This window comes from Ostrinia furnacalis, unplaced genomic scaffold, assembly GCF_004193835.3.
Source record: "Ostrinia furnacalis isolate ACB-3 unplaced genomic scaffold, ASM419383v2 OfSCF2800, whole genome shotgun sequence".
In the NCBI taxonomy this organism is placed as follows: Eukaryota; Metazoa; Arthropoda; class Insecta; order Lepidoptera; family Crambidae; genus Ostrinia; species Ostrinia furnacalis.
The window spans coordinates 570,785-642,873 of NW_021133039.1; the positions used below are offsets into that span (position 1 = coordinate 570,785).

The 72,089-nt window shown below is 47.3% G+C and overlaps 1 protein-coding gene across 1 annotated transcript; it reads left to right on the forward strand.

The window, feature by feature from the left end:
* Positions 1–4,224: 4,224 nt before the first annotated feature.
* On the forward strand, positions 4,225–48,268 carry kug (FAT atypical cadherin kugelei). The gene is given in 44 exon segments (XM_028309471.1): positions 4,225–4,574; positions 18,164–18,263; positions 20,168–23,218; positions 23,305–23,584; positions 23,663–23,769; positions 24,361–24,571; positions 24,760–24,974; positions 25,206–25,343; positions 25,452–25,613; positions 25,700–25,768; positions 25,822–25,909; positions 26,084–26,223; positions 26,302–26,537; positions 26,647–27,087; positions 27,202–27,424; positions 28,151–28,483; positions 28,770–29,294; positions 29,691–29,954; positions 30,381–30,716; positions 30,718–30,781; positions 31,031–31,054; positions 31,681–31,917; positions 32,493–32,696; positions 33,020–33,158; positions 33,558–33,837; positions 34,469–34,925; positions 35,194–35,553; positions 36,033–36,191; positions 36,432–36,543; positions 36,930–37,113; positions 38,250–38,508; positions 38,925–39,094; positions 39,380–39,601; positions 39,738–42,209; positions 42,649–42,945; positions 43,082–43,406; positions 43,784–43,914; positions 44,030–44,326; positions 44,409–44,787; positions 45,569–45,669; positions 45,757–46,054; positions 46,211–46,519; positions 46,611–46,748; positions 46,880–48,268. Coding segments are annotated over 42 exon segments (14,553 nt in total). The 5' UTR covers positions 4,225–4,574; positions 18,164–18,263; positions 20,168–20,182; the 3' UTR covers positions 47,011–48,268.
* Positions 48,269–72,089: the final 23,821 nt, after the last annotated feature.

The following is a 72,089-nucleotide window of genomic DNA, read 5'->3' on the forward strand; positions in this document are numbered from 1 at the left end:
TCTCCGCTTATAATAATTCAGGGAAAGTGACACCGCCTAGCTGCTAAAGCTGAAATAAGCGGAATATTGGAATTCTATTCACACATACATCACTCGTAAGCGCTGAACATTGACGCTAATGTTCGACAGCGTGTAAGCGCGGAGACGGCACGGCACACACGATGCGTGCGCGAGTCCATTACCGCTCCCGGACAAGTCCCAGCTGTAAGCCGATCTGTTTGATCACTCGCCCGCCCCGCCCGCCAACGCCGCCACTTGACTCCCGGCAATCTTTTTATCTCGAATACGTGAGAGAAAAATATTACTTCATCCCGACTTTGAAATGTAAGACTAACATTAAACCGAAATGCCATGACCGAGCCCGGCCGCAATACGATTTTATGAAAAAAAAAGCCAACCGAATTGAGAACCTCCTCCTTTTTTAAATCGGTTAGAATTCTTACATCCCATACAATCAGTTTAGTAGACTATGCATCTACAATTAGACAAACGCGAATAAGGCAACGTTCACATCCGTTTACGCACCGGAATTCTGAAAGCATTGAACTTTACATAATGCTTAGCTCCATTTGACTCGTACTCAATCAGGTCGAATGACTCGACAAAGTGCTACCTAATATTTAGCCTAAAATATCGCTACAACTTGGCCATTTAGATTCGTGACATTCAGTCAACAAGGCTGTCACTGCGAAATTAGGTTTAGTAACGGCAGTAAAAAATGGTGCTCCAAATTTTGTAACTACCCCCCGAGTGACACGCACGGTGCTCGTCGGCTATAAATCTCGTTCTATTTACCCCGTAAGCGATCGCAGAAAATCTACTTTTTCGTGATTTCTATTTGTAAGAAAAGAGGGGGCGGTGAAATAAAACGTGTCCGTTTCTGCCGAGTGGCCGCGTCCTCGAGTCAGCCACCGTCGGCGCCTTCAGGGACAGTCAGCACTCGCGGCTTTAATATGGGCTTACGGCTACTCAGCAGATTGAGCTGAACTCTCGCGCCCGTCGACACTATGTTTATGCTAATTTTCATTGTAACACCTATGCATATAAATATATTTTTCATATTCTCGTACCTATGTGTGTAATGATTACCTACCCATCGATTGCATGGACGGCCAGGAATACTACCTGACTAAAATGTAAAGCTCCTAACCTCAGGTGCGCTCAAGATTATACATAATTATCTTTAAGCACTTCCTCCCATAACCCCACACGTGCAGAGCTCTCCAGCCGACCAAGTCTGTAAACGCACTATCTAGCCGCGACTAAATTATCTGATAACGACACCTTGGCGCCCGACTTACACTAATTTAACGCTAACCATGTTTGCGTTTCACTCGAAATCGATATCTAATCGACGCCGGCGCAGCCCCGATCGTCGTTTGATTACCTGGATGCGCACGCCTGTTTGCTTTCCTTAACTTACAATTTATTACGAGTAGTGTTTACATAACATAATTTGTAACCGTTTAAATGATAATAATAAGATGTGATCAATAATTTAATTCCTAATGTCTCCGCTCTTCACACATTGCCGCTTTTCTTAGATTAATAAAGCCTAAATGGATAGTCTTTAAACAAACGCTTCGTCAAAAGTGAGGCAAAAATCTTCTTTTTCGAGAGTGAGAGATTTGTATGCACATTTATTGTAAAAAAATNAATAAAATGTAATTTTTTATTTATTAAGACATTTAATTAAAACAATGAAGTATCAAGTTTCAAAAAAGTTGCCTTACTTTTCGTGCGCTTACTACCTAGCTAGGCTTTATTAATTTGACCAAAATATTCATAACAATAAATTGTAATAGAGCAAGAGCCTGTGAATGCCATTCCTTCGTTTCGTTGTTTATAAAATCTGAAAATTTGTCAGCGCATGTTCCCAACATCCCAACACAGAAGAACGGATCATCATGAAGTTTGGGTCATCGTGGCTTTGGCATACAAAATGTACAAAATCAAAACTGACCTTGACCTGAACGAACAATATGAAAATAGAAATCGTATCTTGTGACATAGATAGATACTCGTATTTCCTCTTAGAATGCTATCTGTAAATGACAATGTAGATATATTGCTGTGATACAGTATTGCTGTAGATTTATCTTATGTTTTATGTGTAAAAAAGTGTTTGTCAACACTAAAATGCATGAGTCATAATTGAATGGTTGGTGTACAGTTTTAATTAGTAGATACAGAAAGAATAAGTTCGTAGTAGTGGCGTTTGTAAGAGCGCGTCTCAAAGCCGTCGGCCATCTGTCTAATTGCCGCGCTCGTGGGCTACAGCCGCGCCCGCACCGCGACACGCCGCTCTCGGACCATTCCAATTCGCTGCCGTCGCCGAGCAGCAGCCGCGGGCACCGCGGCCCTCCAGCGACCACCCGCCGGCGCTCTATGGGAAACAATACTGATCGAGTGCCTTTCGTTTAAGCTGCACTAATGGGGCGGAGCATGCGAGCCAAATAAACATCAAACTTTAGGTGGAACTGAAGTTCAATGTGCGGCCACGCCGACAAACGTAGAGCCATAATGCTCTACGCGTTTTCTATTCATTAACAGTCGCTTGGAAATTAAACCATAGAACAAACTTGCTTATTTGATCGTAGTCGTTTCACAGTCCTATAACAAACTCTACTGTAAGCCGTAGAATCTAGTCTGTTCTTAGGCTCGGTTTGCACCATATTACTTTAACTTTAACAAACGTCAAAAACCTGTCAAACTCCATACAAAAAGCACCGGTTATCGTTATAGTTACGGTCAAAGTTATCACGTTAGGTGAACTAACTCGGCCTTAGTGTGTGAATAATATGTGTACATGAACGGATAGATAAAATGGTATATATAAAATATAAATATATAAAATGGTATATAATATTATTATTATGTTTATGTATCTAGGTGTATGTCTATTATATTAATATGTATTCGTATGTTATTTATTTTATCTAATGCTATGTAAGTATATTCATTAAACGTCATATTTATTACACCGCCTTAGTCTCTCTGCTCGACCTGTGGTTGACTGGCAGATAATGCCACCTGGCATTAAGTCCGCCACTGTACAGTTGTATGTGCAAAAGTGTAAATAAATAAATAAAAAAATAAAATATATCGCCTATTTCCAAGATTTAATACAATATCGGTCATCAACGGTCTCCTCATACAAATTCCAGTTTAAACGCATGTTTAATTCGATTCCTTTTAGGCCAGCAGTTGTTATCGTCGCTCTGATCTCAATTAAGAGTGACGCGAGTGAGCTAGTAATTATAATTAATCCGCTGACGCGAGAGCAGCAGACCAGACCTTTGTCTAGTCATTGACGCCTCACTTCGCTCTCTTCACAATAAAGTCCATTTTGTGCCGCACCTCTAAATATTTGTCAAGTCCAGAAGCCGAGTTCGTTCAATTAGACAAAGCCACTGATCCACGACAAAACGTTTTTTTCGAGCGAGCGGTTTCAAAATAGTTTTAACCCTATCGTTGTTCACAAATCCCTTTTTATTGTTCCTTTGTGGGTGATAGATGGAATTGCTACTCGAACCTCACTCAATATAAGGAGGGAACTGAGAATAAATACGTGAGATGATTTCTATTAGCTGAATTGATTTGCGCAACCTACCCTAAGTAAATTGAAGCAAACTTCAAACAACTTTCGCTAAGTCACGGCGGCGGAGTAACCTAACTAAATACGCCATGAGCTGCTGGCCGGTGTCGTCACCCGGCCCACGCCGGGCGCTGGTCAGCTAACAGAACTACACCTACGCTGAAGGGCATTGAGCTTTTTTGAGCTTAAATTGAGGTCCAATCGAGTGGGCATTGCGGCGACCATTCACCGCTCGCCCACCTCTCGCATCACAGGCATGTGCATTGCAAGTTGTCAATGTGTATTGTTGTTACGACATCCAGGTACTTTAACCATAGCTTGTGTTAAGAACCTGTAAGTAACTAAGTAGGTATACATTATATGTGTCATGGCGATTTCTTAATGCTACAGATTACCACTGCACAATCATGTATGACACGCAGACAGGTCGTAAAGTTGTGGTAATGCGAATGCAAATAATTTGCCTTTCACAAAAGTGCACGAAGCCAGCCAGCCAGCCTACTCACGATATGAGAGCAGGCAGAAAGCAAGTTTATAGGGCAAGCTGCGGAGAGCGCCCCCCGCGCGCGCGCCCCGCGCCCTGCGGCTCGCGACCGGTCCGCGGCCGCACGCCAGTCAGCCGGCGGCCGCGGGGTGCAGCGTTCGTGCCGCTCGTCCGCGCAACTCTCTCCGCACACCGCAACTTACGTTCGCCAGACGGGCACGCGTGGATCACCAGTGACGATTGGATTTCCAACTTGTGAATAAATAATAGTTCCACATTATGATAAGTGACATGTGCAATTAGTTAAGTGCAAACAAATATTCAGTGCATTGTTGTTGAAGCCGGTTCACCTCGTGAGCGAGGCCGGTTCCGAGTGCCGGTCGCAGTGCCTGTGCCCCTCCGACTTGTGCTTTCTAAACGAATCCCAAGCGAGCGTTAACTGTTCGCTTGCTACGTGATCCTTAACACTTATTTGGATTTTAAAACGAACAGGTGAGTTACAATGATTGATTGACTGCATGTTTAAGGTGGAGGAATATGAGTTGAATATCTCTAAAATAGCTTTCTGTAATGGTCTAGATACTGACTATTTCGAAATAAACCAGCAAATTATTATTTTTACATAGTAGATAGTTAACATTGTATGCTTTTATTTAATTATATTTTGTACTAATATGGTGGATTAAATCTTATATTTCATATCTAATTTAGGAAATACTCGTATAATCCAGAAAATCAAGAACATGAGAAAGAAATCAAGTAGAAGATAATGACACTGGATATTGATCCCTGAAGCTCAAGCACCTCGTGATTTTAACATGAGTAACTAGTGTAACAAGCCTCTCTTTACTATTCTCCGACAAAAAATAAATAACCCCGAGAAAAAAAATCGGAGCAATATATGAGCGTTCAAGTTTTTTATTATAAACTTCGAGTATAGATGAAGTTCCTACACAAGAACAAACAGCCCGCATTATTAGACTCTGATCACTATTCCAACTTAGCTCCCCAAAACCCAGTGTTCTTAAGTTAGGAACATTTGTATTAAAAAGAACTGTATAAGCCCCTTAAAACACCCTTATCACCTAGCTAGGTTATGAAAAATAGTTTTCGTCCTATTCTCAGACCTATACCTACTTATTTATATTGAATATACACACAAAATTCATAATAATCGCTCAAGCCGTTTCGGAGGAGTTTTGTTACAAACACTGTAATACGAGAATTTCATATTTCTTAGAATATTTTCAAAAATTACGTAATTAAAGTCATTCTATGTTATCCTACTACATATTACATTAAGTAAACCAAGGTTGTAGTGTACTTTATTAGAAACTTTTCACTATACAAAAGTTCTAAAATAATAGTTTCCAACTTGCCAAGATTTTCAACATAATACCTACCTAGTAGGATTACAATACATACAATATAACTCTATGTGTTGTAGACCCATTAGTTCTAATGTATTGAAATACCTATTATCAATCTTGTTTCATGCCTATTCCTACTCGTGACTTATTGAAATTATTTAAGTTGTGAAAAGGCACCTCTCAAAAAGTACTTACAATAACAGTTAAATCAGTATTTTTCAACCTGTGGGTCGCGACCCCCCAGGGGAAGCCTCTATAGGGGGGTCGCGAGAGGTCGTAAAAACTACTTCAGTAAAGGAAAATTCTTATAAAGACAGATAAATCCGAAATCTAATTATGAAAATGTTGTATGGATTGAAGTACTCGGTCCCAACAAACATCTTTGCAACATTATAAAAGTCATGAAAAAAAACGCGAACGGTAGGGGGGTCGCCAAAAATGTTTTCATACTAGGTAACGGTAGGGGGGTCGTGTCATGAAAAAGGTTGAAAAACACTGAGTTAGATGATGAGATCAATAGCGCTCATCGCAACTGCCGCAACAATGCCCTCGTTAATGACTTCCAAGAGCTTAGAAATGCAAGTGAAATCAGTATAATATCTGCGTATGTAAACATCCACGAGCAATTGCGGAATGTAATTATATCAATGTTCATTGATGATTCGAAGTGCACTTGTAATGTTACTGATTTAGGGTAAAACAATACAGGGGTGGGCGTGCGAGCGCGAACTAGGTTAGGTGGAGCAATCACGCGGGTACACCGCCTGCTCGCTGCTTTATCGCCTATCATCAAGCCTTTGCAATCACCATAACATCTAGTCGTCGATATTTCCTCAAAATTAGTTCAAGGGATTGTATCCGAAATTGTTAAACCTTACTGTAATCATACAGGTTATTCTTTAACTGTGGATAATGGTGCAGGTTACATTGTTACTCAATTTTTAAGTTATTAAGATTTAAGTACATAAGCCCTCAATATAAACTGTTTGTTGTCCAGAAAAATGAGAAAAAAAAAATATAATTACAGATAATCATACAGGTTATTATAATTATAGTAACAGTACTGAATATAACCAATATAACTGTAAATGAAATTTAAATAACACTTTTCAAATCATTTGAGTAAAATGAATTTTCAGTATCTACTTTAACTTTTTGGTGAAAGTTTCACGGAAAAATAAGGTCACAATGGAACTTATTAAGAGATAATATTGTACGTTAGACGTTTGAGAATAGCTAAAGAACAACATTTCGTGATCTAAATCCAAAATATTAGTAAAAAAAAATGCCAAATACACAGATAACTCCACGCTCTGCGACGATGCAAATGTTTAGCCTCGAATAGAAATCTCAAACTTTGGTAAAACTAAGTGCAATGCAGGTACAATGGCTTGCCCATACAATTACTAAAGCTAAATACATAATTGGTAATCAGAAATCGCAAAGTTTTTGTATTTTTGCTCAAGAAAAATATTTTTAACAAAATAATTAACTTAAAGATGAAGTTATATCGAAAATCCTTCTAAGAATATTTAAAGAAAGTTACATGTAAGTAGCAGGTAGGGGATTCAGAGAAAAGATAAAGCTTCGTGTCTCGAGAACGTGTTCCCGCAACCTATCCTATCCTGCAATAAATTAATCCTACGAACATTACGCCATCTGTTGTTTATTACAACGCTGCCCCTTGCTCGAAATCTATGCTCAGTGTGCCTACCATGAGTTTACGTTAGGTGAGCTCGCTAGCGAATACGTCAAAAAATTCTATGAAGATTTTATTTCTTGAAAGTAGCCGCTAGGGGCGCTGCACAATATGTCATACATTTAAATGTCATTTTTTTACGCAGTCGCTAGCGAGCACACCTAACGTAAACTCATGGTAGGCACACAGATCTAACAAGTTTGAGCATAATGGAGTCCTGCTGTGTTTCAATACTGTAAAATCACAATCATGTTAGTGGCTTTACCATTATTATTCTGTACAATATGTAATGGCCGCTATGGCTAAATTTTATAAATCTGTATTCATTTTACCTTTTTAATTTTTGAAAGAATTTAGGTTGTGATCATAATTTATCTTCCGACTGGACTGATATTAAATTACTTTGCAGTCATACTAAGACGCGTATAATTATTATAACGACAGAGATCTACGTTTAGCTCCTCAATAAAATAACATTAGTTTTGGGCCAATCTCTTAAAAGTTTACGGACAGGAATGTACGAAGTGGAGCGTGTACCCGGCGGCAGCTGCCTTCACATTGTTGGAGAACCTTCACTCCAGCAAAGGGCAGCTGTCGAGGTGGGCTCGCTTGGAATCCATCTGCAACAAAGTTTTCGGGCTTTGATGCTGATAGTCTGGAATTTGTCTTATAAACTCAATTCGATTTCAAAGGAATCTGAAACTTAGTAATTTCTCTTCTTACTAATTTAGAAAATGAATGTTGCACAATTAGCAACGCAAACTCCGCATTTGATCAGTTGTCCACGGAATTACAAGTTTTGTTGAACAAGTAGCCAATCTAGTGCACACTCGTTCGCGTTTTTTTAATGGAAAAAAGATCTGTGGGCTGAGTGTGAGTATAAATCAAACGCGCTCACTAAAAAATGTATGAACATTTTAGTTCTTGAACGTTTCCGCTAGGGGCGCTGTAGAATCCGTCATACATTTAATATCACTTTTTGACGCGCGTTTGATGTAAACTCACACTAGGCCCTCTGTTAAAAGATTGACGTGTCGGCATCGGAGCTTCCAATGGATAAAACCATAATAATTATAATATTTGTTAAATCAGTTCTTTCTATTATAATAAGATTTTAAACATGTTATACATAAAATATTACGCTTAATGATACTGTATCGTTAGAAAAATCTACATTCCGTAAAAGAAAAGTGTTTAGTTTTTTTTACGTTTCATGATGTACGAGCTGCTTACTGCACATCTTTAGAATTGATAGAAATGATACGATTTTAGACTTGATGATTTGCTTTGATTTATTGATATTGATAGTATACGAGTACACGCCGTAGCGGTTGATTGTGCACTGATTTGATGGATGAAAAGTGATACAATTAGGGTGAAAATGCTGATGGCGCGGAATGTGCGGTCAAGACCGTACACATGATGAGCTTGATAAACTACACTGGAGCGCGAAGAAAAAGGTTGGTTAGAAAATCTTCTACAGGATGACAGAGAAACTCGATCTATTCCTTGAAAGGGCTATAGTAGAAGTCAAGGGAGAACCCCATATATTAATAACCCATTTAGTTGCCCCCCAATTTGGACTAGACTAGAAGATTCGGCAGCCATAGCCAAAATTTTATTGTCGAATCGAAAATTTAATGTCAAATTGAAGTCAAACACAGTTTTTATTACTATTACATTTACTTATTGCAAACAATGTTCTGTGAGTACAATAAGAAGTTATAAGTGTTGTTTACAGCAAATTGTCAATTTTCAAAATGTATTTACCTATTGTTAATAAGTTCTAAGCTTACAATTGTCAGTAGTTTACAATCGACAAGATAGAAGAAAAAGTCATGTGATATTCACGTAATAAATGAGCAGTGACATGATGAACCCTAAACAATGTTCTGACAGTAAACTGTTAAAACAGCGCAGGTATAGTTCCAAAATACTGGACTGTCCTGTCGATGACATTGACAGTGGGGCGCCACCGTCAATACCGGATCGCTGGTTCAGATTTTTGCCATGTTGGAAACCATATAGTTGAACGATGGCAGCGCCCCCCTGTCATTGAGTTTGGTGGGACAGTTCAGCGTGGGTCATCTATAAACAGTCCTGATTGCTGAAGCCTGCCGCCACCTGCCGCCACAGCTGCGCCGGCACTCCTAAGGCTTCGCATAATTAGTCTGATCCTCTACACACATCTGGCGCGCCGGTGATCATGCTCCATCACTCGATGTGTGTTGCTCTTGTTTTTGGAGACCACAAGTGAATGAATGAGCGGCACATTCATTGGTGACCTTTTCAAAAACAACGCGGTAGTAACCTTATTTATTTGTTTTCTCTATTTACGCCATTTACACGTTGGCTGAAATCTGGGTCTTAGATCAGCCCGCAAATGGCATTCTTAGAACTTGTTCCAGTATAACACGAGAAACCTCATAAAAAATCTAATAGTTACAAGGAGTATAGCGATATCTATATATATAAAAGAAAGTCGTGTTAGTTACTTCGCTTATAACTCAAGAACGGCTGAACCGATTTAGCTGAAAATTGTCAGGGAGGTAGTTTAGAGCCAGGAGAAGGACATAGGATACTTTTTATCCCGTTTGAAATAAAAAAAAAAGTTTGCTTATTTATTACCATTAAGGCGGAACAAAGTTCGCCGGGTCAGCTAGTTTTATATGAAACCGAAGTGGGAGTGACTGATAATATAGGATATGTAGGTAGTCCTTGTCAACATAAGCTGAGCCACTTCCAATAAAATTGCTTTACCTGTATCGTTTTCATTTTGTAATTTTTATTATTGTTGTTGTAAGTGAATGCCTACTACACATTTAAATGTCCAGCCATTTATGATGATGATGAAAATAAAAAGATCTGTCGAATGTTTTATTTATTAAAATTTTTAGATCCCATAGTAAAGGGTAATTCTAAAGTGGTTCCCAAGCTCTACAAGTGCAGTGATGTATTAGCAGCCACACCCCTCCCCCTGCGCGCCGCGGTGCGGTAATAATAAACAAATGCCGCCCGCGCTCGTTGCCCGCCAGTCAGCTACCGACCATTTCAACATATTAAGTAATTATGAACTACCGCGTCGTGGTCACTGTGTTGCGCCTTCGATGAAAGTATTATTGTAGTAAATAATTGGCGACTACAATTACTATTAAAACTAAAATAAAAAGGACAGCGACGTAACGCTTACAGACAGAACCACCAAAAATAGCATTCATCATAATATTATATTCATTTAATCTCCGCATTTTATTGATTAGGTACACTACTACTAGATGTATGACAGTTACACGATTGAGCGAAAGCAATTTAGTCACTCGTTCCAAAAGGATCCCAATATGGAAACTTCACCAAACATGACTGTTAGACGAGTCAGTCGGCTTAACGAGCGAGCGCGAGCACAAGGCTGTGTGGCGGGCCCGTCTGCTGAATGTAAACAAACACGCGCCTGTGTGCGTACACGCAGCTGCCGGCCGCCGCCGCGCCCCCCGCGCCCCGCCTGTGCCCTGCGCCGGGTTATTTGCCCGTTGCCATCATCCGACCCTATGGAATGTTTACTACATTACATACCTGCCGTCTGTTGCCTCTACTGCTTTAGCTAAAGACTTATAACTTGTCTCTATACATCATCCCACAGTGCATTATGCATTATTACTACGTTGTTATTATAAATATTATAATAGTTTTAATGTCTTTAAAAAAAATAAAATTAATACAATGCCCCAGTCATATGGCGGCATGATGACCTGAATCAAGTAGAGTATCTTTATTGCCTCTAACGATATATGGCGTCGAGTGCTCCAAAAGGTTAGGCCGATGACCTGACACCGGCTCAAGTGCTGACATCATTCCTTGTTGCATGTTTGATCTACAATCTAGGCGCCTCGAGACAGGCTCGTGATTAATGAAGAGACTAACCGCTAAAATGAAGTGTTGTTATCAATTTACTATCCCTTTGAGTAACGCTCGTGGATCGATTCGCTCTATCAGCGACGACACCTATTATGAAGCGCCTAATGCCTTTTCAATGGCTGTTAACACCTGGCATTGTCAAACGTGAGAAAAGTAGTGAATGTGGTAACAAAGCGATAGGGTCACAGGCGATATCTCACGGCGTGCTTATCGCGACGCGTGTCACAAGAACAAAGCAGAGGTGTGCGCTGGCGCAGCCTCGCCGTGAGTCACGAGCGCTGACGTCACTGCTGCGCCCGCTCGCGGCGCCTGCGCGCTCGCCCGGAACCGAACGTGTCGCGACTCGCTCAGTGCTGACATCATTAGCATAGATCCACTTATTCTTACGTTATCTTATAATATCATAATTTATCAATTGACTTCCCTGTTCATGAAAGTCACCTACATTCAGAAGAACATCTATTTCCATGGCAGTAAAACCATTCTTTTTCACAAAAAGTTTCAAAAAAGTAGGAAACATTGAAATTTCGGATAGATCAGTTTATTTTGTAACTTATATTGACACCGTTTGATAGAGTTCATGAAGCACTTTCAGGATCATTAACCAGTTTTTATCTATGTAATTCCATCCTGTATATTCGTTGGAAAAATCGCCTTATCATTCCCATATCCCAAACTATTCCCATATATACATAGATACTTAGTAAAAATTTACAGAAATACAGGTAAATACAAACAAAAATATCTTCATGCACACAAAATTAAATGTGTTCGTATTGTGCGAGGATCAAACCGCGACCTCAGGCATAGTAGTCCGGTAAGTGAAGCCTATCTCCACCAAAAGGTCGTCTATGTTGTAACAACGATCCACGAGTAAGTAGGTAGTATTCATAATAATATTATTATCTGGCGCTACCTATTCCCTATTTATCATTGTATTTATCATACTATGCAAATCTGTGTCGGTTCCCTGACGCGAATTGGTGCCGTGTCGCTCGTTGTTAATATGTCCAGCACGGTGGCATGCGTGGATCCAGTCCCAGTGACAAAGGCATCACCTTTGATTTGACTGATGATTTGTAAAATTTTAATAATGCTATTATTTGGTTCATATTTACTTCTACTAAATCCCTTAACTAAATCCTTCTAAACGTCAAAAAATCTGTTACTTCTCGTCTATACTAAGTAGATATATTTTACAAATTACCTATTAAATATAAGTTTTGAGAAGCATAACGGGAGCTTTGTGTACCTACACACAATATAGCTTTTATCTCGAGGGGATAAGGGCGTTTACCCACGTGGTCTTGCGGAGTCGTCGACCGCGCGCCCTGCTTTGATAAGTTGCTGATAACACATATCGCAAGACGTCTTAGCCAGTGGATTCCTTAGACCTGCTCAATGTTAGGCCCATTATTTTATCAGCATATCGAAAGTATTATAAATAATAATACATAGCAATGTCTCTAATAGCAGCATAACTGCAGCTGTCGTTTACCTAGTCCGTGTCAATTTAGAATTTTTAATGTACTTATTAAGATAATAAATAAAGTAACAGGGACTGGACTGACTATTTAAAATCACAATACTAATTATTTTTCTTTGAAAACAAATAGAGCTTTACTCAAATTTCTAGGTACACAAACAACGTTTGTGTACAAAATAAAATAACAACTAAAACGAATCAACAGGGAACAGGCACAAGGATGGCAAATTTGAAGTTATGAACAATTAAATAAATAAATAAAAACGATACACGAGCGATAGCGAAGCGCAGGAAAAGTCTAGTACATATTATAATAATGTGTGCTTCGTCATCTTTTAGGCCATAAATAAAAGTTCCTAAAAAGCGGTACCGTCTATGTACTTTTCAGAACATGCTTCTATGAGATACATCATTTTCTAAGGATTCTTTTGAAGAGGGCACTTAAAGGTGAAAAGGTATAACAAAGCTACTCTTTGTACTGAACTGTTGAATGCTCTACCTGTGTTCCTGAAGGCAAACACAAAAGGAATTATAAGTGAATGTACGATTGTTTGTTTTAACCACCTTCTTTGAAGGGTTTTAGCCGTTATTATTTTTATCTTGACTACCCCTAACCCCTAACGTAATAAGAATTATACATAATTTGATTTTAATCCCTAAAATAAAAATGGTCTAATTGGGAAATATTTTCCTGACAATCAATTTATTTAACAGTCAGTCCATATCGTAATATATTTCCAAAATTGCCGAAATGACCCTGAATTCAATTTGCAATTATTACCTACTTTGTTTGACATTCATTTACCCTACGTTTGTTTACTCTACTATCTACTGCTATCTATCTATCTAAATCTACACTAATATTATAAAAAGAAAGGTTTAATCGTTTATTTGTATTGAATAGGCTCTGAAACTAGTGAACCGATTTCAAAAAAAATATTTCACCATTAGAATCCTACGTTGTCCCTGATGAACATGGGCTATAGAATATTTTCAAAAAGGGAGGTACGAAATTTGCTTGATTAACAAGTAACATAAGCTGGTTATAATATAATATATTATAAATAAAGCCATTAATCGTCATTCGTTTATGAGTCTGTTTCCAAACGACTCCAACAGAGAGCTGGTTGGCGTTTGCAATAAAGACTCGGCGCGCGTTCCTTTCGGGAATGTTGCTGCCGCAATAAGTAATTGTGTGTCTTGAGTTACGTCGCCGTGCCTGCCCACGTACCTGCCGGATAAGCGCGCAATTAGGGCTGTCCCGATGAATGGGCGGCCTCGCCGGCGAGCACTAACTGCCGCGACGTCGGTTTCTGCCGATTACTGACAAAATTACTGGTTTACGGCAAACACAAGACCCTTCGCTTGATATTGAACCGACTGTGTTCCGAACATCAACATCGTTTACTGATTAATATAAAAAAAGAAAGTTTTCTTTTATGGTAACTGAATGGTTTCCTACTGCAGGTAAATATAAAACTAGTTTTTTTATGCTGCCATTAACCTAGTCAACGGCGTATTGAGGAGTCTTGCCAATGCTTTTAAAAGAAAATTGTTAGTAGAACATTAAAAGATTGTTACTTTTTTGTCTTATGGTTTAGTGAAAAAATATACACTGTAAAAGGTTTACTAGGTTTTCAAAAACATTGCCAACTATCGCAATTGCGCCCGCAGCCATTTTTGTTTGCGCCAAGTTTTTTTTATCTTCCCCAACCTAACGGCCGTCACTAACGATTCAGGTGCAATCCGCACTCCATCGCTGTCAGGCTTACTTGAATGCCAACATATTCATATTATGATAGCATTCTGAAAAACTTTACAATATTTGAAATACTTAAAAAGTAATAAATATTAAGATGTTTTTTTTTAGGTATAGAAAATTATTCGCATTTAGGGTGGATTCAACCAAACAAGAGTAAATATTAATCTCAGAATAAATCGTCAGTTTTGACATATTTCCCATATTGAAACTGTCAATGTGCCAGTTATACCAGGAGCTATTCTCAGATAAAACCTTGTTTATCCTGAACGAACCTAAATTTTCCTCGTTTGAAAAGCTTTCTTTAGATTAACTAGTAATGAAGGTTCAGGGCCGCTCCTGCCTGACGGCTTGACCGCGGGCACGGCGCCCACGCGCTGACGTCACGCGGATGCTGTGACGAGACGCTGCTAATTAATATTTAGTGGCGCTTGCTCCCGAGCGAGTGCCCCGCTTTTACTATTCACAAGGGTCGACGAGACTCGCTGTCGTTGAAACGGACTGAAAGGCGGCCGATATAATATGTATTTACATTTACACTGATGTAGTAGCCGTCCAAATCATTTAATTTTCGCCAATTTAGGATTTTAGACACTGATCACGCTAAATAACTAAATTATTTACTTTTAAACTTTTTTATGTTGTGGCTTCCATTTGTGTACCTATCTTTTATGATCCTTTGAGAGATTTTGTTTCTCCAAGATGCTTAACAATATTATCAATCACAACTAGATTTTTCAAAATTTGTTTTTAAACTGTTCTTGTCAATTATGTGATTTATGTATGGAGAGATTGAATATCGAATATTGCCAAGCTATGAATTTAATTCATGAAATCATGGCATAGCATAGCATACTCCAATATTAATGTAGATTATAATTATTCATGATCGTGTTAGGACATTACAATTATCGTGTTTATGAGTTAAATTGTCTTTAAAAATATTATTATTACCGTTTAGTATCTAAACTTTAGATTATTAAAATTTAATTACAGAAATTGGCACAACTTGATTATAAAATTATGAAACCGCCAACGCCATCTATGATACCGCTGGCGCACTAAATGTATGGAACATCCTTATGCTTAACACCTTTTATAAGTTTATAGGACCGATCTGATTTGTGGTTAAAATGAACATTATTTATGGACCTAATATAATAATATTTTAAAAAGTGTCCCTTTTTTAATAGACGTCAAAAAAGGAGGAGGTTCTCAAATCGAATGAAGTTTTTTGTATGTTTTATACGTTTGATACGTCCGTTTTCATGGATCGATTAAATGGATTTATGTTCCCAGATCCCATTTATATTATGAAAATTGGTTCAGAAATTTGGGATTTTTAATAAAAATAAAATAATAATCGGGCAACATGGAAAGCATTGGGGGAGGCCTATGTTCAGCAGCTGTGGACGTCCTGGCTGAGATGATGATGATGATGATGATAAAAATAAAAATAAGTCATCCGAGTAAACGACAATTACAGATTTCGTTCAGCGGTGTTGATAGTCATTAAAATACTTGTAGGTACTCAAGTAAACCGATATGGTCACTGTACTCAACGTTTTCCTTAAAAAAGATTGTAAAAAATGAGTTTTTTAAAAATGACACAGGGACGATTGGTTCGTCAAATTTTAGTACAACGTTTTTCACAATTTCTGATGTAACTACCTTCTACCTGTAAGTTTGGGTTTATAAGGATCACTTAGTTGGGACTCTTCGAGAAAAAACAAGATTTTCATTTTCTTTTAAGCCAGTAAGATTTCAAGCACGATGCTTGTTTCAAAATTTTTCCCAGAAGCATAATTTATAATAAACATAATATTCTGTCATAAGTACTTTTTCAGTGCCTTCTGAACATAGTACATTTTGAGTGATCCATATAACCGTTCTAAATATAACACGTAGCTTTGAAAGGAATCGAAAATTTGTTTAGAAGCTTTCACTGATTCTTTACAATTATTTAAAATGCTAATTATAAACACATGGTAGTATATTATTGGATACGCGTTATGTCTTATTCTTCAGGTGTCCAGATTGAGTGATCCAGTTAATTAGTTCTAACTTTCTTTGTTTAGGTTTCACAAATTTTATACCTTACCATGAAGTTTTCACAGTTATTTCCAAAATTCTGTTATAATTTGGTTGTGGTTGGATGAGTTTTGAAAAGATCACTCAGTCCACACGTACCTACATGCTTTTTGGTCCATAAGTATTATAAGTATAAACAAGTTATCGCTAAGGCTGAATTGCACCATTTAACTGTAACTATAAAAATAACTGGTGTTTTTGTATGGAATTTGACAGGATTTCGATTTTTGTTAAATTTAAAGTAAGATGGTGGAACCCAGCCTTAGTGTTAAAAGAAATTAAGAGAATATGTACTGGACGTCAATTTAGTTGCCGGTCCAATATATCACACTTTCCCCTATATTAAGGTCTTATACTATTTTATAGATCCATTATAATATTTTGCCATTTAAAGCGTAGAAATGTCATATTCGATTGTAAAATTAACTAAATTAATTAATTTACAAAATTAAACATTTCCATTTGTGTTCCTTATGGATTACGGAACTGTATTTTTTTAAAGAGAAAAACAAAATTACGTTCTGTAACCATTGAGTTATAATGTACGTAGTAATATTACTTCAATGTCTGTAACAGAACGAAATTCACGCGGGTGAAGTCGTGTACAAAATCTAGTAATTATATTATTGTATTGATGTTTCCAAATCTTTCGATACTACATACTACGAAGCTACGTGGTAGTCGCCTACTACAACAACGCGCTTCGCTACGAGCTACGAACTTCGGAGCTTTGCTACGAAATAAACTGCGGATGCTGCTCGAATTCGTTTCATGTTAACTTTCATTACTATTGATGTAAAAATACCTATAAAAAGGTACGGAAAATAGACGGGTTCAGTGTACTTTGGGGCTATTAGCAGGCTAGCTTAGGAGGGTGTCGAAGACAGGAAAAAGTGNGATTATCAGTGAGTGAGTGTCGTAAATGCGAAACTTTGCTTTCGCTTAACTTCGGAACTAAATCACCAACAGACTTGAAATTTTGGATTTTAAGTACGTGATTATAGCTTACTAGATGACGAAAATTTCTGCGTTCTGGTCTTATCCAGAGGTTCTCAAATAGGGGCCTGAATATACGGCGAAATGGTTCCAGTAAAGGATGGTACGGCAGTGTTTGCTTCGCGCTCGACTTGGCGGGGGCACTGCCGTGCCCCCAGATAAAAAGGTACGGAAAATAGACGGGTTCAGTGTACTTTGGGGCTATTAGCAGGCTAGCTTAGGAGGGTGTCGAAGACAGTTAGGAAAAAGTGGCCGGGGGTGGCCGGCGAGACGCAGGGCGGGGCGGGGGCGTTAGGGCTCGTTTCACGCACAATTAAAAAGGCCAGTGAGGCGGGTTAATGGCGGCCTTTATCTGCAGCGGAACAAAGGCCGCGCGCTGCCGCCTCCGCGCCTCCGCGGCCCGGCCGCACGGTCCACCTTACGGGATCCTAGCCGCAGGGACACTACTATTTGTACTAAATAAATGCCTTCCACTTTTGGAGAACATTTAAAATTCTACTCATTATTTCGTTAATTATATTCGTTATCTTCTGTAATAACAGAAATTTATTGGCAAGCTTCATGTGATAATAAATTACAATACGTCTTAATAGGATTTCTGAAAATTATCATATTAACAAAAATACTTTGTTCCCTATTGATTGATTCATCCATTTATTTAATTTTACATTAGATACAAAATAAAATAAAAGGTAGGTATATAGATTTTATTCTAAATTTTAGTTGTAATTGCCTGAACTTGAACAAAATATTGTCTGGTTGTTGCAGACGGCGGGCGGCGGCGGCCGGCGCGATGAGGTAGCGCCGCGGCGCGCGCGCAGCCCACACTCACCGCTCCCGCGACGCGCGCCTACACACACTATATGAGGTGCTTGCTTTCTCCGTTTTATTAAATAGTTTTCATTAAATATATTAAATAGATCCCATAGCACACTGAAATATGGTTTGGCTTGGTTTCCGAAATTAAATTATTTTATTAGAGTTATTTATGAAGTTTGCCTCTCTACGAGGAAACTAAAAGATAATGAAGTAACATTATTATTCTGTGGCGTAATTGTATCTATTAAGTTAGCGATAGGTACTACATATAGCCATTGAACAAACCACAAGCCTAGTCAAACACCTTTCGTAGGAATGAAGTTTAATCATTATTCAAACGAAAGAAAAGTGTCAACGCTCGATAAGCTTCCTATCATCAATCAACAGCCGCAGGTGTACGCGCATGCTCGTGGCGTGTAGAAGTTCGTACACATTATATTTCAGGAGCTAAGTCAACACTCCATATCCGTCCAGTGTTAGCTTAGGGACTCGGCTTAAATAAACCAAATCAAGGAACCTTAAAATTGAGCTGAGATTTAAATCTCGATTGATGATGTACCTATTACAAGCGCATAGCATAAACTCCAATATTATTACATATCTCCAACATAAAATTATTATGTTGTTTGTCTCAAGTGAATAAGTAAACTGAAGACTAATAAACATTATAATATCTCGTAAATCTAAGTAGTCCGAGACATAATAGAAATTAATTCTGCATTGTTCTGCCGCTAGCAAAACAGTTTTTAGCAGCAAAAAAGTCGTTCTAAGCGGATTAATATGTGTAAGAATTTTAATACGTTATCCTTCAGTACTGCCTAAAATATCTAGAATAAATATTCATATGAGAATGAAGCGAATTATTCATTTCCTAAAGATAAAAATGTACGAAAACTAAGGGAAGCTGCAAAAGGTTACGAAGATTTAGCAAAAAATGGTAGGTATTTACAAAATTATAGACTTCGAGTATACTGTATAACTAATATTATAAGGATTATAATAAGGCACGCTTTGTAGAAGGGAGTGCATTTTATCATTTATTTTAAACATTTTAGTATATAATCGCTTTTAATATAACTACTTTTGCACACAAAAGTTATTTTGGTTCGTCGTATAGTTTTTAAGCCTAAACAGTATATTTTGTCTTATAAACAATCTGTTTTTAAGTAATTTTAAGTTAATATATATTATTATAAAATTATTGTTTATTGAATAAAGAATCCCCCAGTTATCTGTTTTAAGAGATTTATTAAAATTGAGTTGAAAATTCGAATTTTCGGTTTGCTTATGTAAGTTAAAAGTTTTTGATTGACCTTTTTTACCAAATTCTTATTTTTCCCCTATCGCGCACCTCGTCCTCGAAGCAGTTTTTTTATTTAATATTATCCACTTCAGGCCTTATAATGTATGACATGTACTTACTTATCAATAATAAAATGATTATAATTTAATACATTTTCAAAGATTACATTATAGTCCAGTCATTTGGTAGTTTTACCTGAAAAGTTTTCCGGGAGTAATGAAAATTGGTATTAATATAGATTTCGATGTGCTCTTTACGAATTGAACTACTTTTACCGCCTCTGTGGTCTAGTGGTAAGCCTTTAGACACAGAGATCCAGGGTTCGATTCCCAGTGGGAGCAGTTTCTTCTGTTCGGTTTTGTTGGTGGTAGGTCTTGTTGGCGCTCCTACACCTGAACTATTGATTTCACAAAAAGGTTATGTAGACATCAAAAATAGGAAATTTTCTCTAGTTTTAGTTTCTCTAGCATGTTTTGTCATAAAATTAATCCGAAAGGAAACATTTAAGAAAAACTGCTACTCGGCTGCATTTTTCCAATATGGCGGCGCGAGCGGCAACCATACGAGGTCGCAAAGTTAAAATTCGTAAAGATCACATTGAAATCTATATTAATAGCAATTATTANAATGGTTTTCTTATCAATTTTTAGAACTCCAAAAACGCGATGCTTGGTGCGCGAGCGTGGCTGGTGCTGGCGGCGGTGGCGTGGTGCGCGCGCGCCGGGCCCGGGCCGCCCGCGCCCGCCGCGCCGCCGCGCTTCCCGCGCGCGCTCTACAACCTGAGCGTGCCCGAGAACAGCCCGCCGCGCACGCACGCGCTGCCGCCGCCCGGCGCCGAGCCGCTGGGCCTGGCGCTGCCGCAGCCCGACGCGCGCTGCCGCTTCCGCATCCGCCACGGCGACAAGGACAAGTTCTTCAAGGCCGAGGAGCGCGTCGTCGGCGACTTCTGCTTCCTCACCGTGCGCACGCGCGCCGGCCACGCCGACGTGCTCAACCGGGAGCGCCGCGACAGCTACCGGCTGGAGGTGCGCGCGACGATCCAAGCCTCCGACCGCCAGTACGAAGCGGACACGGTCGTCGCCGTCGACGTCGCCGACGAAAACGATCTGAGTCCCCTCTTTTACCCGACCGAATATGAGGTCGTCGTCCCCGAGGACGCTCCGGTGCACTCCAGCATCGCGCGCGTCACCGCCGAGGACGCGGACCTCGGCCTCAACGGTGAGATCTACTACAGCCTGGCCGAGTCCACCGACAGGTTTGCCGTTCACACCACCTCCGGCGTTATCACCATCACGCGGGCTTTGGTGGCCTCAGAAAGTTTAAGGCATGAAGTCATCGTACTGGCTCGAGATCGCGCTTCACTTCTACTAAAAGGGGAAGATGCGCCTGCAGCGAAAGCTACGGTCGTAGTGCGCGTTGAAAGGGTGAATTTACACGCACCAGAATTGAGAGTTCGTAAACTGCCAGAACTCGTGGAGAACTCGACAGCTGAAATATACGCAATAATAGAAGTTAGCGATAGGGACACGGGTGAACATGGCCGAATAGCTAATTTAGAGATTGTCGACGGTGATCCGGACGGCCACTTCAGAGTTCGACCTTCAGTGCAACCGGGGGAATACGATGTCGTCGTACACGCACTCCTGGATCGTGAGAGCGCCCCGCACGGCTACAATCTGACACTTCGTGCGACAGACGCAGGCCATCCTCCTCGTTCCTCTTATTTAACGTTACCAGTGACACTTGTAGACGCCAACGATAATGCACCAGTATTTAGTCGAGAAGTATACGAAGCGAGCATACCTGAGACCGCGCCCCCGAATACGCCAGTTATTAGGCTCAAAGTAAGCGACCGAGATGAAGGTCGCAATGCTCGCGTTTACATAGAAATAGTTGGAGGTAATGAAGGTGGCGAGTTTGTAGTAAATCCAGATACAGGTGTTTTGTATACGGCAATAGCGTTAGACGCTGAAGAAAAATCGCTTTATACTCTTACGGTTTCAGCAATAGACCAAGGGAATGCCGGAACACGAAAACAGTCATCCGCAAAAGTAAAAATAGCAGTCCTCGATTCCAATGATAACAACCCTGTATTCGAACAAGACAACATGGAGGTCACAGTACTTGAAAACGGTGCCAGTGGAACCGTAGTAGCGAGAGTCGTCGCGAGAGATGCCGACTCTGGCGAAAATGCTTACATATCTTATAGCATTGCAAATTTACAACCCGTGCCTTTTGATGTCGATCACTTTTCAGGTGCAGTACGTACAACCCGAGTACTTGATTATGAGAGCATGCGCCGAGAATATACTTTACATATACGTGCAAGCGATTGGGGACTACCGTATCGACGTCAAGCTGAGATGCATCTTACAGTTCGGGTTAAAGACGTTAATGACAACCGCCCGCAGTTTGAACGGATCGACTGTGTCGGATATGTGCCGCGGAGGCTTACCATCGGCTATGAAATTGTTACACTTTCAGCTATAGACTTTGATGCGGGCGATGTGGTCTCGTATCGCATTGTGAGCGGAAATGAAGATAACTGTTTTTCTCTTGATTCAAGTACGGGAGTTTTGAGTTTATCCTGTGATCTAAATGATGTTCGATCTGAAACAAAAGTGTTAAATGTGACAGCTACTGATGGCACTCATTTTGCGGATGCAACTTCACTTACTTTACACCTCGTAGGAGGCGGAACTGGTGGAGATGCCAGTCCTTTGGAATGCCGAGACACCGGTGTTGCCCGACGCTTAACAGAACTTTTAGCAGCAGCTGAACGAAGCAATGCACCTATTGATTTTGCTGACGAATTTCCACTTGCACCCTCACGTTACGGGGAAAACTTACATTCACCTGACTTTATAGACTTCCCTGTGGAAGTGAAAGTAAACGAATCTGTCGCGCTTGGAACGTCTCTGGTTCGTTTACGAGCACGGGACCGCGACCTTGGTTACAATGGGCTCCTAGTTTACGGAATATCTGGAGGAGACGCTGATTCAGCTTTTAGAATAGACCCAGATACTGGTGACCTGCAGGTAATTGGTTACTTGGACCGGGAGCGAGAAACCGAATATTATCTCAATGTTACTGTTTATGATCTGGGCTCACCGCAACGATCGGCATCACGATTACTGCCAGTCACCGTATTAGATGTGAATGACAATCCACCTCGATTTGAAAAGACACTTGCTAGCTTTCGAGTAACAGAGAACGCTCTCAACGGTACCGCAATATTTCGTGCAAACGCAACAGACCGCGATTCAGGAGACTTTGCTCGTATCACTTACAGTTTAAGTGGTACTGGAGAAGACGAAGGAGAGTTTTGTGTGGAACGTGATACAGGTGTGGTACTGGTATGTGCACCGCTGGACCGCGAACGTCGAGCTCTTTACGAGCTGACTGTTCGCGCGACCGATGGAGGCGGGTTGCACGCCGAGGCGCTGGTCCGGGTCGCAGTAGATGATGTTAACGACAATCCTCCGCACTTCGGCCTGTCCGCCTACGGAGCACGGGTCCGAGAAGATGTGCCTACGGGTACCCTCGTCGCAGTACTCGAAGCTTTCGATCCAGATCTCGGGGCCGGCGGTATCGTCACCTACTCCTTGCCGGATCAAGCAGCGGACGATGTCATATTTACTATTGATCGTACTTCAGGAACATTACGAACCGCAAAACGTTTGGATTACGAGGAAAGACAGGTAATTTAATATTTTTATTCAGTTTTCAAAGTTAGGAAATGACGATGGCAGATAATAATAATAATAATTTATGCTTTCAACGTCAGGTATACGGAGTGACAGTGCGTGCAACGGACGGAGGGCGTCCAGCGCTATGGGCCGAAGCCACAGTGATAGTGGAAGTGTTAGACGTGGACGAAAACGCTCACGCTCCTCAGTTCGCCGACCGCACGGTGCTCCTGGCGAGCGTGCGGGAGGACGCCGCGCGCGGCTCGCGCGTGCTGGCCGCCGCCGCCACCGACGCCGACCCGCCGGGCCGGGACTCGCGGCTGGCGTATTACATCGTCGCCGGCTCCGGCATGGCTCATTTCTCTATCGACGACGAAGGTAATTACTCAAAATACAGAAAATCAATAATGACATCATCGAACAGAATGTGAATTAAATTATTTCCCTGTTGAGCAGGTGTTATCCGCACGTTGACTCCTCTGGACCGCGAGACGGTGCCGCACTACTGGCTGACGGTGTGCGCGCAGGACCACGGCCTCGTGCCCCGGCACTCTTGCGTGCAGGTTAGTTATAAATTATTTATTTTTAATTCAGTCTTGCGGTAGGTAACTTTAGTCACAGTATACAGGGTGGAATTTTGTAATGCCACCTGGAGGGAAAGTACTCTTAATACTGTCGATAGATAATTTTACTGAAAGAAAACATTCCTTTATTTTTGAAAATAAAGAGAACTGCATTCAAAGATTTTCGAATTTTTTTCGAATATTCTTTACCATACCATACAATTTCCTGTACCCACATAATTAAAATAATTTAAGATTTCATGGTTTTCCTTTCATTTGATTTATCAAGTTTTTTAGAGAGATTTCATCCTTTTATACTTAACCCTAACGATCGATGCAATAAAAATACGGGTCGTAATTTTAACAGATTTTAGTTGGTTCGAATCCCGGGTGTGGCAAGGAAACTTTTGGAAATCTTTAAATCTATAATATTAAGAGTATTTTCCCTCCAGGTGGCATTACAAAATTCCACCCTGTATATTTTTATCTACTGTGCTTATGTGTACCTTCTCTATTAATAAACAAGCAGTAATGAGAGCAATCAAGAGTTTCCAAAGTTATCTCTTTATTTTCCGCCATTCCTTAACCCAGCTGTACGTGGAAGTGTCGGACGTGAACGACATGGCGCCGTGGCCGACGCGCGCCGCCTACGCCGCCGAGATCCCGGAGCACTCGCCGGCCGGCACGCGCGTGGCGCGCGTCACCGCCACCGACGCCGACGCTGCGCCTGCGCCCGCGCGCATCACCTACTCCATCGTCGCCGGCAACCCGGACGGACTGTTTTCGATCGACGAACAAACTGGTAAAGCTCCAGTTTATTAAATTTTGAGCGACAGCTATAAAAAGACAATAACGTAATTAAACTTCAATCAATATCGTTCACCTGTAAATGACTAAATAGAGAAATAATATACTTAATTTGAGTTTTCATTATTTGTATTGGTCGCTGTTGATTTTCCGAATAAAATAAAATAATGTTATACTACGCAGGCGAAATCGTAACGACGGGGCGCACGCTGGACCGCGAGGCGGCGGCGTCGCACGCGCTGGAGGTGCAGTGCTCGGACGGCGCGCTGGCCACCACGGCGCGCGTGGCCGTGCGCCTGGCCGACGTCAACGACCACGCGCCCGTGTTCGCGCAGCACTTCTACGACGTGCGCGTGCCGCTGCTGCCCGACGCCGCGCCCGACGACACGCTGCCGCAGGTACGCCCCGTCGCGGGCTCGGGACGAACGGCGAACCGGCTCGTGACTGGCTTCGACGTCCCTGACGCGAGATCAGTCGCCAGCCGAGGCTTTATTCCGAGTTTCCGTAAAGCGCCACGTGTTCGATCCCGTCGGCCGTTGCATGCCTCGCTTACGGTCGGTTGCGCTTCTGAATTGATATCGTTCGCGTCGCTTGTGTGAGGAGTGGTAGTTTAGAGTGTGCGTGTTCAGGGCGACGCGGCGGGCGAGCAGAGCAGCACGGAGTGGGAGGGCGAGGGCGAGGCCGACGACGACGACGAGGGCTCGGGCGCGCGCGCCGCCTGGGACGCGTGCGACGAGCCCGCGCCCGGCGCCACCTACGTCGCTACGGTGAGTCGCCGCGTGACGCTCGAGTGCATTTGAAAAACATAACGCCTCTTTTTAACTCGCCCGGCTGATTTGACTTTCCGACGTAATGCATCAATAATGATCACGCAGGTGGTGGCGATGGACGCCGACGCGGGCGCCAACGGCACGGTGCGGTACTCGGCGCGCGCCCGCGGCGCCGCGCGCGGCCTGCTGCGCGTGCACGCGACCTCGGGCCGCCTGCTCGCCGCTCCTCGCCTCCCGCTCGCGCCGGAAACCTCGTATGACATCACCGTACGTTCATTACGTCTAGTCAGTTCAGTCGCTGAGAATATTTTGTGAGCGTTCCGAACACTCATAAAACGTGTCACGTCGTGCAGGTGCGGGCTTGCGACGGCGCGCCGCGGCCGCGCTGCGGCGTGACGCGCGTGAGCGTGCGCGGCGTGGCGGTGGCGCGCGGGGGGGGGGCCCGCCCGCGCTGCCCGCGCCGCCGCCGCTGCAGGTGGCCGAGCTCGACCCGCCCGGCTTCCTCCTCACCGTCCTGCAGGCCACGGACCCCGATCAAGACCGATTGTATTACGACATCGTGGGTGAGTTACGAAACATCCACAGAAACTACTCCAAGAAGTTTTTTTTTATTATTATTTTATCCACAACGAGGAAGCTCTTGGCCTGCATCTCACCTGATGGTAAGTGACGATCAGGCCGAAGGTGGAAGCGAGCTTCACCCGTCTTAAAATAACTCAAAACGATTGTAATCGTAGGGGGGGACGAGCGCCAAGAGTTCTACATCGGGCGCGAGGACGGCAGCCTGGTGCTGGCGCGGCGCCTGCTGTGGGAGCGCCAGCCGCACTACGCGCTCAACGTGTCCGTCACCGACGGCCAGCACACCGTCTACGCCACCGTGAGTTCGCTGCAAATCTGCGTCATCTTCGAATCTTTTAAAATTCAGTCGTATTAATGGCGAACTAAAATTCACCAGGTGAACGTGACCGTGATCAACGACGCGAACGAGGGCGGCGTGACGTTCTCGCTGGAGGAGTACGTGGTGGAGACGTCGGAGGCGCGGCGGCCGGGCGAGGCGCTGGTGGCGCTGCACGCGGCCGGCGCCGGCCGCCTGCTGTACGGGCTGCACGCGGCGAAGGCCACGCATTCGCTGCCGCTGTTCAGGCTCCACGAACTCACGGGCGTGCTCGAGCTGGCTCAACCTCTCGATCGGTGAGTCGAGCTCTCTCCGTTTTCGTACTCGTGATTTGAATTTCGAGCGCTATTTTAATAAAGTTCTGTCATTCTTTACGTCAAATCATTCTTTACTTCACGTTCACAGCGAGAGCGCCGAAGTACACGAGCTGACGGTCTGGGCGCGCGACCAAGCGCCGCGCGCGTCTCGGGCGTTCGCGCGCGTCACCGTGCGCGTGCACGACGCCGACGAGCACGCCCCCGAGTGGGGCCGACGGCTGGCGGAGGCGAGGCTGCCTCGGAACGCGCCGGCCGGCGCCCTGGTCGCCGCCCTGCGCGCCGCCGACCGCGACGCGGGGGACGCCGCGCGCATCGCCTACTCGCTGGCCGGCGGCGACGCCGACGGCGCCTTCGAAGTGGACCCGGCGTTGGGCGACGTNGGCGACGTGCGCCTGGCGCGCGAGCTGCCCGCGCGCGGCCCGCGCGAGTACACGCTGCACGTGCGCGCGGCCAACCCGCCGCCGGCCGCGCGGTCTTCGACGCTGCCGCTGCACGTGATCGTCGTGGAACCCGACGACGCGCCGCCCCGGTACGAGTGCCCGTTCGATGTTTAACTTGGCGATAAAAACTACCGTTCAAAAACCAAACCGTTCGAGCCTCGCTCGCGATCGATAGCGGAATACTGACGGCTCCCTCTCCGCAGGTTCGTGACGAGCGACATCGTGTGCGAGGTGTACGAGAACGAGCCGGCGGGCGCCGCGCTGGCGGCGGCGGAGGCGCGCAGCTCGAGCGCCGTGTGGTACGCGCTGGAGGGCGGCGCGGGGCTGTTCCGCGTCAACCCCGCCGCCGGCCTGCTGGCCACCGCCGCGCCGCTCGACTACGAGGCCGCCAGCTTCTACAACCTCACCGTGCTCGCCGTCAACATGGTGCGTGCCCCGGATCGAGGCTCGATCGCGACCGTTGCGCGTTGGGGCGGCCCTGACGGGGCACACGGGGGACTTTAAGCACTCTTAAAACTACCCATTTGATGCCACCGCAACTGACTGACTGAGTCTCTTGTGAAACCAATAATTTAGTCATAGTCATATATGTTTATTGCATCATGTTGGTACATTTGGATCTTAAATATTAATACAGAGTCCCGAAACATGGCCCTGTAAGGGCATTGCAACTTTATAGGTACATACAATATTTATTTATTTATTAGGTCTACCAACATATTAAAATCTAAATTATCAAAATAACAATATTACAGACAATTGCTTAGGTATATTTATTTATTTATCTAGATTTGAGATCAAAGAATTCTTTTAACGTGTAGAAACATTTACTTAGTAGCCATTCTTTTAATTTTTTACAAAACAAATTATCTTTTTCAATGCCTTTTATTTCCTTAGGTATCATGTTATATATTTTTACTGACATATAACGTGTAACTAGTCTATTTCTATGTCTAAGGTTTCTTTCCTGAGGATAGAGATCTTTGGCTTGGGAATATTCATGACAATTTTTTCTGACAAGTTTACATATTTCTATAATAATAATATACAAAGAGGCGAGTGTAAGAATGTTAAGTTTTATTGTAGTTTATGGGACTCGATCTGTTCCAGACCTCAACTAGGCTCTAATATGCTCAATGTATTCATTATTAGGGAGGAGGCACAGCCCGAGCGCACGTGGCCGTGCACGTGCTGGACCGCAACGAGTTCGCGCCGACGCTCCGCAAGCGGGAGTACCGCGGCCGCGTGTCGGAGGCGGCGGCGGCGGGCGCGCTGGTGGCGGACGGCGACCCGGCGGCCGGGCTGGGCGCGCCGCTGGTGCTGGCCGCCGACGACGCCGACTCGCCCGCCAACCGGCAGCGCGCCTACGAGGTGCTGGAGCCCGCGGCGGCGGCGCTGTTCCGCGTGGACCCGACCACGGGCGCGCTGCACATCGCCGCTCCGCTCGACTACGAACGCGCTCCGCGTCACGAGTTCACTGTCAGGGTGAGCCGGTTGTCATATTTTTTGGTTTGATATTTTATTTATTTATTTATTAGGTACACCAACAAAGTCACATACATAATACAGTTCATACATTTTAACATGGTTTAACACATGATGCGTATATGACCTCTTATTACAAGTAAGTATACACAGCATTTCTTTTTGCAATGTTAGGGTAATTATACACTAGTAAAACAAAAATCAATTGAATAGAGTCATTAAATGTGATTATTTATTATTTTTAATTGTGATTTTTCTCTTTTGAACGTTATCGTCGTCTCGTCAGGTTTTAGACGCTGGCTCGCCGCGCTTGCCGTCGGACAGCGTCGCTCGCGTCACCGTAGACGTGATCGATGTGAACGACTGCCCGCCCGCGTTCGAGCACGCGTCCTACGAGGCGACTGTGCTTTTACCGACATCGAAAGGAGTGGTCGTCACGAAAGTTTCCGCGACCGATCCGGATCCGCCGCAAGACGGCAGCATCAAATTTGACGTCATCGAAGGCGACGAAGGCGGAGCGTTCGCTTTATCGAGCGACGGGACTCTGTCCATAGCGAAACCGGACGACCTCGCCGATTCATATCGACTGAGAGTTCGGGCGTCCGACGGCCTGTACTCGAGTACGGCACGAGTGGAAATAAAGGTGCGAGAAATAGAAAACTCGGGCCTCGCCTTCCAGAAATCGGACTACTACGGTTCGATCGTGGAGAATTCAACAAAACCGACTCTGATCGCCGTACTGAACGTTCTCGGCGCCGCTCTCAACGAGCACATTGAATTTTTCATACTCAATCCTGTGGAAGGATTCGAAGTGAGTTATTTTAATTTTACCATGAAATTACTAACTTTCTTTCTATTTAATTTTTAAATTAATACTTCACTTTTTCTTATATATCCTACTGTTTTACTGCATGCTAAATTTTTGTTTTGAATTGTATCCATCTCTGTTATTTGTGAAAACAGTTCAAGGCATATTTGATATAAACTTCCTTATCTATTTTATTTATTTATTTATTTCCACACACATTATCACTATCTTTACAGGTACTTAAAACCTAATGCGATAGCATAACTTAACCTAGGTAGGCTTAATAATAACGATTTATTTATTACATATGTTAAAAATAAATAAATAGTAAAACTTTCGAAACAACCATCCGCCGTCTTGTGGGTCACGATGTGGTAACGCAACGGAACGCACCCGCAGGTGGGGCGCACGTCGGGCGCGGTGCGCAGCACGGGGCTGGCGCTGGACCGCGAGCGGCGCGCCGCGCACGAGCTGCTGCTGGAGGCGCGCGGGCGGCAGCGCGTGGCGCGCGCGCGCCTGCACGTGGCCGTGTCCGACGTCAACGACAACTGCCCCGTGTTCGTGGAGCGGCCCTACGTGGCGGCCGTGCGCGCCGGCGCCGAGCCCGGCACGCCCGTGCTGCGCGTGCGCGCCCTCGACCTCGACGCCAACGACAACGGCGAGGTGACGATTTATTATTTTCTTTACACGATGACATACGTATCAATAAAATGTAAATGACACCGTATATTCGATACCTTGATGTGACTTTGTGTCACTGGTGTCATTCATACATAATGAGGGCTATCGTTTTAGCGCTCACTAGTTAGCGCCACTGTAGAGTAAGGTCCTGTCACTTGCTAGTAGCGAAGACAGTGGCACCAACTGGTGAGCGCTAAAGTGGTAGGAGGACTATCGCATTTGCACTCATCAAGATGGCGCCACTGTAGAGTAAGGTCCTGTCAATCGCCAGGGGTGCCAACTGTTAAGTATAAAAACGATAGGCCTGATTAGACTCACCTCGTGCTGATTGCGTTTTAAACAGGTCATTATTTTGTGCCTCCATAAATTAAAATATTGATTGGATTAAATATTATAACGATTTTGCAGGTCCGATACGAGATGAAACGCGGTCACGGGGAGCTGTTCCGCGTGGACCGAGGAACGGGGCAGATCACGCTCAAGCAGACGGTGGACGCGCACAACCAGCTGTACACGCTGGTGATCGCGGCCTTCGACGGCGGCGCGCCGGCGTGCGGCGCCGACGCGGCGGTGGCGGTGCGCGTGTGGGGCGGCGGCGCGGCGCCGGCGTGGGAGCGCGCGCACTACGAGCTGGCGGCGCGCGAGGACGTGCCGCCGGGCGAGCCGCTGGCGCCGCCGCTGCGCGCGCTGTCGCCGCTCAACCGCCAGCTCATCTACACGCTGGTCGACGACCCCGCCGCCCCNCGTCGACGACCCCGCCGCCCCAGGCCCGCCCGCCTCGGACCTCTTCGAAGTCCTCTTCGACGCAGGTGGGTGGCGACTCGACGTGGGGAATGTGTCGGTGTGATCGTTGCTCTCGTTGAATGACCGATGGGGACGGTTGAATTGACGGTTCGGCTTTGAATGCTAGATACCTATCTCGGAAATTCTCTTACCTTTCCGAATGTTGGACGTTTTATGTTCAAAACCGCAGCCTGATAATATTGAGCGGTGAATTAGCCAGTAGCGTAGTGGTGTACCGATTAGCGCCTCACTAACGTATCGGTTTTGTCCCGCAGCACCCGACAGAGGCAATAGTCCATGTGAGTATCCGGGCGTGCGTCCCTCCCCGCGGCCTCGGCGCCTTCGAGCGCCCGTCTCTCGACCGCTGTCGTTGTGTTGCTTGTGCATGGGTCACCGAGAGCTGCATGCTTTCTACTCCCGACAGCCTACTTCAAACGTCTTCATTTCACTCTCGATCATCTCCAACATTGACGATAGCATCTCGGTGGATTCTATTCCTTTAATCAGAAGTGTCATTTTTACAGACGTTCACGTCATTCTCACTGTACATAAGAAGCACATTTATTCCTATCATCGCAAGAAGCATCGCCTGTATTTTAAGTTTATGCAAATTGTATTTTTGTCATTTTAAAATCATTTTATATTTTCAATGCTTTGTTTTGCTGTACCCGCTTGTAAATATCTCAAAGTAGACTCGCTCACACGAAGTTTAATGAATATCAAAACTATCACGTAAAATATTTGTACTGAATTTAAATTTAAAATTACATTGTTTTGTGTATGGTATTTTTGTTGCCATATTAGTACTTACGCATTCGAAAGTTTCGTTGAATAGAAACGCATCGTGCAGTTAGTACCTAATCAGTATCAGCCTTCGTGTGAGCGTCGTCTAAAGACGTGTGGCCATAACGGGTGCGGTGCGCAGGCGTGCTGGTGGCGCGCGCGGCGCTGGACTACGAGCGCGCGCGCTCGCACGCGCTGGTGCTGCGCGCCACGGACGGCGTGACGGGCGCCTTCGCCGACGTGGCCGTGACGCTGCGCGTGCTCGACGTCAACGACTGCGCGCCCGAGCTGGCGCGCGACGTGTACCGCGCCGCCGTGTCCGAGGCCGCGCCCGTCGGACACCTGGTCGTGGCCGTGCGCGCCACCGACAACGACACGGGTGAGATTCGCTTTTGTTAACTATTTGATAAATTTCTTCAAATAATGCCCCCATAACAGGTGGTTTTTATTACTGTTGTGATAGGGATATAGACATGCGATTTTTGGTTTTACAAAGATAATACGATAGAGAATAATACAAAGTAATAAAAACCACATGTTTTGGAGAAATTCATCAAATAACCAAAAAAACACGAATTTAAAAGCAGATTTTTTTCAAAAAGTATCTTTTTTATTATTTGTTTTTCATTTTCTAAGTATTTTATGTATTTAATTAGTATTTCCTGTTATTTAGAATTATTACCGTTTTTATTTTATCAGGATATACCCCTTAGTTAAAAAGTTATTACGTTTTCTCTACAATAAGTAATTGAAAGAAAAAAAAATCTATAATTTAAAAAAAAAATCTCAAAAAATTTTTGACCTCTTTTTTGTCGACAAAAATAGGTCTAGTTTCACCTATTTTCATATGTGCACTTTAACGTGACTCACACTGTATACGTTATAGCGGAGTGCGTTATTATGGAGTTCGTTTCTTTGAGAGTCGAAGGAGTACAGTTTATTTTCCTCCTGTAGGAGTGAACGGCGAAATCCGATATTCCTTGAGCGGGTACGACGACGGCTCGGCCGTGCCGGAGTTCAGCGTGGACCCGGCGATGGGCGACGTGCGCGTGGCGGCGCCGCTGGACTGCGAGGCGCGCGCCGCCTACCACCTGCTCGTCACGGCCGCCGACGCCGCCCGCCCGCCGCTGCTCACCACCGCTCATCTCTTCATCACTGGTGAGACTCGATACATTTTATAATACACTAAAACAACACTAAAACCCGTTTTCGCAACATTTTTCATTGTTGCTCTGCTTCTATTGATTGTAGCGTGATGTCTTATAGCCTATAGCCTTCCTCGATAAATGGGCTATATAACACTGAAATATTTTTTCAAATCGGATCAGTAGTTCCGGAGATTAGCGCGTTCAAGTAAACAAACAAACAAACTCTTCAGATTTATAATATTAGTATAGATTCGATACAAAATAAAAGCTAAAAGTGTAAGTTTTACAAAAGAAGCAGTAAATTGATCTATTTTTTTATTATTTTGTTCACAGTGGACGACGTGAACGACAGTCCACCTCGGATGGAGCGCGGAGTGGTCTCGGTGGTCGTTTCGGCGGAAGCGGCGCGAGGAACGGCGGTCGGGCGCGTCGCCGCCTGGGACCCCGATTCTAGTGACGCACCACGACTGAGGTAATGTAAAAACGCTTCTCTATCCGGAAGGTAGATTGTAATTTGACACCGATTAAGTAGGTAATGTGCATGAATTATTATACAGGTTGTCCCAAAAAGGAGTGTCAAGCCGAAGCCCAGAGGTAGAGCATCACTAGGGCTATCCAAATCACTCCCATGTACGTATGTTCCGCGATTTTTACTAGTTTTTACGAAGTACTTACATCCACAACACGAATATAAACTAAAATTATGTTGGATATACTAAATAACTAAAATGTTGTAAAAAAAATCTTTACTCGAAAACTAGGTATCTAAAGTCACGGTGATTTGGGTAGCATCACTAGGATGCTCTAACTTCTGGGCTTGAGACTACTTTTTGGGACACCCTGTATATCGACGATATCTTCCTCGACACAGATACGCGTTGGCCGGGGCAGGCATGCCGCACCACGCGTTCGCCGTGCACCCGCGCACCGGCGTGCTGACGCTGGCCAACACGCGCGCCTGGGCCGCGGCCGGCGCCGGCGGGGCCAGCCCGCGCTCGCTCAACGTGTCGGCGTCGGACGGCGCGCACGCCGCCTTCGCGCGCGTCAAGCTCGCGCTCGCGCCCGCCAACCGGGAGCCTCCGCACTTCCCGCATCTCGTCCACGAAGCTCGCGCGCTCGAAAACCAGCCGCCTCCGCTGCTGCTCACCACTGTAATGAAACATTCTTCTTCTTCTTTTCAGCCAAATGACGTCCACTGCTGGACAAAGGCCTCCCCCAAGGTTTTCCACAATGAACGGTCCTGCGCTGCCCGCATCCAGGCTCTTCCCGCGACCTTTACCAGATCGTCGGTCCATCTAGTAGTAGGCCTGCCCACGCTACGTCTTCCAGCCCGTGCTCGCCACTCGAGAACTTTCCTGCCCCAACGGCCATCGTCTCTACGAGCTATGTGCCCCGCCCACTGCCACTTGATTTTAGCAATTCTGCGAGCTATGTCGGTTACTTTGGTTCTCCTGCGGATCTCCTCATTTCTGATTCGATCACGCAGGGAAACTCCGAGCATAGCCCGCTCCATCGCCCTTTGGGTGACCTTGAGCCTTCTTATGAGGCCCATAGTAAGCGACCACGTCTCAGATCCGTATACCATCACTGGCAACACGCATTGGTCAAATACTTTCGACTTGAGACACTGCGGTATTTCAGACGTGAGTATATGGCGAAGCTTCCCGAACGCTGCCCATCCGAGTTGGATTCGACGATTGACCGAATGAAACATTATCGAACGTTAATTTGTCACGATCGACCGCGTTCGCCGTTTTCATTCACGCGATCGATCGGTTTCAGGTGAAAGCGTACGACGACGATCCCGGCGAGTACGGCACGGTCACCTACTCGATACCGTCCGCTCGGCTCCGCGAGACGTTCGCCGTGGACGCCGCGAGCGGCGCGCTGACGGCCCGCGTCCCGCTGGACCGCGAGCGGCGCGCCGAGTGGGAGGTGCCGGTGACCGCCAGCGACGGCGGCGGGCTGCTGCGCCACACGACGGTGCGCGTGCGCGTGGCCGACCTCAACGACAACGCGCCCGTGTTCCCGCACCGCGAGTACCGCGCGGCCGTCGCGCACGACAAGCCGCCGGGCGCGCCCTTCCTCACTCTCGCGGCGTCGGACGCGGACGCGGGCGATAACGCGCGTCTGTCGTACTCGGTGTACGAGGGCGACGTGCGCACCGACGCCAGCGGCCTCTTCGCCGTCGATCCTCACACCGGGGCACTGTCCTTCGCGAGAGACGCTTCTGGCTTTGGTGAGTGCACGGTTTTGAGTTACTTTTTTTACCTCTTAAATTGCATCTCACTTAGGCTGACTTGCACCACCTAACTTTGACCGTAACTTTAACGATAACCGATGCTTTTTGTATGGAGTTTGACAGATTTTTGACGTTTGTATAAGTTTTAAGATGGTGCAACTCAGCCTTAGTGTGACGAGTGCGATTACGGTCAAACAACTGCATTGTTCTGCATTAAAAAACTCATGGTTAAGTTTAATTAAATATTATAATTTGTTTATTCCAGCGTCACGGTCGGTGCAAGTGTGGGTGAGGGCTCGCGACGGCGGAGGCCTGGCCGGCGAGGCCCCAGTGTCAGTCTACGTGTTGGGTCCGGGCGAAACGGCTCCGCGAATACACGCGCCGCCTCCCGATCTCTTCCTGCCCGAAGATGCCGCCCCGGGAACCCTCATCGCGGAGCTACGAGTGCCCGAGTCGCCCGACGCTCCGGAGAGCACAGACTCCAACGAGGCGGCGGATTCACCCTCCCCGAGGTTCAGGCTGGCTCCGGGGCTGTGGCCGCGGGACCTGTTCGCCGTGGACTCGTCCGGGCGACTCGTTCTCGCCGGACAACTCGATCGGGAGACTGCCGCGGAGCACATCATCGGTGAGTGCGTCCGAGGGTACCCATCGAACAGTTTTGAAAACACCGAGCGTGAAGTAATACAGTGTGAGTCACGATAAAGTGCACATATGAAATTAGGTAAAACTAGACCTATTTTTATCGACAAAAGAGAGGTAAATTTTTATTTTTTATTACTTTGTACGCGTGTATCCCGTTTTACTCCCTTAGAGGTTGAATTTGCTCCCTTTGACGTTCGTAAAAAGATAAGACAACTTAGTGTTCAGAAATGCAGTCGGAGGCATCAATGACTACCTAATTCTATTGTTGGTGATGTATTTGATGCCTCCGACTGTATTTGTGAACACTAAGTTGTTTCTATCTTTTTTGTTGATTTTTACGCAGTTGGATTTTTGGTTTATCCAATAATAATTTTATTTTAATCTTCACACATCAATATTTTGTATTTCGTGACACATTTATTTTTTGTTTTATAATGAACTTTTATCGTGTCGTCGACACAGGCATCATCCTGGAGGGCTCGGGCAGCCCGGCGCCGGCGAGCATGGCGCAGACGCGGCTGCACGTGCTGGACGTCAACGAGCACGCGCCCGCCTTCCACGCGCAGCCCTACGTCGTGCACGTGGCCGAGAACACGCCGCCGCACTCCAGCCTCGTGCAGCGTGAGTTGGCTATGTAGCTTCGTCGAAAAGCTGGAGCCTGAAGCACGCAACTAAGCTTTCATTTATTTCATTTAATGATTTCTATTTAATAGGACAACCGAAAAGACTCACACCGAAACCATCTTGGCAATGTTTTGAACGTTGTTTTGTAATGTGGACCTAAAAATTGGTAGCCTCGACTAATAGTCCCATTTATGTAACCTTATGTATTTTATTTATCCGCAAAATTTCCTTTTTCAGTGATGGCAGACGATCCAGACTCGGGCTCCAACGGCGAAGTACGATTTTCACTGGCCGGTGAGGGCGAGGAAGGGACCGCATCCACCAGCCTGTTCGCCGTGGATCCGTACAGGTAGGCATTATTTCTGTCCGTATCAAACGTTCTAGAGAAGTTAGAAAAGGATACCGCATCGCTTCCAGCCCACTGAGTCAGACACATGTTTATGCTATCTTTACAGGGAAAGCCTGATGCTATAGTCTGGTCCGTGAGCACGTAGAATTTTGTCCAATGACCCCTAGCTACCCATCCTTATCGCTCGCGTGTAACTATGTTGCTATCGCGCTCGCACACTCACTGCGGGTGCCCGTCGCACAGTCGCGACAGCAATATAATTACTCGCGAGCGATAAGGATGGGTAGCTAGGGGTCATTGGACAAAATTCTACGTGCTCACGGACCGGGCTTTATATGATTTATTTAAAAGCGGTCCGATTTATTGTTCAATTCCGGTCGGCACAGCGGCTGGGTGACGACGACGGGCGCGCTGGACCGCGAGGCGCGCGCCGAGCACCGCCTGGCGCTGCTGGCCGCCGACAGCGCCGCGCCGCCCGGCCGCCGCACCGCGCGCGGCACGCTCGTCGTGCGCCTCGTCGACTACAACGACTGCCCGCCCGCCTTCCTGCACGACGACTACGACGCCGAGGTGAGCTCGCACTCCGTGGCGCTTCGAAACAAATTCAATTATCCAGTCGTTCCTGCCCAAGGCGTAATGTGCCTAAACGAGGTTTGATAGCATCACCGCTCAATATTATTAAGTCGTTGACTGCCGAAATACGTGTTCATCATCATCATCATTTCAGCCATAGGACGTCCACTGCTGAACATAGGCCTCCCCTAATGCTTTCCACGTTGATCGNTCGTTCCTGCCCAAGGCGAAATGTGCCTAAACGAGGTTTGATATCATCACCGCTCACTATTATTAAGTCGTTGACTGCCGAAACACGTGTTACATTTTTATTGTTCGAGTTCACCGATGAGCCGCGTGGTGTTAAATTATTAATATTATTTATTTATAGATTGTATTGTATTATAGGTTCGGAAACAATTTTTTCTTATTTAATTTTGTTCGGAACACCGACGGCTCCAAGTACGGAACAAAGGGACACTCAATTATTCCTACTTAGAAATTTAAGGAAAGCGAGTAACACTCATACACAGTGAGTGATAACCTCAGATCATAGAAGGGGAATAGATATGAACTCGCGCGTAACTACAACGAGAACCAGTGTCCCCACATTTCCCCCACTACAGCTCCCACACACACATTCAACTGTGTAAAAACAAAGCGATTGACAGTCCACGACAATAGGCGCAAAAATGCAATGATTGGCCATAAGGCACTTCACGCACACTTTGAAAACGCTAGTGAGAGAAGAAAGATAAAATGGAGTCGATCAGATATCGATACTTTAAATGGTTGGGGGCAAGGTTCGAAACTGGTTTAAAAAAATGCTTATGTATGAAAACCTTTTTATTATTATACGTTATTATTAACTACTATCACGCATTAACTTTTTAATTTTGGCGAAATTCGTACCGCATATGTTTATCAAAAATATTGCCTATATTAGGCTTTCAACTAGCTCATATAGTAATTACATAGTTGACAGTTACTAATTACATCTACTGTTATTATTGTTTTTGTAAAATTGAACGACTGAATCGCGACTAACCTGGCTTCGCGGTCGATGTTCGTTTCTGGGCATATCGCGGAGACACGCGCCACGCCCCCGTTTCACATCTATTCCCTTCTATAATCTCTTCCTACCGCGGGGGCAGGTGCCGGAGGACGCGGCGCCGGGCACGGTGGTGGCGCGGCTGGGCGTGCGCGACGCGGACGCGGCGGGCGGCGCGCTGGCCTTCTTCGTGGCGGACGGCGACCCGCGCGCGCGCTTCCAGCTGCGCGCCTCGGGCGAGCTGTTCGTGGCGCGCGCGCTGGACCGCGAGGCCGCCGCGCTCTACCGCCTCAGCGTCGCCGCCACCGACGGCAAGTTCACGGCCTACACGCGCGTGCGCGTCGTCGTGCTCGACGTCAACGGTGAGTTCGCCACGAACGCTGTCGCAGGCACGGACTGCAAGTTCAATAATAAAGTAAAGATACAAAGAAAATTTTATTCACACACATTTGAATTTGTGCAAAATTATATGCATTAATTTATTTCTACCAACACTGTTACATAACAACATGTACACTTAAAAATAACAATTATGAACAACAATTATAGGCTGACACAACAAATTAATTATAAATTATTATATACTCAAAAAAACTCGTAAATAACATTTATTTCTGCAAATAGGCTTTAAAAAAGCACTTTTACACGTCCCAGTATTAACCCTACCACTGCTTCAGGACAATAAATGGGCCAGTGTTGAGAAGAGGCAGCGCAAGAAACTCAGACACTATTGTCAGCCTTTAAAAATACATAGTTATAAACTTCTCATAATCGACAGACAACCCGCCGTACTGCCTCCGACACCGGTACTACGCCGAGCTGCCGGAGGACGCCGCCAACGGCACCCGCGTCATGCAGCTGGCGACGGGCGACGCCGACGAGCCCGCCGACCCGCAGCTGCGGCACTTCCTCACCGGGGACTTCGCGCACCACTTCGCCATCGACAAGGTACGGCGACTTATCCTGTTTAGCCCGAAGGTTTACTGGCAGATAATGCCCGATGACATTGAGTTCGTTTTATGTACCGACTTTATGGCATTAATAAACAAAACTTCCCGAACGGCGTCGACCTCGATCACATCGATCGTCGATCTCAACTCAACCCGATGTGACTGAAACTTTTTTTTATTTTTTTTATTTACTGATTTCTTGTGTGATCGTTTATCATTTTAATAACTTTTTGTTTCCCAAATATGAATAAATAAATGACGTACGTCCGTTGTGGGGGCGCAGGAGAGCGGCGTGGTGACGGTGGCGGCGGCGCTGGACCGCGAGACGCGCGCCGCGTACCGGCTGCGGGTGCACGCGCAGGACCGCGCGCGGCCCGCCTGGGGCTGCTCGTCCGAGCTGCTGCTGCGCCTGCGCGACGCCAACGACAACGCGCCGCGCTTCTCCGCCGCCACCTACACCGTCACGCTGCCCGAGGACGCCGACGTCGGCACGCTCGTGGCCAAGGTAGGTGGCGCCTCACACCTCGCCCAGGAGTGATTGTACCCTGTTCTACAAAAAAAACTGACTGTCATTCGCTACGATCGCTTCCGAGCTTCGATCGAATGCCGCAGTCGCTGTTGATTGTCGTTTTCGTTTGCAGGTTCACGCTACGGACGCGGATCTCGGAGAAAATCGTCTGGTGCGCTACTCGTTCGTTGACGAGTCGACGGAGGCGTTCGAGCTCGCGGCCGACAGCGGCATCATCACGCTGCGCGCTCCTCTGGACCGCGAGACGCAGGCCGAGCACCGGCTCGTGGTGCGCGCGCGCGACCGCGGCGACCCGCCGCTCTCCGCCACCGCCACCGTCCGCCTCACGGTCGCGGACGTCAACGACAACCCGCCCGAGTTCGAGTTCCACCAGTACCGAGCTGTCGTCCCCGAGATCGACGCTCCCGGCACCGAGGTGCTCCGCGTGCGCGCCACGTCCCGGGACGCCGGCGTCAACGCCGACGTCTACTACTCGCTCATCGGCGGCGACGGCCGCGATGACTTCGCCGTCGATCACTCGAGCGGTGTTCTGTCCATCGCCCGACCACTCGATTATGAACGAAGGAGAGAATACGCTCTTACCGTGCAAGCGATCGACGGTGGCTCACCGCCCCTCAGCGACCGCGCATCGATTAACGTAACCGTATCGGACAGCAATGACAACGCTCCGTCATTTTCGCAAGAATCTTACGGAGCTCGAGTTCGCGAGGACGCCGAGGTCGGTGCGCGAGTTTTGCAAGTGATAGCGGATGACGCGGACTCGGGAGCCAACGGCCGCGTGGCGTACTCCATCGCCCGCGGTGACCGCGATGGACAGTTCACCGTTGACGCTGACACCGGCTACATTTCCGTGGCGTCTCCGCTCGATCGAGAAACCATTCCGGCTTACGTTCTCGAAGTGAGAGCACGCGACAGAGGTGTGCCGTCTCTAGAAACCACGACGTTGGTAAATATTGAAGTTGTCGACGCCAATGACAACCCGCCTCTTTTCGCTCAGACAAACTACACGGCCGTCGTTCAAGAAGATCGACCACTGGGACACACCATCATCAAATTTGAAGTGCAGGATGCTGATGCACCTCCGAACGGCGCTCCATACACATTTGACTTTCAATCTGGCAACGAGATGGGAGCTTTCCGACTGGAGCAAGATGGTTACTTGCGCTCGGCGACTCGATTCAATCACCGTATCAAGGACCGCTATGCACTGCAAATTAGAGTATTCGATAACGGTACTCCACCACTGTTTTCTGATGCCTGGGTGTACATAAGGGTGATCGAAGAGTCACAGTATCCACCCGTTATAACTCCGCTCGAAATCATCGTAAACTCCTACCTCGACGAATTCCCTGGAGGGACCATAGGACGAGTCTTCGCATCGGACCGCGACGCTTATGATACCTTAACGTACGCGATCGCCCCCGTGGACGGGGCCCCTTATCCTCCCACGGATCTTTTCGAAATCGATCCCAAGAACGGAACGTTGCGTGCGGCGCCGCGACTCGACGTCGGTGATTATCGGCTCAACATCACAGTCGACGACGGCAAGTTCATCAGTTTCGCGATAGTGCGCGTCGCCGTCGTGCTGATCTCCGACGAGATGCTCGCGCAGGCGGTCGTCGTGCGCTTCCGCGAGGTCACCGACCGGGACTTCGTCCTCAGCCACCGCAAGGGCTTCCTGCGGGCCGTCGCCGAAGCGACCGACTGCGACCCCGCCGACGTGGTCGTGGTCAGCGTCCAGCCGTCGGGCGAGACGAGCGAGGACGAGCCCCGGCGAGAGAGGCGGCAGGTGGCCCAGGACCTGGACGTCGCCTTCGCGGTGCGCACGGCCGCCGACGGAGGCGGCTTCCTGCCCGCCGACGCGCTGCGGCGCCGCCTGCACGCGCACCTGGAGCGGCTCGAGGAGCGCACGCGGCTGGTGGTGGAGGAGCTCGTGCGCGTCGCGTGCGGCGGCTGCGCGCACGGCGCCTGCGTGGAGCGCGTGGCGCTGCGCCCCGGCGGCCTGCGCGCCGTGGCCACCGACGTGTTCGCGCTGGTGGCGCTGCCGCACCGGCTGCGCGGCGAGTGCGCGTGCGCGCCCGGCTTCGGCGGCGAGCGCTGCGACCGGCCGGCCGGCGAGCGCGAGCCGGGCGACGCGGGCGAGGGCGCGCCGGGCGTGGCGCACGTGGCCGGCGACGGCTACCTGGTGTACCGGCTGGAGCGCGGCGTGGTGGCCGGCGAGCGGCTGCTGGACGACGAGCTGACGCTGTCGCTGCGCTTCCGCACGCGGCGCGAGCGCGGCACGCTGCTGCAGGCGGCCGGGCGCGTGGACTACGCCGTGCTGGAGGTGGCGGAGGGGCACCTGCAGTTCCGCATGGAGCTGGGCTCGGGCCCGGCGCTGGTGCGCGCGTCGGTGCCGGTGGCGGACGGCGCGTGGCACGAGGCGCGGCTGGAGCGGCGCGGCGCGGCCATGCGGCTGACGGTGGACCGGCGCAGCGCGCACGCGCAGACGCCGCCGCCCGCCGCCGTGCTGGACGCGCGCGCCGACCGCCTGCTCATCGGCGCCGCCCTCATGAGACACGCCCACGCCTTGGCGCCCGAACAGGTCAGCTCGATCGTTCACCTGCTCTGTTGAAACCGTTACATATTAGACAGTCCATTTATGTTAGTTCCAAAGTGGTGGTAGGGCAAACTATGACGTCATTCTTCCAGGTCTAATATCCGAGTCACCACACAAGGTCGGACTTACCGAGGAACGCGGGTTCGAATCCCGCCGCGGCTCGACTGGCAGGGTCGCCATATGAGGAGTTCATAATCAAACACCCGAACTGAGTCAATCCCGTTTATTGAATGCACGATAAAATACAATGAAGCGACTTAAATACTATAGGATAAATGAGCATACACATTAATACAAGGGTTGTTAGTACATACATCACATATTGTGGTGAGCCCACTCGTGACACAAGCATATATAGCTCAGTACGAGGGGTTTTAGTAGGTAATTGTTATTGTATAGTAATGATCAACGACTTGGTCGACAGGTGACGTACGGCTTCCACGGCTGCATCGCGGAGGTGCGTCTGGGCGGCGCGCTGCTGCCGCTGGAGGAGGGCGGCACGGCGGCGGACGGGCGCGCGCAGCTGCTGCGGCGCGTGCGCGTGCGCGTGGCCGCCGCCTGCCCGCCGCTGGCGCCGCCCGGGCCCTGCGCCTCCTACCCCTGCCTCAACGGCGGCACGTGCCGCGAGGCGCCCAGCCTGCTCGAGGCCGAGCCCGCCGGCAACGACCTCGAGGGCTACGCCTGCACCTGCCACGCGCGCTTCCTCGGGCCCAGATGCGAGGTGCGCTTTGCGGTTCAAAATTATACTTTGTGATGTTTTTTTAAAAAAAATATTTAATATTTAAGTATAACATTTTTCATAGCGGACATCTCTTCTGAAACTCAATAAAGACACAGGCGTCGTTATGTATGTGCAGGTGGACGCGGACCCGTGCGCGTCGCAGCCGTGCCTGCACGGCGGGTTCTGCGCGGCGGCGCCGGCGGGCGGGTTCCGCTGCGCGTGCGCGGGCGGGCTGGCGGGCGCGCGCTGCGAGCGCGGGCGCTGGTGCGCGCCGGGCGTGTGCGCGCACGGCGGCGCGTGCGAGGAGGGCGACTGGGGCCCGTCGTGTCGCTGCCGCGGCTACTACGGCCCGCGCTGCCAGTACGACGTGGACGAGTGCGCCGGCGAGCCCTGCCTCAACGGCGCCACCTGCCTCAACGAGCCCGGCTCCTTCCGCTGCCTCTGCCCGCCCGACAAGACCGGTGCGTTCGCTGTTCGGCGCTTGCCTTTTGAACAAAGGCTGAATTCGAGTCGCACTTCTGTATGAAACGACCGATGTCAGAATCTCTAGTTTAATTTTATTCGTTCACATAATTTATTTATTAGGTACACCGTCAAATTCACATACGGTTTGATACTTTTTAACATGGTTAATAACACACATTAGTATACTTATACAGCATTTCTTTTTGCAAGGTCAAAGTACAAATATCAATTAAATTGAATTTGAGCACCGAACAATATAAAGAATTCAGTATCGTTCATTTCGTTCGGTGCCAGATTCGTTTGAGTCGTATGACACGACTCTGTCTCTATCCTTCACGATATCGCTCTTTCAACGTACGATTTCAACCCGCAGGCATGAACTGCGGGAACCCGCTGTACTCGGACGCGGTGGTGGCGGGCGGCGCGGGCGGCGGCGGCGGCGCGCTGCGGGCGGCGTGGCGCTGGGCCTGCGAGGCGCGCTGGCCGCTCGCCGCCGCCGCCGCCGCGCTGCTGGCGCTGCTGCTGGCCGCCGTCGCGCTGCCGCTCGCGCTGCGCCGCCGCGCCCGCGCCGCACGCGTCACCGTTATTGTATAGTAATGATCAACGACTTGGTCGACAGGTGACGTACGGCTTCCACGGCTGCATCGCGGAGGTGCGTCTGGGCGGCGCGCTGCTGCCGCTGGAGGAGGGCGGCACGGCGGCGGACGGGCGCGCGCAGCTGCTGCGGCGCGTGCGCGTGCGCGTGGCCGCCGCCTGCCCGCCGCTGGCGCCGCCCGGGCCCTGCGCCTCCTACCCCTGCCTCAACGGCGGCACGTGCCGCGAGGCGCCCAGCCTGCTCGAGGCCGAGCCCGCCGGCAACGACCTCGAGGGCTACGCCTGCACCTGCCACGCGCGCTTCCTCGGGCCCAGATGCGAGGTGCGCTTTGCGGTTCAAAATTATACTTTGTGATGTTTTTTTAAAAAAAATATTTAATATTTAAGTATAACATTTTTCATAGCGGACATCTCTTCTGAAACTCAATAAAGACACAGGCGTCGTTATGTATGTGCAGGTGGACGCGGACCCGTGCGCGTCGCAGCCGTGCCTGCACGGCGGGTTCTGCGCGGCGGCGCCGGCGGGCGGGTTCCGCTGCGCGTGCGCGGGCGGGCTGGCGGGCGCGCGCTGCGAGCGCGGGCGCTGGTGCGCGCCGGGCGTGTGCGCGCACGGCGGCGCGTGCGAGGAGGGCGACTGGGGCCCGTCGTGTCGCTGCCGCGGCTACTACGGCCCGCGCTGCCAGTACGACGTGGACGAGTGCGCCGGCGAGCCCTGCCTCAACGGCGCCACCTGCCTCAACGAGCCCGGCTCCTTCCGCTGCCTCTGCCCGCCCGACAAGACCGGTGCGTTCGCTGTCCGTCGCTTGCCTTTTGTACGAAGCTCGGATACGAGCCGCACTTCTGTGTGAAGCGACCGATGTCAAAATTGCTAGTTTAGTTTTTTTCGTTCACATACTTTATTTATTACGTACACCATCAAAGTCACATACACGATTTAATACATTTTAACATGGTTAATAACACACGATGCGTATATGACCTCAATCACAGGTATAAGTACACAGCATTTTTTTTGCAAGGTTAGGGGACAAATCGAATTAGCAAGCTGAAGTGGCAATGGGCAGGGCACATAGTACGCAGAACTGACGGCTATTGGGGCAGCAAGATTCTGGAGTAGAAGCCAGTAGCTTACCAGAAAACGCAACGTGGGACGTCCACCCATAAGGTGGACCGACGACCTAATAAAGGTAGCAGGAAGGTGCTGGATGCAGGCCGCTACCAACCGTGCGATGTAGATATCATTGGGGGAGGCCTATGTTTAGTAGTGGATGTCCTATGGCTGAAATGTTGATGATGATCACCGAACAGTATGTACTCCCATACTATTAGGTACGGGCAGTACCCAACGATTTTCAGGATTTTCAACGATTTATAAAGGATTCAGTATCGTTCGTTTCGTTCGTTGCCTGAGTCGTTCCGACATATGACACGACACTATTTATTTATTTATTTATTTATTAATAGGTACAGTTACAGTACATAGAATACTACTTATTTAGTAAAAAATACATCTATCTCTATCCTTCACGATATCGCTTTTTCAACGTACGATTTCAACCCGCAGGCATGAACTGCGGGAACCCGCTGTACTCGGACGCGGTGGTGGCGGGCGGCGCGGGCGGCGGCGGCGGCGCGCTGCGGGCGGCGTGGCGCTGGGCCTGCGAGGCGCGCTGGCCGCTCGCCGCCGCCGCCGCCGCGCTGCTGGCGCTGCTGCTGGCCGCCGTCGCGCTGCCGCTCGCGCTGCGCCGCCGCGCCCGCGCCGCACGCGTCACCGCGCCGCCGCCGCGCTGCGACAAGCTGCCGCCCGCGCGCGCCTCCAAGCTGTCCAACCTCGAGGCCGTGGCCACGCGCCGCGAGCGCCCCGCCTCGTGCGCCGAGCCGCCGCTCAACAACGCCGACACGCTGCGCAGCTACGGCTCCGCCGGCGACGAGCTCGAGGGCATCCCGCCCGACTACCGCCGCAACCTCAACATCGAGCCCGCGCACGACCGCAAGCCCTGGTCGGAGCAGATGCACCTGCACACCTTCGTCGACAACAAGATTTACAACGGTGAGTCGATTGGATCGCCTCTCCGCGGAAACAAATATACATACGTAACACATAGATGTATTTACATACGCTGTGCTCCAAAAACGTACCTATCGTAACGTAACGTAACGATCGTACCATCTCTCGCAGCCGATAATTAAGATCGTGTCGTTCCAGATCTCAAAGGCAGCAAAAGCCGGTCACGAACCCGGTCGCCGGGCGCGCTGCGGCGCGGGCCGGGCGCGGGCGAGCCGCACCTGGTGGGCGGCTACCACTGGGACTGCTCCGACTGGTGCGGCGGCGGCGGCGCGCTGCCCGGCATCAGCGAGGTGCCCGGCTCCGAGCGCCCCGACTCCTCCTCGCCGCCCTCGCCGCCCTCGCCCCGCCGCCCGCGCGTGCGCCGCGCCGTCTCCGGCTCCGCCACCGACGACCTCGAGCTCGACCTCGACGCCGACCGCGACACCGACGCGTCGCGCTTCCCCGACGGTGAGTGCGCCGCCCCGCTCCGAGGCGTCCGCCCCGAGGAGCCCGCCGCGGTCCAGACCGAGGAGCTTATTCCTGAAATTGTGCTTCGCAGCGTCCTCGTACCTGCTCCACCCGGACGAGTATCTGCCGCACCCGGACGACTGCCGCTCGCAGCCGCCCTCGGACTCGGAGCCGCTGCGCGCGCGCGTGCTGCGCGAGCCGGACGCCGCCAGCCTGATCACCATGCTCGGTGAGTGCCCCCGCTGACCGAACCCTCTCGTTCGCAGCGGTGGTAGAGCGAGCTATGTATATTTGGGACGTGTATAAGCGCCCCGGAAAGGGCCCATGTGCTGAATAAAATATTACAATTTGAATTCGCAGAGGAGCGCGACTCGCTGCTCGGCGGCGCGGGCGCGGGCTCGTGCAGCGACCTGTCCACGAACCTGTGCGAGATCGAGGAGTCGGAGGCGGAGGAGGAGGCGGCGCCGCGCGCGCGACACACCGACGTGTGACGCCGGCGCGCGGCCGCCGCGCCGCCCCCGCCCGCCCCGCCCGCCCCGCCCCGCGGCCTCTAGCGGACCCCGAGCGAGACCGAGCGACGGTCTCTCCATGATGATTATGGAAAATAGTGTAGTTCCTCGTGTGAGGTGTAAATATGTACATTGTAGTCGTTAAGATTCGAGCGAGCGAGCGATCGGCCGTGTGCGATGGAGCGAGGCCGATTCGATTCAACCGACTGACGGACGCCCTTTCCGCAAGATGCGTACGCGTGAAAATATGGTGGTCGATGTTTGATTGACTGTGATCCTGGTGAGTGCTTGCGTTCTGTTGCGAATCACCGTTATGCGTCTGAACTTGCCATCATTATTTTTATAATAATAGTCATGATCGAATGAACAAAAAATTATGCTTCTCTAAAACTTAAATTCTAGTATTCGCGAATACTTACATGAGCTTAATTATAAAGGAATGGCGAAGCACCTTCAAAATGTGTATTAAAATTAGAACTAAACTCAAAAAAATATCTTTCTTGTATGTTTTTCATTTATCGATAAATCTCTTGCCGTTCATTTTCATTCGTATCTCCTTTTTAGTAAATTAAACATCTTGCATCTAATCGATCATTTTGTGTAGATGTTTATTTATTTCGTAGTATTAATTTTACGTATTTCGCGGGACCATACCGTAACTATAGCATTTATGTAATGTCACTACGTAGTATTACTACTTACTTTAGTTTATTGCGTATGTAACGAGCACAGACAGTGATTGTGTGAATGTTAGAGTGCGTCCGAGCGCGCCGCCGGCTCGCGGCGGACGCAGTGTAAATAGTGCGGTGTACATACGGAGACGCGCGGNGCGCGCGGCGGCGACCGCCGATAACGTTGTTATAAATTATAATGGTGCTCTGACTATAGGTTCATATCATAACTTTAAACTGTGCATTTATATAAAATCGTAGGATAAACGTTCTCCTTATAGGTTAGCGAATTACATTAAGCGATCTATTTTTATATGTATAAACATCGGTTAGAGATATCGCGGCGCCCGCGGGCCCGCCCCTTGTGATAGCACGTATCTTCCCGCGCGCTTGTTTGCTAATGCTCCGACTCCGACTTGAGTTCGTATCGATTCACAGAACCTCTATTATATTATATACTAATTAGCAAACGGTCGCGTCGATTCATTTTTTTACAAACTGATTTATTATTTATTGAATTTATTGTTGTGTAAATTTTGACACGACTAATAAAAAAATGGAATTATTAAGAATTTTATTTACTTTATTATCATACCCTACCCTATGTTATCTGGCTAGTAATTTATGTAACTACGAGTATTTCTGAAGTGCAGTAAATGTTACCGGCATCTCTGGCATCGGTATAATCCGGTATTCTATGCAATACCTAGGCAATGAATTACTTTGCCTAGGTATTGTGTACAGTGCGACATAAAAGGTACTAATACCCTTATTTACTAGCAACACTGATTTATTTGTACGTGTGTCAAGTGAACACTGTTTTAATTGAATTAAATTGTTTTTATACAATTTAATAATTTAATTCAATTTAAACTTTTGCGTGCTTGCTTTTGCGTGGACTTCACTTGCGTGAAATTTCTCTCATAATCATTATAAATTATTAGGTATATTAATAAAATTAGTTATTCTGGTGTATAAACAATTATACTGAAAAGTTTCATCAAAATCAGTTTAGCAGTTTTGACAATACAGAAAACAAACATGTTAATATTCATACAAACTTTCACATTTATAAATTAGTAGGTAATGGTTACTTTTTATAGTTACCTACTGTATAAAATATTAGTGTTTGTTTAAATAAATAATTTTGAAAATTTAATTAATAGTATAATTAAAAGTAACAATACTTTAAAAGCTACTTGAAAACCTAAATTTTAAAACAATATTTTATTTACAAGAAACTAATATACATTTTGTTATTGTTTGGAGTATCCAATTTATCATAATTATTATTATGACACAATTTAAAAAGTTAAACTCATATTATAATGTTTTGAAGGACAACCGGCCCCGTGACAAACGAGAAGCGCTCGTGCGCGCGCACCAGCGGGCGCGGGGCGCGGGCTGCGGGGGGAGCCGCCCGCCCAGGTAAACATCACACTCACCACAAAAATGCTCGCGCGTGCTGCGCACGCGCTCGCGCTTGGGTTAGGTTNAAAAAAGGTTAGGTTAGGTTAGGTTAGGTTAGGTTAGGTTGGGGTGCGATGGTGAGGGACCTCCCCGTGGTGCATCCCGGGCAACGTCCGCGTCTTCTGTCACGCGGGCGGCTGACTCCTCACCGGCGCGGCAGGTCGCGTCAACTCGGCGGGCCTGTCGGGCAACCCGTAACCCCCCAACGGAGGGGGGCCGGGGGCCCCGGCTACGGAAGTCGGGGCCAAGACAAGGACAAGTCTATAAAACCCCTAATCCTAAGGTCTGGCGGGGGCCGAGGGGATGAATGGCTAGAGGGTATCTAGCATGCTACCCAGTCGTGGAGGTGGGGCAGCTGCGCCCGTAAGCAGACACACAAGCATGGACGCAAAGACAAATGATAGTATACCCCAGGAGGGTACCGGCAATGCCGGAGAATCCCTCACCGCCTCGGCGGTCTCGGCTCACGTATCTGGGGGAGCCGCAACGCGTTCTGTGCTTTCAGCAGGTGGAAAGGAGAAGGAGATAGTGGTGAGAGTAGAGAGGATGAGACCTCCTTCCTTTGATGGGACCAGGCTCCGGGCTATGTTCGGAGGTCCTGCACCGTCGAAGAAGCAGGTTGGAAAAACTGAAAAAGTCGCCGAGCGTGCGGTCGAGACCGCTCCGTCATCTAGTCGGAGCGCGACTCCCGCGCGAGTAGGCGGCACGGTCACCGAGCGGGAGGACGGGGTCACCCGATTAGGTGGCCATACCGGAAGAGACGCCCCAGGATATGACTCTTGGACGGACGACGGCGGGTCGGACAGAATATCTGTCCTGTCCGTCGACTACACGGACGACGACGACGTTGAGTCTCAGGCAGAGAGCGTCGATAGCTCCCTGTCAAGGGCGGGCGTGAAACGCTCCTTGCCTAGAGAAGAGGAAGAGGATGAGGAGACTGACAAGGTGCCTAAGCTGTCCAGTGGGCGGCGAGGGCGCGGCTCCCGCGGTCCTCATATTAAGAGACCGCGCGGCCGTGGCAGACCTCCCAGCACGGGGGAATATGTGGGCCTAAAGGCCAGAAAGGCTGCTGAGAAGGCTCTTCAAAAGGAGCTGGACAGGCAGGCCACACTATCGGAGACGGAGGAGATGGCTGTGTCCTACTCGCGTCGCATGAAAGCGGCGCGTTCGAAAGCGGAGTACCTCACGACCGAGATGACTACGGAGGAGATGTTGCGGACTATCCGTGACAGTGCCGAAGCAGTCATAAAGTTGTCGGGGTCCTGTGGCAACCTAAAGGGCACCATCAAGGGCGCTTTCAGGGAAGCTGCAGTTACAATAGAGACGGTCACGAAGGCCATAGGCTTGAGACCCAAAGATGAGGAACTGCACAGGCTGGGCGTCGCTAACGCCCAGCTAAAGCAAGAGGTGGCTGAGCTCAGAGCGGAGATCACTCGGCTCAAGGAGGCGACGAGCAATGCGCAAGCCGCAACCGCTCCCGCCCCGCCACCACCTCCCCCGAAGCGACAATCAAGGCAGAATATGGAGGAAGTTGAGCGCAGCCTCTTCGAAAAGGTCGGCGTCATGCTCAACGCGCGTCTCGAGGCGCTAGAGGGACGCCTCCTCCCGGAGCAGCGGCTCCGTCCTCCGTTGGCAACGGATCGGGACAACAACGGAGAAACAGCTATGGAGACCGAGTTCCCTCCGCTGCCTCCTGCGACACCTTCGGCCAATTTTTTTTTTTTTTTTTTTTTTTGATTGTTTTCTATGCACCTCTGACGATTTCATATCAGAGACTTTTTTAATATGTAATTTTCAATTTTTATCTGGTGTGTTTTTAGGATGAATTTATTTAAGTTATTTACCGATGTTTATGTTCTTGCAGATTGTCATTTGAAATTTAATTTTGTCTAAATTGCTGTTTTTTGTAATTTTCTTGAATTTATTTTGCAGTTATGTTCTCAGATGATTACTATTATTTATTATGTTCAGGACTTCCAGTTTTCTATTTAAATTTTTCGGTATTTTGCTTAAAGCTTTTCTAAATTAATCTGTGTTTCGTGATTTTAGTAACATGTTTGATTTAATTTACTTGTTTTATTTTCTAAATTTTTACTACTCATTGTAACACTGGTGTTATTAATGTTCATCTATAGTATTCTTATAATACTTAGGTAACATTGGTCTTGAATTTAAAATTTCTAGTGTACGCCTTTTCGCTGTGTTGTGCTGTAATGAGTTGTAAGTCTCTTTTTGCCGATTTAAATTTATTACTCAAATAGTTCAATTTGGCCATCAAATTGATTTCTATTTGCTGGATTTTTTGGATTTTTGAATTTTGTGATCTACTTATTGCCAAAATGATGCTTTCGATTAATGTTAAAAATAAATTTTGAAGACTTTTCATGTTACTAAAAATTTTCTTTATATTTTCAGATTTTCCACAACAGACGAGGCAGATGGAGATCGGAGTGGTCGTGAGCTGGATGGTGATATCGCCCGCGGCCACCTTAGCAGTAGGCCACTGTGGATCTGGCCAACGCGTCCCACCGCCTGCGCACTGGGCAGTCGTTGCTGAACGCGTTGTGTGCGACCTGCTCCGCTTTGGCTCGCTGGCAGTTCCGGCACGACGGTGCCCCGCCAGCGAGCTTCTCGGCGCAGTCGGTGCTCAGGTGTGGCCCCCCACAGTGGCTGCAAACATCCGCGGGCTCCGTGCAGAATCGCTTACTGTGGCCGTATCCCAGACACTTTGTGCACTGCACTAGCGGTGACTGGTCGGCCACTCGGATGTGCTGTAAGTCGATGTGCACGGTTCCCGCTTCAGTCGCCCTCTGCCAGATTGCCGGCGATACGCTCACGACGATATGGTTTGTATGGGGGTTTCTGGCCTTTTTCTTGTATCGAATCTGGATGCGGTCCTCCCCCTCGCGGAGTTCATGAAAAATGCCCCTGTTCTGCTTTCGCAGCGCCTTCAGGACGTCCTCGTCGCTGTTCAACAACAGGACGTCCTTCAGGACTAGGAGCGGGTCTTTGTTTTTCATGTCCTCCGCGATTAGGAGGCCCCCATCCTCAATTCTTGCCTTAACTTTCTTCCTCTCTTCTTCTGAACTACACCCCATTATAATTTTCTGATTCTTAGCCTTTCGTATCCTGTCGACCTTCACCCATCCCTCCTTAGCGTTGACGGCGTCCCTGACCTTCCGCAGCACCTCCTCCCCTGTCTCCATCGCGTCCTTAGACGTGACCACGATGGAGTGCAGGGCCGACCTAACAGGCAGGCGCTGCTGTCCGGGCACGGACGCCGCGACGCTGGCATAGGTAGTCAACGCGCTATTGTTAGTCTTCTGCTTCTCCGTCTCCTCCTTAATGTCGTCCAATTTCTTACTATTTAACAGCAGCAGTCTCCTGTTCTCTCTGATCTCAGCTAGTATGTCTTCCTCTTCTACTCTTTCCTTCTCCCTATCCGCTTCCTTCTCTTTAACAGGTTCAGGCTCGGCCACCTTCTTCGCCGGAGCCTTCCCCTTCCTTTCCATCTCTGCCTCTTTTACTAGCTGATACAGCCGATCCAGAGCCTGCGTGACGTCGGTCTTGATGTCACCGCGCAGGTTTCTTGCTGTGCCAAGAGACATCTTAGCCTTCTGCAGGCAGGCTCTGGCTTCGGCTGTTCTTTCCTTAGTTGCAGTGGCGGGCAGCTTGGGTGAGCTCGCCGACGCTGCCTCCACGGAAGCCCGGCGCACTGGCGCGGGTTTCTTGGGGGCCTTCGGGGGCTCGGCCTGCGGCGGGGTTGAGTCGGAGCCAGAAGAAAGCCCAGCTTTCCCTGTCTCCCACTCGCCGACGCTGCGTCTCACCCTCCCTGCCCTCCTGATAGGTGGAGACTCAGGAGACCTCTGCTGGACCTCGTCGGTGGGCTTCTTCGCCGGAGTCCTAAAACCGAACATGTCGCCAGAGGTGCGTTTTTTTTTTTTTTTTTTTTTTTTTAAATCTTTCTACCTCTAGCATGGTCACCAGAGCCTTTTTTATTATGTTTTAGTCAATTTTCTTCTATGGGTTTTAAGGTTTTAAGTTTAATTTTTGTGAGTGTTTTCTTGAGTCGTGTTCTTTTTTATTTTTAAATATCTGTAGTTTTCTCTAAGTGTACTTTTTTGGTTTGGTCATGTTTGATTTTATGCTGATTTTTCTATTTTAAATTTTAATTTACTGTTATTTTTCTAATTCCAAATTATGTGCTTGCCAGATCATTTTTGTGTCTATTTTTGAATTTTGATACTTATCTTGTATACCTTTTAAATGTTGTGCTTTTGTATTGATCATAATACTAAGTAAACATTTAACTTCCCTTTACCACGTATATGTCGATAAGTTTTTACATTCAAACGGGTCAATTTGACCATCAAATTGCCTCCAGTTTGTTTGCCGAATTTATGAGTAAGTTTTAATTTTGAATTTTGAGTTTTACTAGCCAAAAGTATAAAATTGGAGTCTTTCTTTACCGAACGTAAAAGGGTTAATTTTGATTCACCTAACCGCCTAACAATTTTGTCAAGGAGTTTGTGAGATGTTGGATTCGTGAGCTGGATGTTGATCACGCCTAGAACGACTTCAACAATACGCCACCGTGGATCGGGCCAACGCATCCCACCGCCTGCGCACTGGGCAGTCGGTGCTAAAAGCATTATGTGCGACATGCTCCGCTTTGGCTCGCTGACAGTTACGGCACGTAGGTGTCCCGCCAGCGAGCTTCTCGGCGCAGTCGGCGCTGAAGTGCGGCCCGCCACAGTGACTGCAGACGTCGGCGGGCTCCGCGCAAAATCGCTTGCTGTGGCCGTACCCCAAACACTTTGTGCACTGCACCAGCGGTGATTGGTCGGCCACTCTGATGTGCTGCAGGTCGATATGCACGGAGCCCGTCCCGACGGCTCTCGTCCAAATCGCTGGGGAAACGCTCATTACTATGTGCTGAGTGTGCGGGTTCCTGGCTTTCTTTTTGTATCTTATTGTGACACGGTCCTCCCCCTCGCCGAGGCCACGGAAAATACTCCCGTTCTGCTTCCTGAGTGCCTTCAGGACGTCCTCGTCGCTATTCAGCAGCAGAACGTCCTTGAGCACCAGGAGCGGGTCTTTATTTTTCATGTCCTCCGCGATGAGGGAGCCACCCGTGTCCTTTATTCTCTCTTTTACTTTCTCCCTTTCCTCTATTGTTCCACATCCCATTATTATCTTTGCGTGTTTCGCCTTCCTTATCTTCTCTACACGAACCCAGCCCTCCTTGGCGTTGACGGCTTCCCTGACCTTCCGCAGCACCTCCTCCCCCGTCTCCGTCTCATCTTTCGATGTGACGACGACGGAGTGGAGGGCCGACCTGGCCTGCTGCTGGTTGGGCACGGAAGCCGCCACGCTGGCATAGGTCGTCTTCTCCAGGGAACTCCGCTGCTTCTCCATCTCCTCCTTCAGAGCTTCCATTTTCGAACTATTCTCCAACAAAAGTCTCCTGTTTTCCCGTATTTCTGTCACTATCCTGTCCTCATCTATTATCTTCCTCTCTACCCTATCCNTTTCCAACAAAAGTCTCCTGTTTTCCCGTATTTCTGCCACTATCCGATCCTCGTCCACTCTCTTTTCCTCTTCCCTATCCTTTTCCTTCTCCTTTTCAGGTTCAGGCTCAACCACGCTCTTGCTGGGAGCCTTCCCCTTCCTGTCCGTTTCCGACTCCTTAACGAGCTGGTACAGCCGATCCAGAGCCTCTACGACGGTGGTCTTGATGTCGCCCCTCAGGTTGCGAGCGGTGCCAAGGCTCACCTTGGCCTTCTGAAGGGAGGCTCTGGCTTCGGCTGTCCTGTCTCTGGTGACAGTGGCAGTGGGGGTTTTAGGTGAGTTCACCGAAGCCTCCACAGAAGCTCGGCGCAGCGGCGCGGGCTTCTTTGGAGCCTTCGGTGGTTCAGCTCGCGGCGGGGTTGAGTCGGATGCGGAAGAAAGCCCAGCTTTCCCCGCCTCCCACTCCCCGACGCTGCGTCTCACCTTACCCGGTCTTCTGATAGGCGGGGAATCAGGAGACTTCTGTTGGTTGGTGTCACTGACCCTCTTGGCTGGTGTTCTNAGCCCAGCTTTCCCCGCCTCCCACTCCCCGACGCTGCGCCTCACCTTACCCGGTCTTCTGATGGGCGGGGAATCAGGAGACTTTTGCTGGTTCGTGTCGCTGACCCTCTTAGCCGGTGTTCTAAAACCAAACATGGTGCTAGAGGTATGCGTCAGTAAAAATAAAACAATTTAGGTCTTGAGACCGCGTGAAATAAAACAGATAAAAGGTAAGTTTGTATAAGTTGTAAAAATAAATAAATAATATAATTTGTTTAAAATTTTCTGTTTCAGAATGATCCAATTTGGACCTTGTGGCTGTCACAGCACCCGGCAAGTTACTCGGCTGTTGTCTCACTACTAATATATACGTCAATTGCTTTCAGATGCCGGGCACAGCAACACCTCGCAGTCGGGAGCGGTCGAGTACACAATATGTGTAAATAAAAACGAGTATAATGTCAAATAAGACCTAAACTGAACTTAGAACTAAACCCTAATATCTTCAAAATGTCCCTCGATGACAACCCTGGCCTATACAACCCAAAACTACAATAATAATTTTTGGTCAGATTCTAAAAGTCTACCTAGTAAATGACCAAAGGGTGGGTGGGCGGGCAAATTTTTCGATTTGTATGCGTCGGATCGCAACAAATGAGGTGTCCACGGATAGGGCTCGTCGAGACGGACAAAATAAGACGGTCAACGNAGACTTCTGTTGGTTGGTGTCACTGACCCTCTTGGCTGGTGTTCTAAATCCAAACATAATGTCGCTAGAGGTACGCGTCAGTGAGTAAAATAAAACAATTCAGGTCTTTATGACCGCGTGAATTAAAAATACTAGTTAAAATAAAGGTTTGTAAAAGTTGTATATAAAATAAAATAAATAATGTATAAAATTTGTTAAAAAGTACTTTTCCCGTTTCAGATCCCGAGCACAGTATNTGCGGGTGTTCTGAATCCAAACATACTATCAGAGGTATGCGTCAATATATTAAAACAACTTAGGTCTATATGACCGCGTGAAGAGAAACACAAGTTAAAATAAAAGGTTTGTATAAGTTGTATAAGGTAAAATAAAATAAAATAAAATATAAAATTTGTTAGAACTTCTTTTCTGTTTCAGATCCCGACCACAGTATGCAGCCGTCGTAGCACCCGGTAAGTTACTAAGTTTTGTCTTCTTAATATATATAATAATGCGTTAATTTACTTTTCAGATACCGGGAGCCACAACGTCGCAGTCAGGAGCGGTCACAATAAAATTTTTAAAATGTATAATTTAAATTATTTGTCAAATAAGACCTAAATTGAACTTAAACCTAAACTCAAACGTCGTCAAAATATCCCTCAGTGACAACCCTAGCCTATTCAACCCAAAAAGAAAATATTAATTTTTGGTCAAATCCAAAAAGCTTACCTAGTAAATGACCAAAGGGTGGGTGGGCAGGCAAATTTTTCGATTTGTATGCGTCGGATCGCAACAAATGAGGTGTCCACGGATAGGGCTCGTCGAGACGGACAAAATAAGACGGTCAACGCCTGGGGTCGCCCTGAAAAATTTTGAAAAAGACGTCCAAAAACCGTTTCANTCAATAATGACACCTAACACTTTGATCTCCCTCGAGATCTCAATGTCCACTCCTCCCATGGTCAGCAGTGGGTTGTCGTACTTAAGCTTCTTGGTTAGTACCATTGCGCAAGTTTTGTGCGGCGCAAACTTCAGCTTGTTACGAACCCCCCACTGCTGAACATAGGCGAGAGTGGCATTGGCCTGCCTTGAGACTTCAAGTCCTGTATCCCCGTCAAATACCATGACCACATCATCCGCAAACGCCTGCACATATCGTCCCTGCTTGTCGAGCTCCTTCAATAGAGGGTCGAGGAGGATGTTCCACAGGATGGGACCACCGATTGACCCTTGCACACATCCCTTGTTAGTGCTCCTCGTGCATTCTTCCCCGGCGTACCTAACTCTGACTTTTCTACAGTCGAGATAGCTATCCAGTAGCCTCCTGATATTGACCGGACACTTTTCCTCAGCCAGACGGACTCTGATTGCTGGCCACCACGCGCTATCGAAGGCCCCCTCTATATCAAGTGAGACTAGGGTTACCAGCTTCTTCAGCTTAATCTTACCCTGAATATGGTTCACCAGAGTATAGAGGGCGTCCTCGGTGCTCCTCTGGGGCATGAATCCGTACTGGCGAGTACTAATCCTCGGTACTAGGTGCCACTTCATCCTTGCTACTACCATCTTCTCCAGGATCTTCCCCAAAACTGGCAGTAGACCTATCGGTCTTTTTCGGCTCATTTCCCCTGATATTCTTTCAAGGATTCTTTTGCTCAAGGGGTTTTCTTTTTTATCTTTCTTCTTTTTTTTTTTTTTTTGCATGCATTTCTTATGCCTTCTGGCTGAATAATAATTGAACGCCGATTTTCTTTTATTTTAACAATTGCTTATTTCTATTTTACAATTTTTCTTATCTTATATTTCTAATGATTCTATATAATACTATTTTGTTTTCTTATCGTCTATTTTCTGTAATATAGTACTGTTTACACACGAACGTGTATAATATATCTATTATACATAGCAGTATGTAGGAATGTCTTATGTACTATTTCTTGTGTTTACAATTTTACATATTGATAGACAATAATTTATAAATTTTTCCCTAGTATTTTTATTACATAAAAAGAAATGCAAGTTTTCTTTACTAACGGTCATGTCGTATCTGTTTTCCAGGTCAAATCTCTCGCGGCTATGAATTGGACATTCAGTGAGCAGGTGAAGAACGGTTTCCTCGTACGCTGGGTCGCAGGCGCATGATGGATTGTCCCTGCACTTGAAGCGGTTCAAGTACTGGGAAAACCCACCATGCCCCGTCAAAATTTGGGTGAGCATACCTGTCGGTCCTATCTTTCGGACTAACCTATACGCCTGAATGGCATCTGGTAGGAAAATCCTGGTCACGGACGCGGTTTCCCCGTCCAGATATCGATGGTTCCACGTATCTAAAGACCCATTACGTATCGTCTTTCTCACGTATGAAATTGGGCACCGGTCGTAATCAGGTTTCCTCTTTAAGTTGAGTGCCGCTTCTTTAGCCAGGTCGTCCGCGCGCTCGTTGCCTGGAAGACCTGCATGGGCTTTCACCCAGAACAAAGACACAGCTTTGCCCTGGGCCAAGGCCGTCCGCAGGTTCTTCCTCGTCTCCACTGCGAGGGGGTGAAGTGAGCCATGGTTTGCGATCGTCTCCAGCGCTGCCCTCGAATCGCTGTATACACCATAACTTTCCTCCCCCCTCTTCAGGATTATGCCCGAGGCTTTCCATATAGCCAAGAGTTCCGCCTGGTAAACTGAGCAGTACGCAGACAGGGCAAGCTTGAGGCTACCGGTCTCGGCCTCATTATTCCATATGGATAATGCTGCTCCGACTTTCCCCTCAATTTTGCTCCCGTCTGTAAAAATGCGCACCGCCTGCACGTTTTGCTGCTCTACGTGTTGATTGTCTACCAAGCACATGAACTCCAGGTCTATATGTTCTGCCGGATGTAGAGCTTCTGCAAATCCTACCACACTCTCGGTCTCTCTGTCTCCTAGAGTCGGCGGGGGCGACCCTCTCCTTGCCTTATACAGAGCGGCTGCTTCCTGTATTCTAAGGTCGAGAGGAAGTATCCCCGCCAGCACCAGCGCCGAGTGTAGAGAGACTGTGCGATATGATTTGCATAGCTTTTGGGCAAAACCCCTCTGCACAGTGGAGAGCAACTTTTGCACACCTATCTTTTCGGACGCAGGAGCCCACGCTGCTGCAGCGTACATAATTATTGGCTCTACCGTCGCGACATAAATTGTTCTTATAACTTCGGGGTGTAGGCCCCAATTAACTTTAGCGGCTTTAGACAGCTGTTTGTAAATATCTAGGGCCTTCCTACATTGTGTCGCAACGTGGGTGTTGAAAGTGAGCCTGTCGTCAATAATGACACCTAACACTTTGATCTCCCTCGAGATCTCAATGTCCACTCCTCCCATGGTCAGCAGTGGGTTGTCGTACTTAAGCTTCTTGGTTAGTACCATTGCGCAAGTTTTGTGCGGCGCAAACTTCAGCTTGTTACGAACCCCCCACTGCTGAACATAGGCGAGAGTGGCATTGGCCTGCCTTGAGACTTCAAGTCCTGTATCCCCGTCAAATACCATGACCACATCATCCGCAAACGCCTGCACATATCGTACCCCAATGTGAGGCACTTGTTGGCCAGGGCAAGGAATGCGTCCAGATCCTGGGCGATCGCTCGACTGCAGATGTCAGCTGTGAAGCCATCCGCTCCTGGGGCCTTCTTCGGATTGAAGCTGCCCATCGCGGTCCTTAGCTCCAGCGAAGTAAACGGCGGGTCATGTTGCTCATCATGTCTCGGTTCGTTTACTCGCTCTGCCGCCATTCTGGTCCGGCGATGATCCTCGTTATCCGTTTCCTCCAGGTCTTTTGGGTAGAATACTTCTGCTAGTAGGCACACCGATTCTACTGGGTTCAAGAATGCACCGTCTTTGGTTAGGGTCAAGTCCTCTTGTCTCCTGGTGGTCCTTCTGATGACTCTATAAATACCCTCCCAGAGTCCTTCCCGATCTTGCTTCTCGCAGAACGCTTTCCAACTGTCTATTTGGGCTTTCTTGGCTTGGCACTCGTAGGCTTCTTTCTTCTCTAGGTACTGGGCTACCACTATATCTCTGCGGTGCGGTGCCGCGTTCTTGATTCTGCGCCTGAAGGTAGTGGTAAGCTTTTTCAGCCTCGCGATCTCGTCATTCCACCATGGGACTCCCAAGACCTCCTTGGTCTTTTTGGCTGGCATGCTCTCCCTGCACGCAGCCGTGATGCAACTTGTGTACTTCTGGACCAAAGACTCCAAATCCGATTTGGTAAAGGTGTTATTAACCGTTTCAACGCTAACATTGTTTGCCAATTTTTGTTCCAGAAGCACACGCCTAAAAATGTCCCAATCAGCCTTCTTAGTGTTGTAGAGCCTGGTTGTCCTCTCTACTTTTAGGCCTTTGCTCTTACGTAGAGCAATGTGGAATAGAATGGTGTTGTGGTCCGAGCTCGTCACAGTCTGGTCTACCCTCCAGTTATCGACTACATCAAGTAGGTCTGCGGTACAGGCTGTAATGTCGACGTGACTGGTATACGCCCTTCCACCTCTAACGGTGTCAAAAGTCGGCGTATCACCATTGTTCAGTACCTGAAGCCCAGACTCTTCCAGGGTCCCGGACAGTTCTTTTCCCCTGTGGTCTTCTACGGTGCTGCCCCACCAGGTACTCTTGGCGTTGCTATCGCCTCCTAACAGCAGTGGTGTAGAGCCCAGCTCCTCTCTGATGTTACGAAGCTGCTCCAAGTATGGCTCTATGGGCTGATCCGGTTCAAAGTAGAAGGACACCGCCGCGATTTCCCAGGCCGCGGTTCGGATCCTCACAACAACAATGTTGTTGTTTGTGAGTTTCGGGCACTGGATGACGTCAAGATCGTCATTAAAGACAGCAATTGCCGCCTTCACAGTCCCATCTCCTACTGCCGCGTTCTGGAAGATTCTCGCCCCACGGTAGCCCTTCATCCTTTTCACCCCGCCCACATACGGCTCCTGGAGCAGCGCAAATGCGAGTTTTCGCTCACTGGCCTCAATCATGAGTTCGAGGGTTGCCAGTTCCTTCCTCTGGAGGTTTGCTTGGGCTGCTGTATATCCTCTGGCGGGGCTGCCTGCCCCGGGAACGNACTTTCTTATATTTATTGGTACTTACGTACTAATGGTATACATTTATTTTGTATTGTTCACATTTGTCCCCCCCGGCCCACCGAGGCGGTTAGGTATGCCTGCTCAGGGTGAGTCGGGGGGAACGGGTAATAGGGGGAAGGACTGGGAGTGCCAGGGGAAGAAGAAGAAGGAGTTTCCCCTAGCACTAGCCTTAACAGTTCTTAATAGTAGGCCGCCCAGTGCAGGTGTTTCATGAAAGAGTGCTTAACCTATCTTACAGACTAATTTACACAAGCAAAATGGATAACTCAGAGTTTGAATGACCTCTAGGTAATTATACTGGTTAACATAATTATTTACAATGATTACTATGAATACCACGGACTTATACACTTATTGTCGGCATGTTTAGTCGGTTTACACGCACAGAGTTACATAAAAACAATTCTTACTCTATCTTATAGTCTAATTTACAAGAGCATAATGGATAATACAGAGTTCGAGTGACTTCTAATTAATAGAGCTGATTAACTAAAATATTTACAATGATTACCATGGACTTGTTCACTTCTTGCCGATGTATTTAATCAATCTACACGCACAAATTATATATTTACGAAATAGTCTGACACAAAGAGGGTCTGAGGGGACAGACCGGGGAGGCTGGGAGTGCTGGGGGAAGAGCATGGAGAAGTTTCCCCCAGCACTAGCCTTTACCGATATGCAGGATAGGCCGCCCAGTGCAGATCTTATGTAACCAAAATCTTAACCTAATCTTACAAATTAATTACAAAGGACAGTGGGTCACACACGGTTTCCGCTGATAATTAACTAATTACACTCATTTACTTAACAAAACTATTTACAATGATTACCAGAGAATTATTGCTTATGGTCGACATGTTTGATGTGTGTGTGTACTACACGCACAAAATTTAATGTTTACAGTGAGGTTAGTTGGCCAGTTTATGTAGTGTTAGTATTAGTACAAAGAAAGGAAATAAGTTAGTCGAATACGATGAGATAGAGCAATTAGAGAAGTGCTGAATTTACTTATTTGGTATTATAATCAATTGATTCATTAGGACTAAATGTTAAGTTTTAGCGCAGTCAGTCAGGACCCGCTTCAGGCAGTGAGGTCGATCATATTAAAAGAGTGTGCAATCTTGCCACACTCCTAACCTAAACTTACATCTACAGTATGTACNCTCCAACTTAGCCACACAGTTTGTTTATTGGTTGGTTCCTTAAGAACTATTGCTTACACACTAGTTTACAATTTTCCACTATTGTTCCACCCAGGCCCACCGAGGCGGTTAGGTATGCCTGCTCAGGGTGGGTCGGGGGGAACGGGTACTATAGGAAGGACTGGGAGTACTGGGGGAGAAGAAGAAGGGTTTCCCCCAGCACTAGCCTTAGCAGACAGAGAGATAGGCCGCCCAGTACAGGTGTTGCATGAAAGAGTGCTTAACCTATCTTACAGACTAATTTACACAAGCAAAATGGATTACTCAGAGTTTGGTTGACCTCTAGGTGATTATACTGGTTAACATAATTATTTACAATGATTACTATGAATGCCATGGACTTATACACTTATTGTCGGCATATTTGGTCGGTTTGCACGCACAGAGTTACATAAAACAATTCTTACTCTATCTTACAGACTACTTTACAAGAGCATAATGGATAATACAGAGTTCGAGTGACTTCTAATTAATAGAGCTGATTAACTAGAATATTTACAATGATTACCAAGGACTTATTCACTTCTTGCCGATGTATTTAATCAATCAATCAGTTTACACACACAAATTATATATTTACCAAATAGTCTGACACAGAGAGGGTCTGGGGAGACAGACCGGAGAGACTGGGAATGCTGGGGGAAGAGCATGAAGAGGTTTCCCCCAGCACTAGCCTTTACCGATATGCAGGATAGGCCGCCCAGTGCAGATCTTATGTGACTAAAGTCTTAACCTAATCTTAAAAATTAATTACAAAGGACAATGGGTCGCACACGGTTTCCGCTGATAATTAACTAATTACACTCATTTACTTAACAAGACTATTTACAGTGATTGTCAGAGAATTATTGCTTATGGTCGACATGTTTGATGTGTGTGTGTATTATTCGCACAAAATCTGATGTTTACAGTGAGGTTAATTGGCCAGATAATGTAGTGTTAGTATTAGTACAAAGAAAGGATATAAGTTGGTCGAATACGATGAGATAGAGCACTGAGAGAAGTGCTGAATTTACTTATTTGGTATTATAATCAATTGATTCATTGGGACTAAATGTTAAGTTTTAGCGCGGTCAGTCAGGACCCGCTTCAGGCAGTAAGGTCGATGATATTAATAGAGTGTGCAATCTTGCTACACGCCTAACCTAAACTTACATCTAATAAAGTATGTACAATTGTATAAGTATACGCATAAAAATATATAAAATGTATTTACATTAATTACACCGATGGGCCGACTCCCATCGCGCACAGTTGTCCGCCCATCGGGTCCAATCCGGGTGGTCTCGGAGGTGCGATGCACCTTCGGCGTCTCAAGCCTGCCCATGGTCTAGAGGTATCGTGCCCGAGCGCGCCCGGGCGCAAGACAGCCATGGAGGAAAGCAGGTATCAGGGGTGAGCGAAGGAGGTAAATAAGTAAAGCTCACGAAAGAAGAGAAGGGAATACAGTAGGGGCCCCCAGCGTATAGCGTCCCGCCACAGTCCCGCCCCCGGAGGACGTGGTCGACTCACGATGACTAAGAAATATCGCGATAGCGCCATCTCCCGCCGAGGTGGCGTACTGCCCGCTCAGCCGCCCACCGTGCTTTATCAAGACAGTGGACGTAACCCGTGTTGTGATGTGTGTCAGTTCGCACCCCTATTCGAGAGGTGGCGCCTCCAGCGCGCCGCGTTCCAGTCGCTAGAGAGCGCCGCCGTAGAATGTAGAGTGAGATAGAAATTTAAGTACTGTAAGTAAGTTCAAGACCAAAATACCATTACAAAATTAAGACGGAGTAAATTAATAATAAAACAAATGAGATTAATGAAGAAATAATGTTTTAGTAGCTAATTGACCAAATGTTGAGGAGTGCCGTTCCAGATTGATATGATTGACATTGAAAGTGAAGGCCCGATACAGCAGACAAAAGGTCTGACGTTATTTAAGGGGAGTAAACTTAAAGAAAAACTTAAAACCTGGAGGTCGCCTGAAATTCCCTCCACCGCAGAAGCCGTTTCTATTCCCAGCTCCCCCGGTGGAGCGAATTCCAGGCTCCTAACTACAAATTTGAGGTGGGACATGTTGGGTTTGAAATTACGTAACTAAATCAGGTCCGAACCGAATCACGATGACTTAGAGATATCGCGACAGCGCCATCTCCCGCCGAGGTGGCGCACTGCCCGCTATGCCGCCCACCGTGCTTTATCCAGACGGTGGGCGTAACCCGTGTTGTGTTGTGTGTCAGTTCACGCCCTTATTCGAGGGGTGGCGCCTCCAGCGCGCCGCATTCCAGCCGCTAGAGAGCGCCTCCGTAGAATATAGAGTGAAATATAATTATACGTGCTGTACGTAAGTTCAAGACCAAAATGACATTGCAAAATTAAAACAGAGTGACTTAATGATAAAAGAGATGAGATTAATGAAGTGATAATGTTTTAGAGGCTAATTTAACCAGATGTTAAGGGCTGCCGTTCCAGATTGATATGCTGAGATTGAAAGTGAAGGTTCGATACAGCAGCCAAAAGGCCTAACGTTAACTAAGGGGAGTAAACTTTAAACCCGGAGGTCGCCTGAAGTACACTCCATCGCAGAAGCTGTTTCTATGCCCAGCTCCCCCGGTGAAGCGAATTCCAGGCTCCTAACTACAAATTTGAGATGAGCTAAATTGAGTTTGAGATTACGTAACTAAACTTTGAAATTTAATTTCTTAAAAGAAAATTCTGTGCTAAAATATATAAGCTTTACTCCGTACTGGGGGATAAAAAAAAGTAGAAGAATTAATATTACACGGTCCGGAACGAACCGCGATGTCTTAGACGCGCCGCGACAGCGCCATCTCCCGCCGAGGTGGCGCACTGTCTGCCTTGCCGCCCCCTATGCTCTGCTAAGACGATGGGCGTGGCCCATGGTGTGTTGCATGTTGATACGCACTCCTCTTCGAGAGGTGGCGCCTCCAGCGCGCCGCATTCCTGTCACTAGGGAGCGCCGTCATACGAGACAGTGCATTGATAATAGTACGAAGTTAAGACAAAGTGATATAATAAAATGCAAAATTAATGAGACAATAATGTAAAAGTGGCTGGATTAAACGAATTTTAGGGGCTGCCCTACCAAGCTGGTGTGACGCTAGGTCAAGAGCGTGAGTCTTAGTACCAGAGATTTATCTTCGGAAGTGGGGGTTCAATAGGGCGGCCAAGAGACCGAGTATAGTTTAAGGGGTGTCAAATTAAAACCCGGGGGTCGCTTGGAACTCATTCCACCGTGGAAGCTGTTTTTATTCCCAGTTCCCCCGGCGGAGCGAATCCCAGGCTCCTGCGTACAAATTTGAGATGAGCCAAATTGAGTTTGAGAACTCATTCCACCGTGGAAGCTGTTTTTATTCCCAGTTCCCCCGGCGGAGCGAATCCCAGGCTCCTGCGTACAAATTTGAGATGAGCCAAATTGAGTTTGAAATTACGTAACTAAAATTTAAAATTTTGTTTCTTGAAAGGAAAATTCTGTGCTGATAATATATAAGCATTTACTCCATGCTGGGGGATAAAAGATTAGAAGAGTTAGTAAGTTACACGGTCCGGACCGAACCGCGATGTATTAGAAGTGACGTGACAGCGCCATCTCCCGCCGAGGTGGCGCACTGTCTGCCTAGCCGCCCCCTATGCTTAGCCCAGACGATGGGCGTGGCCCATGATGTATTGGATGTTAATGCGCGCTCCTATTCGAGAGGTGGCGCCTCCTACGCGCCGCATTCCAGTCGCTAGGGAGCGCCGCCGTAGAATATAGAATTAAATAATATTATAAGTGCTATAAGTGAATTTAAGACCAAAATACATTGACTAAATGCAATGATTAGAACTATAGGTTTGCAATCTCGACAATTACACACGGCCTAACGTTACATAAAGGGAGTAAAGAAATAGATGAAAACCGGAAACCGGAAGGTCGCTTGAAATTCGTTCCACGACAGAAGTCGTTTTTATTCCCAGCTCCCCCGGTGGGGCGAATTCCAGGCTCCTAACTACAGATTTAAGATGGGACATATTGAGATTCAAATTACGAAACGGAGTTAGATAAATTCTGATTTCCTAACAAAAGATTTTATTATACCAATAAACTAGGCGTTTACTCCATACTGGGGGATAAATGAAGACTATCAGAATTAGTGTCACCGGGTCCGAACCGAATCGCGATTACCAAGAGATGCCGCGACAGCGCCATCTCCCGCCGAGGTGGCGCACTGTCCACCCCGCCGCCCACAGTGCTTTATCAAGACGGCGGGCGTAACCCGTGTTGTATTGTGTGTCAGTACGCGCCCCTATTCGAGAGGTGGCGCCTCCAGCGCGCCGCATTCCAGTCGCTGGAGAGCGCCGCCGTAGAAAGTAGAATGAAATATTATTGTGTACTGTAAGTAAATATAAGACCAAAATGACATTGACTAAATGCATTGATTAAAACTATAGGTTTGCAATCTCGATAATTAACGCAGTTACAAGGATTAAAAGAGAGAATGGTGGAAAGTGACGGGATTGAGACCGAGGAGCAACGTGTGGTAGAGATGAATAGCTAAGTTTTACGAATAAATGATAAATAAATAAATAGTAGATTTAACTAGCCAGAGTGAATCTGACTCAACGCCCCGAGGAGGATAGTTGAATTCGGATTGAATTTCCTATAAAGTGTAAAGTGTAAAATATACTACCCCAGGGTGGTGGCGCCATCTCTCGCGAAGTTGGTGCAGTGACTTTCCTGCCACCCACCTTGCTTAACAAAGCCAAGCCAGTGGTGTAGCAACTCAAAGTGATGTGTTGTGAGTTAATGTGCGGTCCTTCCCGAGAGGTGGCGCCTCCAGCGCGGCGCATTCCAGTCACTAGGGAGCGCCGCCGTGCCGTGTTCAGCAATAATCCTAACTAATATATGGGCTATAATTAAGGAGTCTAGGTAAGTCCGACAGTCAAGATCGCATGTCTGACTGACCGAGAGGGCTGCAGTCCTGAAGGAGGTAGTGAGAGAGCGGCGTAGTTGCGAGAAATAGGGATAAGTAACGGGGAGCTATTAGCGATCAAGGGCGGGTCTTCGCGGGGGGAGTTGACTTCCTGACTAGTATGGTTGATGAGTGGTAGCCGGCTGACTATCTGCAAGTTATATCCTCCCTCCCGGGATCCTCCGGGCAGAGGGAATTCAGCATGGGTGCTAGTGGAGAGGAGTTGTTAATAGCCTACTTGCGAGAGGTATGTGGTGCGTTCTTGATGGGATGGTGGAGTTATATAGCATGGTAGCCAACCGGCTGAGAGCATAAGGTGTTGTCGAGAGGTCAAGCCGTGGTTAGCTACCCGATTCAGCACCCAGCCTCACCGCGTGAAGCTGAAGGGACCGGCTGAGCACTCGGGTGTGAAAAAGTGGTTGTTTGGCGGCGGTTGACCGAGTATACGGCCATGAAGGAGGTCGTCTGGACACCCGCCAGCAAGGTAGGGGATGCACAGTACCAAAACCCATGTTTAATTATAAAAATATGGAAGTTAGCTAGTTAGTGCTCAGAATAAATCTATCCTATAAGTGGCGGCGCAGGCGAACGCCTGCTCAAAAGTTAACTGCAACTACGCGGCAATGTTGTGGATTTTATGAGTAAACCTGTAGTGAGTGTTACTGTGAAAGTAATGCATATTAATTTATTAATTAATACTTAGCTAATGCGGCATACGGTCGCGTATACCAGCAATAGGGAGGGATGGGAGTGTATTTACTTACTAGGGGCTACACATGTGTAGTGAGGAAACGAGATTCTAAGCGGATGGATAATAAATAATGTATTGAGTAGATAGAGTGTGGTAATGGCTGTCCATCTGTGTTGTGTGATATTTGTCACTGAGTGAGTGCTTGATAAAAGTAGGAGTGAAGTGCTGCTAAATAAGAGAGAGATGTATAATACCGGGTCCACTGAGTGGGCAAGTATCAGAAACTGTGAACCGTCCCGTGTGCCCCACTTATGATGGTTGCGGGTTGCGGGTTGGGTCGTGAAAAAGCACGCCGAGGCCCCGAAGCCTCTTAGCGCGCGACATAAAGTAGGCAACTCCCGCGCGAGGGCACCACTGTCAGCCGAGGAGACGCAGCCGTCGGTGAGCCCCCCCAGCCTGAGCCTGCTGATGGACAAGATGATGAAATGTGAGGAGGTGAACAGGGACGCCCGAGTGTTCATGTTAACTCACTCCTGACCGCGATATTTCCAGTTTCAGGAGGCCCGCACGTCACGCCATCTGTGCGCACGCCGACGACCAATTGTACCATCCGCCAGCAGGCCCCGCAAGCGAGAGAGTACCTTTTTCCGCCGCAAGGGAGCGCAGTTTCACAGTCACCTGAACTAGTTGAATTTATTGGCCTGAAGGCCACCAGAGCCCTCAGAATCCATCAGTTGCGTGTCCTGAAGTTGGTAAATATCCTAAGCAAGCATAATTGAAAGGGTCCGCATCCCAAACGGCCTTCAATCGTCTGTAAAACCCGTTGCAACCCGAGTCGTCGAGCGCGCGCGAGTCCGCCCTATTTCACGCATCACTCGCGTAAGTCGCCAAATCGTGTCCCTAGATGTCGCCCGAAAAAAAGTCGTAATCCGCCCCCGCAATCCAGCACATTTTTGCCGCTAGAGGCGCTGAAACGTTGTGGAAATCGAGTTTGACCTTGTGCAAACTGAGTTTTGCGTATGGCATCCCCACAGCGCCCGTTATTTAACGCTTTGGCCGCCAAGAGGGAATCTGTTGTTGCTAGGTGGATAATGTTGCTGAGTTGATAATTTACTAACTAGCTGATAAATGGATGAATTTATGAGTGGATTCTAATGTATGGTTGCTAACTGTGGGATATTTAAATAAATCCGACCTGTTACTGCAAAGCGTTCATCTCGGCGTCACTAAGCAAAACTTAACTCAATTTGACTTAAGAGTAGGAAAGTACAATACTGCTACGTTAGTAAATTACCCATTCATCAACTAATAACCAATATTAAAAAATTGCTGAACCGATTTTGATGTAATGTGAAGTTCGTGAGAGTGGGTTTTCCGAATGAAACCGGTTTACTGCTGCAAACTTATTATTAGTATAATGTTTTCGTCTAAGAAAACGGGGAAGAGCAAGTCATCTGATGTTGTTTAAGAAAAGTTGTGATTGTTTATTTACGCTACATTGCTCCTAAAGTGAGTCAAATTANATTCCACGACAGAAGTCGTTTTTATTCCCAGCTCCCCCGGTGGAGCGAATTCCAGGCTCCTAACTACAGATTTAAGATGGGACATATTGAGATTCAAATTACGTAACGGAGTTAGATAAATTCTGATTTCCTAACAAAAGATTTTATTATACCAATAAACTAGGCGTTTACTCCATACTGGGGGATAAATGAAGAATATCAGAATTAGTGTCACCGGGTCCGAACCGAATCGCGATTACCAAGAGATGCCGCGACAGCGCCATCTCCCGCCGAGGTGGCGCACTGTCCACCCCGCCGCCCACAGTGCTTTATCAAGACGGCGGGCGTAACCCGTGTTGTATTGTGTGTCAGTACGCGCCCCTATTCGAGAGGTGGCGCCTCCAGCGCGCCGCATTCCAGTCGCTGGAGAGCGCCGCCGTAGAAAGTAGAATGAAATATTATTGTGTACTGTAAGTAAATATAAGACCAAAGGTTAGGTTAGGTTAGGTTAGGTTAGGTTAGGTTAGGTTAGGTTAGGTTAGGTTAGGTTAGGTTAGGTTAGGTTNTCAAATTAATTGATTTAGGTCGGTATGACGTTGCTATGTTGGTAAATAACTAACTTGTTAACTAATAACTAATTTAAAGAAAATGCTGAACCGATTCTGATGTAATGTGAGGTTAAAAAGTGTGGGTTTACTAGATGAGTCCGGGTTACTACTGCAGAGTTCATTAATACTAATAAAGTTTCATCTGAAAAAGTGAGAAAAGAAAAGTTGTGACTGTTTATTTATACTACATTGCTCCTAAAATGAGTCAAATTAATTAATTTAGATCGGTATGACGTTGCTATATTGGTAAATAACTAACTTGTTAACTAATAACTAATTTAAAGAAAATGCTGAACCGATTCTGATGTAATGTGAGGTTAATAAGTGTGGGTTTACTAGATGAGTCCGGGTTACTACTGCAGAGTTCATTAATACTAATCTGAATAAATGAGAAAAGAAAAGTTGTGATTGTTCATTTATGCTACATTGCAACTAAAGTGAGTCAAATTAATTAATTTAGATCGGTACGACGTTGCTATGTTGGTAAATTACTAATTTGTTAACTAATGACTAATTTAAAAAAATGCTGAACCGATTTCGATGTAATGTAAGGTTAATAAGTGTGGGCTTTCTAAGTGAGTCCGGGCTGCTACTGCAGAAAACCCACCCTGACGTCATTAACCCTAAAAGTGGGAACGGGTCGTTTCACCAAAATACCTATATTGTAATTACTTGTTTAAATAATGCTACGTTGCTCCTAATGTGAATTCAATTAAGCTTTGGATACGTTAGTAATACCAGTTAGAATATTAATTTAATAGAATTCCGCACTCCGGTGGCGGCGGCCAGAGTGTTAACGCTGGAACATCGCGTGATTTCGGCAAAGCGCGAGCGGTGGGGCCCCAACGGGTGGAGGCACGGATCGCGGCGTTGCCAGCTCGTCGGGCGGGCCGGCAACGTGGGGTGGCGTGATGTGTCCGCGCGCGGCGCGGCTGTAATTCTAGTGTTTGCTTGGTTTGTAAGTAAACTAATAGCTGGGGGATGAGTATCTTACTGTGATGGAATGTCGACAACGGTCAGGCTGAGCATGTAAAAGGGGGGTAAGGTGTCGCTGACTAAAGAACCTGAGGAATAAAAGGATATAATAAAGATGTAAAAATAACTTAGTCCAGTACGAGATAGTCTGTATCTGCTAGGCATGCCTATCCGCTGATGGCGTGTGTCACTTAGGATATTAAAATAGAACAGAAAACATAAAATTAAAAATAAATAAAAAAGGCAAAAACATTTTACTACATGAGATACGAACCGGTCGTCCCGCGGATAACAAGACTTCCCGCGACATAAACCATTGCGGCTGATACCTAAGGTGGCGAAATTAGGTCTGGTATGATCGATACCCTGCCAGAGTGTAAGCGGCGGGGCGGTGGCGGCGCAATTTGCTGCGTTGCCAGCTCGCGGAGCGGGCCGGCAACGTGGGGTGGCATGATGTGTTCGCGCGCGGCGCGGCTATAATTCTGATATTTGCTTGGTTTGCGAGTAATCTAACAGCTGGGCGATGAATGACCACTATGACCGAAAGCCAACAACGGTCAATTTAAGTATGTAAGAGAGGAGTAAGGCGTCGCTAAACTAAAAGATCCTAAAAAAAAAGTAAAAAGTTGAAAGTAGATGGGACTAGTTTGAAATTACCAAGAAAGCCTAACTGCTGACGTATGTCAATTCGGGTCTCAAAATAGAACTGAAACATAAAATTAAAAGTGAATAAAAAGGCAAAAATATTTTAGTGCATGAGATCCGAACCGGTCGTCCCGCGGTTAACAAGAGACTTCCCGCGGCATAAACCATCACGGTTGATACCTAAGGTGGCGAAATTAGGTCTAATATGGTCAATTCCCTGCCAGAGTGTAAGCGGCGGGGCGGTGGCGGCGCGATTCGCGGCGTTGCCAGCTCGCGGAGCGGGCCGGCAACGTGGGGTGGCGTGATGTGTTGGCGCGCGGCGCGGCTATAAATCTGATGCTCGGTTTGCGAGTAAACTATGAGTGACTTGCTGTGATAGAGAGCCAACAGCGGTCAATCCAAGCATGTAAAAGAAGAGTAAGGTGCTGTTACTAACTAACTAAAAGATCCTAATAAAAAGATGAGACAGTAAAAAATTTAAAATAAATAGAGAAATCT